Genomic DNA, 72,089 nt, shown 5'->3' with positions numbered 1-72,089 from the left:
TCTGTTATGTCAAGTCTGTACGGGATAATTAGCTGTGTACATTTTTAATAAGGTAGGATACACTTCTCTAAATCAAGCTTTGAGGCCCTAGAAGATGCAGAAAGTCATTTGTTTTTTAACGATCTTGAGGCTAAGAAATGCGGTGAGTTCTGGGACTTGAGGGTTGTTTGCACAGTATTATTGCTGTGTTGYATACATTATGGCTTCTATAACAGTGTCTATGTACACGAGAGCATAAAAGAAGAAAACCCTGCCAACTGTTACACACATACCCTGAAAGCACTCCGTTTGAAATCACCTTGTTAACTCACAAAATGAAAACAAATTAAACCTATTGTGGAAACTTCTAAGGAGATTTGCTTATTTCTGGATTCTTCCACTAATAAGCYGAAGAGCAAAAATCCTCATGAAAAAGAGCCTCTCCTGAAAGCTTTCCAGGTAGGTCTTTCTGATTTTAGAGTTTACGAGAGCTACAAAAGCTATTTTATTTGTTGCATGCTTTCTGGCCCCAAATACTCAAGGCTGGCTTGTACGTAGTAGTGCTGGTGGACTCAGTTTATGCCAGCCAAGGAAAACAATCAGGACCATTTTTACTCAGGAAAATCCYGAAGAAGGAGTAGTCTAAAGTGATATTTTTCATGCATGTAAACTCAATAGCTGCMTTTTTTATCTATTGTTCATCTAAGGATTTCAAGACCACTTTACAAGCCCTTCTTATTTAAGCCTTGTGGTGCCCTTGGGTGAGGAGGCAGGTACCATCRGACAAGTCTCATGTAGGAGGAAGCTGGAGGAGAAGAAAGATAAATCGGGCTGTCCATGGTACAGGCAAGATAGCAGTCAGATCTTGTGACCACCTATTCTGTAGATCAAAGGCATAACTATATTTCCTAAACATGCCATTTAGGGAGAGTCTTTTTACTAACATAGCAAAGCTAAAGAAACCACTGGAGCTCCCAGGCCACTTCTTGCAAAGCCTRTGTTTTAATTAACATTTAGCTAAGGGAACTCACACAAGTATTTTTATGGGCATATCTAAAATCCTCCTGCCTGATGACTGACGATATCGCATCCCTCTTCAGCAGATGGATTAAATGGAAGGTATACTGGGATTCAAAGACGATCTTGGCTTCAGAGTGTTAACTATTTCATAGCTAATACAAAGATTTTATCGCTTCACTTTCCCACTGTGTCTGCTATAGCACTGTCTTTATTATGGAAAATAATAAGTAGATATACAATTTTGGGAGGACAAGGTTGTGAATGTTAAAGGTGAGAAGAGGTGAAAACAAAAGCATTGTGGAGTCTCCTGTTGAATCCATCTCCTGCAGCTCACATTTCTGAATATAYGATGGATAGTGCTGTGGGGATTGGYTTATATACAAAAATTCAATACCAACTCTCCTGAGATTATAACGCTATTAAGGGATTAGAGGCTAAAAGCTACCTACACAAGTGACAGGCAATGTTTTTGTGTGCAGATTCAGTCTGGTCAGAAGATTTCCAAATTTATTTAGCCCTTTCTGTTAAAACCTAACTTCATATAACCTAAAAAGCTTTAAAAAAGGCAGGAAAAAATTGCATTCTATTTTTCAACACTAAAACAATACGTTTTGATTACCCAGTTCCGAAAGATGTTCCTTGCCAAAACTTAGTTCGATTCTTTAAAAAGTGTTTTAAAAAAGGGTTAAATGAGCTTGAAATGAAAGGTGATGTGACAGGTCACAGAAAAAGGATTTTTTCCGCCTGAAACAATTTCCCTCAAGTTTCTGGAGCCACCAGTAAACCAAAACTGCATTTTTTATACCCATATCTACTCTACAAAACACACAGCCTGTAAATATCAAGAGCTGATTCTGGCAAGTTACAGAAGCCTTGTAACGGTCCATTGACTTCAGTAGGATTTGGCAGCATTCAGTATCCCACTGGATACTGCAAGAGTGAGAGAAAGTGTTTGGGGAAGAGGTCAAATATAGAGAAGGAACTTTTTTTTAAAAAAAAAAACAAAAAAACTGACCTAACAGAAAACTTCATATTCTGAGAAATCTTTCAGACTGTGACCTTTCACCAAGGCATTTAAAACTAAAATGCACAAAGGACTGGGAAATATAGTATTGGGATCAGCCTTGCAGTGGAAGGTCATGAGGATGAAATAAAAGACTTTCCTAGCTTTGGTTTCTACAGCACTGAATACCATGTACAAAGTGAACACAGCAAACACAACATTCACTTTCATCATATTTCTGTGCTTGTGCCTATCACCATAAAAATTGAGCCCTGTCCAGGAATACAGCAGTAATGAGATTTGCATCTTAATTTTGGCATGGCATTAAATAAAAAAGCTGGGATTCATCTCTTCTTGACATCTACATAATAGACATCTGTTTCTGAGCTAGTGACCCTAAAGACAGCCTTTATGCTCTACGAGAAGCGATCAGCACCTTTGTGAGACAATTCCTCCAGTCAAATATAGAAGAGTATAGAAGTCCTGTGGATTCCACTCTTCGTTCCAACTGTATTGATGTAATTTACTCAGATGAAGTCCACATGAAGTACCACTTCATCTATGTCAATCTCAGGAATGTCTTGCCAGGTCAAGAAACCTCTATAATGGCCACTAAAGCATTCCAGATCCATTTAAYCAACGATGCTGTATCATCTACTGATAAAATATAATTACCTTCCTGTGGATGAAATAAACTATACYGGCAGAAGGATATTTTTGCCGGCAAAACTTGTGTCTGCCGTCGGAGTTTCTGCCACCACTGTTAAGTCGGTCAGGAATTGAACACCTGTACATCCTTGTCAGACACAGCCATGCTGATAGAAATCCACAGCGCAGAACTGACTTGCAAGGTAGACAGAAATGCGTCAGACTCACGGTCGCTCCAGGCCGAAACCCCTGCTACATTGGATAATCTCCATTGCCGTCTAGCTTGGCCTGCTGACCCCAGGCACTTAGGACCCTGGAGGAGAATTGCCCTGGTTTCTTTGCCCTAGAACCAGTTCTGTAAYGTGGTGTTAACAAATACAGGCTGTTCTTCTACAAAGTTGGTCAGTAGCCCCTTTAAATCCGCTCAGCTATAAACTTCTTGTACCTGTGCCAAACCCTGCTGTTTAAGGAGACATAAAGAAGCACAATTGAAATAATGTAATTAAATTAAAAAGGGGAAAGAATTAGGCTGAATACACAAGAAAACTTTCACATGGCAAGAAGCTGACTTCAGAGGGGGGCCCATATGGGTGTAGAGTCTGAGGCCCTGGAGAACTGGGTCCTTAGACGGGGGAAAACAGAAGAGGGCAAAATAAAGTCAAGTCTAATTAGCTTACAGAGTCACATGGGAAGCAGCCATATGGGTCTGCGTGGCTACAGCTTTTTGAAGCAAATTAATTGCTTTGACCTGGTACTGATTACAGCTTATAGGGAAGAAGGTGGGACAAGTCTGGCTTGTGGGGAAGTGACTTAAAGGAGGAAACTGCTGACCATCGGAAAACAGAGTAACCACCGGGGTACCAGGGGCAGAGAGCAACTTGAAAGGAGAGGTACCTTTAAATCCTTACTAAAAACACCTTTAATGACTCAGTAATTAGGCTGGATGACCACATGTCATGCTCCAGTGTCTTACCTCAATTATCTAACCTACCTGTGGCCGTAGCATCCTGTTTCGGCATGATGTTATAACTGCTGCATAGCCAGTGACATATCTATACACATCTAGACCTCCTCAAACCTTTACAAATATGCTCGCTAAAGTAAACCCTGATACACCTTGGAATCGCTCTGCTTGCTTAAAATAAGCACGCACTGCCTCAGTAACAGAGCCCGCGTCTCAGTCCTGCACAGCGAGGTTTGGCTAATTGGGCTAATATACGACTCCCGTCTCTGTACAAGATCAGCTTGACCAAGCTAGCGTCTCCGGGATGCTCTCGCAAATGTGACGCATATCTCATTTTGCCCAGCGGCAAAATAAATAGGCTGCTCTCAAGCGAAGTGAGGTTTAGAACAAAGCAACCTGGTTGTTTCGGCGAGGCGGGGGGAACCCCGGCGAGCTGGGAGCACCGCCCATGCTCCGCTGCGCGACAAAGCGTGTTAGCTTCCCAACGCGAAACCAAATGCTCCCCGGAGGTAGCTGGCTCAGTCACTCGGGGAAGTGTAAACATCATTTTATCCCTGTCTTTATTTTTCTCTTGTTCTTTAAGCAAAATGGCAATGCCCGTCGATGCTGTAACGTTGCCCCAAGTTCTTCCTCCCACCTTCACTTAGCAGTGTGAGATCTATTTAAGTTGAAAAAAAAAAAAAGAAAAAGAAAACAACAGAAACAACTTCTTCACCAAATTAGATATTTACTTTCTCAGTTTCTGATATCATCATATCTGACAAAATCAGAAGTGGATCTTATATTGATTTGAACGAGAAGTATTCTTAAAAAAGCAGTAGATCCAAAACACTGGCAAATTCACAACTTTATCAGATTATTTGAAGCGAGCTTAGCAATTTCCTTTAGAAACTATAGGGAATGCAACGATTTCTATCAGCAGCTGATTGAGGTGAAAAAGCAGTTATCCTTCCATGGATATTTTTAACAGTTTTTTTTTTTTTCTTTCCCTCCACTGAATGAACCCACTATAGATATACATCATCTTTTGTGAAAGCACACCTAAGGTGGGAGGTGTCTACAATTAAAGAGTTTAAGTTAACAGTTATATGTGTTTTCACGCATATTTAAGGTTTGTCTCAAATTCTGAGCACAGCCCAACTCTGACTTGTTCTCTGGGTTATAATACTACAATTTCTTAAAGGGATCGGTTGTATCCCCCAAGTGGTAACACATAACCTTTCTGTTCACRTGAGAAGGCTTCAGAACAACTTCTGCAATTCGTCCCCAATTTCGGCTTGCTCTGGGGTCATAGCCTGTGACCATCCAGCTCAGGAGAGACTTCTAAATCAGGCCGTGGGCCTCAGCTAATGCAGAGTTTAATAAAAATAGGTGATTCTTTAAAGATGCTGCTAAAAACAGAGTGCTTCTCAGTTTACCATTTCTAGGAACTCATTTACTCGGAAAGATGTACAAATTAAAAAAAAAAAAAAAATCCTCCACACTTAAGTTAAGTTAAATCTTAAGTAAGATTAAGTTAACCTTCCTTTTCATCCACACCTTCCTTTCTTTCTTTCTTTCTTTCTTTTCTTTCTTTCTTTCTTTCTTTCTTTCTTTCTCTTTTCCACAATAACCTCCTTTGGACAGCAGTGGTCTTTTCCATTTCTAAACTTTCTAGCAAAGTGAAGTCCCAAATTTAATGGGGTCCCTAGATACTGCAGCAATAAAATTGATGTGTAATTAATAAAAGACAGGGCCACAGAGGTGAGGAGCAACTTACTGCAGTGCCAGGGATTTCAGATTCATTCCACAGGGAAAACAGAGCAGGCTCACAGGACATGGATCCATGATTCCTGTAGCTGTGTTCATTAGTTCATGTTTCCAAATTCTTTAAATCATATTTACTTCTATGTTATAAGCAGTATTATAAAATCAGGACACTCAATGCTTAACAGATCTTTTTTTTTTTTTTAATTAATATACTTTTTTTTGCCAGAAATGTTCTATTAAGAACTTAACTTGTATACAAAAAAAGCTCAGCAGAAAATATAAATGTATCTGCTTTCGGTAAAGTTCTTTTTGACACTTTCAAAGAAAATATTTAACTTCTATCTGGAGTCAGGCAAAATGGATGACCAGGTAGCTGTTCCTGAGTTACAAGCAAGGCTGCAGACTTGACATGTCCCAGGGCACTTGTATCTTCAAACCTACTACAAATTTGGTGTGACTATTGTGCAAAAGGTGTATAAACACAGAATTATTTTTCTGCTGCAAATCTACCTGCTCCTTGTCCTGTTCAGACTACACTGCACTGTGACATTTTCGAGCTAATTCCCACAGTGTATAGTTCTATCTTGTGCTCTGAAAAAAAAATCCTACCTTTTTATTTATTTTCCTTGCTGCTCACTTTTTCAGGAAGCAATAGATTTCCAGGGTCTGGATTCCAATTCTACCATTGCTACGACTGCTCCTATTTCATCCCCACCTGCTCTGGCAGATCAGTCTGAACCATTTCCACAAACCTGTTCAGATGTATTGGAGGAAATATCAGAAAGTGTTGCAAACCTCAGAGTGACAACATAAAGAATATTAACAACAACATAAAGAATATTAAAGACCACGCAATTATTTCAGAGAAGAGTGACCAGCACCTAGATCAAGAAAACATTTCTCTGTCTGTGGAGCTGCACTTCTGGGCTCAGCTGGATCCAGCCATCCAGTGGGACGAGACCTGAAGTGATCAAGCCCAGTGCTGGTGAGCCGAAGGGTAGTGCAGGATGGAAACATCCTAGCAAGCTGTCTGGAGCACTCTGAGAGAGGTGGATGTTGTCATTATTTGGCTACTTGCCCCTGCTCTTACCAGCTATTTTAGTGTTGATCAAAGAGCTGTAGCCACCATCACTACCACAATAAGGTGGGAACCACCAGCAAGTCAAGGCTGACTTCTTCAGCTTGTACAGCTACGTTTCTACGGCTGTCACACCCAAATTGTAAAGAGGCTATTAATGCAACTCCATGAGTTTCTCTCTCCCTTAGGGTATATGCTAGCAGAGGACGTTGGTTTGTAGTCTGTGCAGGTAGACCATCCTTGTTACTGACCTAGTTAGACTAATGTACATCCATGCTGTCATTCTGCCATTTTTAAACTGAAATAACATGTGTAAACTAGGAAGACTTTTCAATGTTGTATATATAACATGAGCGCAGAGGGCAAAAATAATTGCAAAATGAAAAGTAACCTCACTGAGCACTTGAAACATGACAGTAAAAGAAAGGCCTCTTCTCACAAATTGCTAAGAGTTAGAACTAGCTATTTGTCCAAGCTAAGCACTACAAAAACCATGAAGCTTGATTAAACATAGCATAAATGGAGAGGGGAGAAAGGCTGAGTGAGACGCACCACCCCAGACTGAATATATCAGTCTTCTCCCCAGGGAAGAAAGCCAGTGTTTAAGCCTAACATTCTACTTGTAATTTAATGGATAATCATGGGGGAAAAAAAAAAAAAAAAGTCCTTTGTGCTATTTAGGGCAGACAGCCAAATCTTTATTTAAAAGGAAATATATAAGAACTGTAACTCACAAGAGGCTGTTTTTATATACTTGTTTAACATGATGCCTAAAGTGGACCTCAGAAAAAAAAAAAAAAAAGCATCTTTAACTGCTTTTAGAGCTTGTTGTCCTCTCTCTTCCTTTCCTCTGTAAAGGAGCTAATCCTAATTCTGCATGAAGGACCTGATTCAGGATCCTCTGATATGGTCAAAGCCTTCCCATTGACTCCCACTAGATGCTGGCATGTGGATTTGGTCCCCAGTTCAATGAATCCAAGAGCAGACTCCCAGCCGTAGCAGCCACCACACAATGAATCCTATCCTGTCAAACTAGCACCTGTATTTATTCTTTAAAGCAAATGCATCGTAATTAACAAGAAATCCCTCACTGAACACTGAGGTATGCATCAAAACTTCTCTTGAGCCACAACCTGATCACTGCTGGAATGGATATTTCACATAAGAGAGTCAACAACCAGTGTGGGTTTGGTAAGGGGCATCCTGCTTGATTTGGAAAGGCTAATCCAACCCATCCATGAGAAAGTACTACACAGGTTGAAATCATTAATCTCTCTTCCACTCTTCCCATATCACATAAGCAAGGTAATTAATGACCCAGACCTTCAACCTTTCAAGCTACCCTTGAGAAAGGAACATGTGAGCTAGTTTCAAAGGCCACTGAAAACAGTAGACCCTGGGCAGCTTTCAAAGACCATCTCTCTCGGTACCGTGTTCCTTAGCTGTATGATTTTTAAATGCAGCTAGCAAAGATGCAACTGGCCGTTGCTAACAAGAGCATAAGCTGACTCCCTGTGCAGCCCTCCCTTATCTCTCTGGTGAATTCACACCTGCTGTAGTAGGGTCTGGCCTCATTAAATCAGAGTGCCAAAACAAAAAGGACAAAGTTCACGCAGTTGAAAAAAAAATAGCTGTACTTCTTCGATGAGTGATTTGAACTGTCCTTGTTCTAATTGACACAAATGGGAGAAGAAAATTTCAAACTCAGTGAGAATAAACAAAACAACCTTTGTGAAATCTCTACATCATCAGTCAACTGCCATAGCCCATCTCTCCGTCGGATTTATGTCTGCCATCCACCTTGTGTTCAGAAGTGTTATCTCCTTCCCTTTTGGCAGATTTCCAGAGTACAGCAAAGAAAATGCCTTAGCAGATGGAGAGAAAAGATATCTCCTCATCTGTAGGAARCATTTTGCTCACAGATAGGAAAGAACTAAAAACGGGAAAGTTTTGTAGAATAAAGCGCAAGAGTCAGCGGTGAAGGATGGGGAGGAGTAAAACCTAGAGTGAGCTAGTTTCTTAGTGGGATTTTGCTGTGGTTTTCTTGTTTATTTTTACTACACGTGACTTCTTGCTTTACAAAAGACACTATCTCCTTGTGCAAATGGTTTATGCTGTATACTTAAGGGATTACTAGAGCTTTTTATTTTTGGACTTTATAGTAATTAATAGAACAAGTGTTAGTAAGCTAATGAGCTTTAGTAGCCACAGACAGTTAACACTGCATGTCCAATGTTATCAAATTTGGTACCATAGGTTAAGCCTTGAGTTTCTCAGTGAGACACCAATGTGTCCTGCATTAAAATGGTGAGCTGCTTACAGCTAATGTCCTGGTGGCTCTCAGATTTTAGGGACTTTAAAAAGACATATTTACCATTCTGTTTATGAAGTCTGGAGACCAATTTTATGCTTTCAGTTTTCAGAATTGTGGTTTTAGACAAACAAAAAAGCACTTCTGGCCTGGCAGAAGCAAGCTAGCTACCCAGCATGTCTGCAGCTGGTTCACATAGATCCAGCTGGAACACGGATTAGAAGGTACAGAGAAATGCTTAGCTTACCCATGGCTTGGGGGACAGGGACCTAAACTCAACGGCTGTGCCTGGGTGGTCAGTCTGAACCACCTCCAGATACTGTGGGTTTTATCTCTCACTTCCACAGAAGAGTAGAGAGTCTTCTACTCTAGAAACACCTCTATGTGACCAAGGCAGAAGAAAGAAGAACGGCTCAAGAAAGAAGAGCATCAAGATCCTTTCCGTAATAAGACAGTCTCTGTCTCCCAGACCTCCTTGCTTGTTTCATTTCATATCTGCACTTCAAACTATGTAAGCCTCACTGGTGGAGAATGAGTCTTTAACCCATCTTCTCAAAACAAAAAAATGAGAGCTTGTATTTGCTTGCTCTTCTCTAAACCTTGTGGAAACTTGGTTTGACCATAAATAGCCAATATGATGGCCAGAGTTTCTTTTCGCTTACTGAAATGGTGATGGAGATCTGGTTCAACACTGGCCAGAGGAGACTTGCAGATTCAGGTTTTTAGCAGGTTGCTATTTCCTGCAGATTTTCTCAGGTCTGCCCTGAGACCTTTATCCTTCATGCCCTTCCCAGGTGCCAACCCAGTAAGACTCTCAGGAGGGATTTGAAGGCCCAGGCTCTAGTCTCTCATTTATCAGATTGAGACAAAAGAAAAAAAAAAAGCATAAAACAACAGCAAATAAAAAAAACCCTTGAACTAAAATATCCAACAGGCAGTAACACGAACTTTTGTACAGCTGGGCAGTCAGATGAACCAAGGAGCAGGTTAAATCTAACTGTACTTTTTTGCCAGATTAGCGTCAGGTTAGAGAAATGCTCCTGTTCAATACGCTTATGCCAGGACAGGATGGGAGATGGCATGAGGGTATGGAAAGAACAAGACTGCACACTACTGGCATGACTTAAATGAGTGATTACAGGACAAAATCACACGGGTAGACCATCCAGCAAAATATGTTGACCTTGCAAGAAAGGCAACAGCTTCAGAACGGGCACTTCCTCRCCGGACTGAAGATAGCACCAAACAGTAGTTGCTGGTGTTGTAAAGCTATCTGATCAGTCTCCCCTTCACCGTCCCTTTCTCCTGCCGTCTCTTTGTGTCTTGATCCTGGGGATCTTGATTATTTGTTTTTATTCTTTTATGCCATCATACTGGCTCTTTTATTTTCTTTTTCATTATTTATATGTATAACTCTCAGTTGCCGTGGATGTTGCRTAGTACATACTGCAGCCTGTTGCAAGGACAGAAAATAACCCTGAAATTTCAGCAGATGTCTGAGAGACTCTCACTATTTTTACTGGTATCTTGAAATAACACTAGTGGCCTCAATACTTCTTTCTCCTTCTRTGTGAATCTACTAAAATAAGCAATACAATATCCAGGTTGTATGGAAGACAGACCGAACCCTTCACTTAAAAACACTGCATGAATTCAGCCACTCTTTAAGTTTCTTGGGGTTCTGCTATGCTGTTTGAATGCTGCTTTTCAGTTCGGTCTAGGCACAACACAGGACCTGGTTATATACTGCTTTCATTCTCCATAGGTTGCAGGAAATGTTAAACCTCAGAYGGTCCACATATGTCTTCGACTCTGCTTTTATGAGTTTAGTAGTTGTTACTGTTTCATTCCCTAGAGTTGCAGTAATAACTCTACTCTGTTGGATTCGACACCCTTCAAACCTTTGTGTGTGTGGCTATGTTTTAAATCTAGACCACTGAGCAACAGAGCAATGCCTGATAGAGCACTGACAGCAGGTTGAAGTTCTCAAGTTCCTCTTGCTTTTCACCAAAAACCTCTTTTTTTATTCTTTTATATTAAAAAAAAGATAAAAATATATATATATTTCACCTTTTTGGCCCATGCATCACCAAAACCCAGGAGTTAAGCAGCCATCCATGAACRTGATTTCTGGGTGTACTAATTTCAGCTGCAAATCACACCAGACTATTCTTCTAAATTAAAAACAATACATTTTGGGGAAAATAAACAAGGTTTTCTTTACTTACTGTGTAAGTAAGTAATTATGAAAGTGATAGAAAATATTTTACAAAGTGAATGGAAGATGCATCATTTGACTKACTTAAACCTACTCAGAGAAAAAGATAAATATATGCTGTTGGAAGAAAGTGCTCATCACAGGGAGGAGAGTGTCTGTAACAAAGCATGTTGTTAACTTGCAAGGCTTTATATGTAGGTACAATGTGATTTTGTTTTTTTTATTATTATTATTATTATTGTTTTATTTAGCACTTCTAGATGCCTTYGTAACAAATAATAATAATAATAGCCTTGGTCATGCGCTACTGAAGCTAATGGTACAGATCCCATTACTGTTAATGGCAAAAAAACTCCAGGCTCACTACTATTTCCATTGCAAAAGCATAAAGAAATGCATAACTACACAATAGAATACACACATATAAAATGACTTTTAGGGAAAAGTTGGCATGTGATATATCAAAATCAGTATTTGCCATTTCATAATTTGTATGTTATTCAAGTTTATCTAATTTAAAAGGAGTTCATGCTTTACATATACTTCTGTCCCTAAATCCAAATACATATATTTTCTTCTTTGAAGATGGATCCAATATAAACATATTTGTTCCAAATAAAAGAGAAAAACTTCTATACAGTCTTAAAAGTAAGGTTTTTCTTTCAGTCTCAAAAACGTGATCATCAACATTCATTATATTTGCTCTGAATAAATTATTCAGATCTTATTTACCATATTATTAAAATTTAATTGTTCCATTGCATTTTCTCAAATGTAAACAAACCTGTATGAGAACAAAACACTGCTTAATTATGGCAGCTTCAATTGCTCAACAAAAGAGACATTTCAGAGAGGAATTTTTAGATTGTCTAATTCTTCCCCAAAGGCCAACTCAGCTTTCTCAAAGATATTGCCTATCCATTTTATATATATACACAAAGGTAAATTTTCTAAAGAAGATCTTACAAAAGAAATCATTTAAATCCTTGAATATTTTCTTTTTTTCTGTTGAGATAATTGCATATTAATAGAATTTTCCTTGGTTTAGCACTGCCCAGAAACCTATCTAAAAAGTGATGAGACATATGCGTAAGTTTGTATCAAAAAGCAAGARCAGAAAAAATGAAAGGAACTGGCTTGCTTTCCCTGCCTGATGTGGACTTGACCGGAAAATACCTGTGCCCAACCCCTGAACTCRTGCAGACCTCACGTGCTACGTGATATGGAAATTGAGGTCCACGGCACAGCAGGGAATGGGTATAAGATTGACACCATATCCAGTGTATGAAATCCTTCCCCGTGCTGGAAGAAAGCACAAGCCTCACTGCTCGGGGGGCTTGTTGCGAGGCAGAAAGCCGTCCTCGGAGAGCAAGCGTCCAGCAACACGAGGCTGCGTTTCACCTCAGCTCACACACCACGCGGCTGTGGGCTTCACCAGGAGCTTCACACAAGCGAGATGGTGCAAGCAAGCGGTCGTGCAGCCCTGTGGTATGAGCCAGTGACCTGCTCTTTCTTTTCGCATCGCTTCCAGTAGCACAACTCTAATTACTGACTGCGGAGCGAAAGCTGGTCCGGGCTGCACATCTGTGAAGGAGACATCTGCCTGCCCCCGTGGAGCCAACTGCAGTAGCACTGCACTTGCAGGCGGTGGAACACGAGCCAGCAGAGTCTGGGTTCRGTTTAGGTACGTAATTACAGAGCTGTGCTGGAGCTAGTAAGTCCTCTGGAAGCATTAAAAACAACAGCGAGACCACGCTGGGACTCATTAGTGAGTCACAGACCCACACGGATATGTTTGAACGGTTCCTGGGCTAGCTCGGACCACAGAAGGAACTGTCACGCAGTTGTCTGTGCTCAGCTCTTGCTGGCATGCCTTTATAAGCCCTGCTTCCACAGACTACCAAGGACGTAGGGTGCTGGTGTGTTGACAGGTCTGTCRGAATTTTTTGGTGTAAAAGACTGAGAACGATATAGAAAATAGAGCTATACTTAGTAGATAGAGCAGGAAGGTTTCTGTGTATGGAGGAAATAAATAGCGTACTACTGGAACAATAACTGCAACCCCTACAGCAYTGTTTTTCGTTTAGTACATTGTACTCATTTCATATGCCTCAAATTACAGAGAAGAAGAAAATCTTCATTCCTATTTAGCAATGATGTTAGAAGGAAGAAAAAGAAAGTCCAATCCAGCTGTAATCTTGCCATCACAGCTTCTCAGAAATAGTCTSTTGCACTATCAGAAAATACATGTGTGGTCTGATCGTAGCCAGAATGTTTGTCTGGGATTTCTCTGCTGTTCTCATCTATGGCTAATGTTTATGACTGCTTTTCCACAGCCTTGGGGGCCCTCTGTCCTACCAAGTATGCCTTTTTCACGGTGGTAAGCTAAAGGACTTTAGCTGTAACCGAGTGAACTGATACCCTGCTTTGTTATTGGTGTGCAACATATTCCTGATCCAGAAAGCAGACCTGTAGTTCAGCTCAAATTTATAGTCCCTAAATTTGTTGAAAAAATAGCAGAAGACTAACAGAGCTGCAGACAGCTGTTTGCTGAACGTTCAAACGTCAGCGAATAGGTGCCTGCAAATTTGTGTCATTCCTGTCTCCTGCCTCTATTATTCACCTGTTTGTAGCAGCATCAAACAATAGGTCTGGGAAAAAGACGTGTGATTCAGGGTTGGATCCTCAGCTGCAGTCTAAGAGGCAGGTAGTGTGAGGCTCTGTGTTAGACCAGAACGCTGCAAAGGATTCAGCAGAAATAATCTAACGCAAGCCACCAAGAGCGCCAAGAGGTGACTCTCAGCAGAGCTGCTGCAGCCATCAGACCAGTCCAGGAAAGAGATTGCTAACTGTTAATGATCTATTTAGGTCTGTGCATGTGCAAATTAGAGTAGGAGTGCCGATAATCAAGAGAGAAGTTTTTGCCCGTGCTGCCTGAGATCGACCCCTCATTACGCAGTTACAGTTGCAGCTCATTTCTGGATTACCAAGCAGACTAAAGAAAYGAGACAAAAGGGTAAAGCACCTTCTAAAAACAGTTTAGGGGGTGGGGGTGGTTTGGTTTGTAATTTTTGTTTCGGACACCCAAGACCCAGGGGAAGTAGGGGGAGGACCTCAGAAAGCAGAGCAATCTGCAACCACCAGTGGTGCAACGACCATCCCCAGAAATGGGATTCAAGGACCTCCCTGCTACCCCATGTACACTGCATGGCGCTCTGCTGATGTGCTTAAGTCCCAGATCCGTAAGGTGTCAAAATAATCGTACAAAAGATTTGTTCAGACACTGGGGGGGGGGGGGGAAAGAAGTCTCCTTTCCCTAGACGGTGCACCAGAGCTAAACGAAAGGTCTGTGCTGTCATTTGAACTTTGAAGTTTCCATATGGGCTTGGGCAATGCAAATTTTCAATGACAACTTCGCAGCTAATAAACCACTAACAAGCAGGGGCTGCCATATCAGTTGGAAGAGATGAAGACCTCCAAGCTTTTTAACAGCTCTAATTATAACATGTGCGGTACATTCAGACCTAGATAAGAAATACTCATTTCAACCCCACTGCCAGCCTGAAACAATTTAAAGAGCTACTCTCTGCCTGATGCATTTGCAAATCTAAATATACCGCAAGAATAAACCCATGGGGTTTGAAGTGCATCTGGAGATGAGCCTGAACTAGACCTCAGATCTTCACTCCTGTAATTTTATTTTGGGGTCAGGAATTTTTGTCTGGACAATTCCAGACACAGGGGACCTTTTCCTACAGTTTTTTTTTTTGCTGGGACTCAAAATAAGAATGGCCCTAATATTCAGGATGATAAACAATGCTGTGTGACTACTGCATTTTTGAGACATGGTCACTGAAAGAAAGGGAAAAGGCAATGGAAGTAAAGCTAAAAAGAATGTTATTTTCCCTTTTTATTCCCCCTCCCACCCCAAATATATATTTTTTTTGTTTGGGGTAAACCTTACGTATTCCATTTTTAATTCAGGTGAAATGTTCTATTTTACTGTCATATTGTTTATTATTTAACATTTTTATGTTAAATAATAACCTTTCTTTTTTAATGTAGGTCTTTTTAAACAAAGGTGGAAATATCAAGAAAAAGCATTTTGATTTTTTTTTTTAATTCAATTAAACTCAAACCAAATTTTCAAATGCTTCTCCTTTCCAAACTGCCATTTGCAAAGAGATTTAGCGTTTGTCAAAAATATTCCCCCGCGCCAGCCATGTGCACCTGCATGACTGGCATCTTTATTTCAAAGCTCGAAATCCGTAATCCCATGTGTTCGATAACGCTGACCTCGGACCGTAATTTATGTTGCTAATAATGCGCTCCTGCGAAAAAAAAAAAAAATACAAGGCGAGGCTGAAGGGAAGGTTTCCCTGTCAGATGCCACCGCGGCGAGCAGAGTTTGACAGCAGGGAGCACGGGGAGGGGAAGGAAAAAAGCCAGCTGTTATTGTGTGTTAGGTTCCTCTGCAAAAGGGGGAAGACGGACCCGCTCCCGCGCTTCCAGCTCTTTCCCTTCCAGCCGGGCGTTTCTCCTYGAACTGTGACACGGAGCCGAGAAGTAACGACATTATTTTGCAGGCTCCAAGCTCAACAGGGCAGGGACGGTCTCTCTGTCTGCGCTGGTTCAGCACTTAGCACAAGGGAGGCTTGATAGAGCCGGTGGCCTCGGGACAATGCAAACAAATGCAAAAAATAAATAACTCCTCATACACAGGAAAGCCTAGCGGGAAAGTTTAATTGCGGTGACAGTGCCAACATCTGCTCTGGTAAAAGCCTACTTAAATTCCAACACCGTATTAGCAATCTGGGACAATTCTCCTTGTACATTGGCATCGAAAGTATATTTTATGTGGCCTAGGGAAAAAAAAAAATGCAGTCAAGTATTTCGGCTTTCCTTCTATCCAACATTTTTTATTCTAAACACACATTTTTAAGTGCAGCTGGGGCTAAGTGACCAGCAAATCTGATTACTGCGAGCGTACAACGCCTGACATCCTTTATGCACTTGATTCTTGACTCGACGCAGTGGGCGCTAATGGGAGTTGTGAGGCTGATGCCCTGCCTAGCGGGTTGGGAGCACGGCTCTGAAAATTAACCTGGGAGACTTTCCATCTTCATAAGGCTGCTTTTCTGGCAATGGCGGTGACGCCTGGTATGTAACGTCAGAGAAGATCAGACCCTGCCAGAGACAGCAATCCCGTGAAAGCAATGCCGAGGCTCGTAAGAACCTCAGCTCTTGGGAAGAGGGCTTGAAGACTGACTATTTCTGCAGAAATATTATCTGAAGAAATACTGATTAAAAAAAAGAGGTGACAGAAAATTAACATAACCAAAGAAGGTGTTTTTTTTTTCTTTTTCTTTTATTCCTAGCAAAAGGGATGGCTGTGTGGGTAAAACAATACACCAGGAGCTAGAAGATTTATTCTCCAGGTTTTCCATGGATTCTCTGAATAATCTTGGGGAGAACAACACTTCTTCCTTATCACCCTACTTCTGTGGTATCCAGTTAAATTATAAATTCTTCAGGGGAGGGGTGACCCCTTGCAGGGTGTGTGTCTGGTAGAGTGGCACCCTGGCCCGTGAACATATGCTTGGCTTTTAAATAGCTCCCCGCTGAGATTTGTCGTAAGAACGGTTGGGTGAGAACACGACGCTTGCACTGTGTGGGAGGTCAGAAGAGATAATTTTAATAGGCCCTCCTGAACATGAAATATATTATCAAACAACAACACGGTAATACAGGCAGCAATTATTTTCATAATGAGAATGGTGATTGTGTGGACAGAGTCGAGCAAAAAAAATAAATGAGAGCCGGAGAATAACGGTAGGCTTCTGTAACGCGAAGAGGAAGCAAGTATTCCCGTAAGCAGAATTAGTATTGCTAATACCCGCCATCCACGCAGCGCTTTGCAGAGCTGGGGACACACTGCCGGCCCCATGTTACAGAAGGAGCGAGCAGGGAGCGGAGGTGCGGTGATTGCCCCGGATCGCACAACAGCGCGATGGATAAAGGCTGAACTTCCCAGCTGCCGGGCAATCGTGGTCCAGYTCTCCGCTCCCGCTCAGACCTGTTGCACCGGTGCTGGCAAGTTGCCCCTCTCCTGCCCCACGCTGTCCCCTCCCTGGCCGTGTGGGGTGACACCTCGTCACCTTGGACAGTCATTTTCCCTCGCTCCAGAGCTGATTGGCAGCACGTCCCCCTGGAGCCTGCTGGCCCCATTTTGGGTGGCTGGGTCTTCACGGGGCAGGATGGACAGAGAGACCCTGTGTGCTTCAAACCAGGTGGAGGATGACCTTTCCCTGCAGCTCCGTGTCATCTCTGAATGCACCCCCTGATACAGCATCTCTCAGAAATTACCAAAACCAGGTCACACATGGGGGTGTGAGTGTGTGAGCACGGCCTGTGAACGCTAAGAAATCAGGGAATGATTCAAAAATACATTTTCACTGCCCTAATTGGTTCCTTGCTCTTACTTTCTTCCCTGACCTTAATTGAGTTTTCCTTGTCTTCCTCTGCTTGGGAAGCTTGTTGCTTCTGTGTTCGGGGATTTTTTTTTTTCCCCTTTCATTGGAAGACACCACATTTCCAGACCGGGTAGTTTTTCGCTTGCTCTTACTAGCTACTTTAGATCAATGTGTAGATGCTACGTACACAGGCTATGAGTCCATGAGCCGGATTCTCAGCAGATGTGAATCCGGAGGGTTCCTGATGTCTACGGGGCTGTAACAAGCCACCGCAGCAGCGTATCTGACCCAGCACTGGATCCCTCCTCCCTCCCTGGTCCRCGGTGCAGGATGCTCTCTGCAACTTGCTATAACACTAAAATGCTGGTAAGATTAAAGGCCCATGCTAGCAACCTTTTACAATCTGATTTACTAATTGGGCCATGGGACTCACAAAGCAGTGTGATTCTGCCTCAACTACTAATTATCTGGCACTCAAATCCCAAATTAAAGACCTTATGCAGATGATTGGAGTCTTAGGGGGCTGACTCTCTCCTGTCATTTTAAGGAGACAGACTCTTTCATATACTGTATGTACAAAACTGGGGAGAAGATGACAGGAGCAATTTTGCTTCCTTGCTATTAACATTCATGACATCCATGCTATCTGGGAAAAAAAAATATATATATATATATATATACACACTACAATAGCGATGTTTTGGCAGTCTGTGAATAACTGCACTTATAAAGGGCTATTAATAGATTAAGATCGTGTCTACTGTACTCCCAACAGTTACCTAAGGATCTTGAAGTGTACTYGTAATAATAGCAATGCTCAGTACTTATAGAGTTTTACACCTCCAAAGCACTGTACAAACATTAACTAATTGATGATCAGCGCCAGAGCGATCTGTCAACATTAATCAGAAATACCTTTTGAAAAAAGACCAACCCTCTATTTAATTTGTTCAGGTGGCAGATCTATTCTGTAGAGGGTCTTACCCTCTAGAGTCTGAGTGCCTTCCTACTGTAAAATTAAGCATTTTAAGAAACATCTGTCATGGATGTTCTGTTTTCTTATTCTGACCTCATGGGAAGAAACATTAGAATTGAAGCATTCTGTTGATAGAGGGTTTTGTATTCCATATGTAGGTTTTTTGTGTTTTTTGTGTTTTTTTTTTTTTTAATATGCATTGGTATAAATCTACAGTAGAGAAGGCAATGCCACAAATGTAGATGGTGTTGTGTTTTGTGATAGTCCTTCCTTGGTGGATGAACACCCTCATACTGTCTCCTTAGAAGACTATWTTGTACAAACAGAACTAATATCTTTACTGTTGATGCCTCTACACCCACAAAACTTGTTCCTTCTCATTATGAAAACTAAGTGGAGCCTCAAATAGGAAAAGCACTTTTCTTTTCCTGTTCCTTGATGGGTCATGATGTCCTCTCACAGAGATACCGGAGGGAAAGGATTCCCAAACCTTGTCTTGTGCAATTTCTAATATTTAAGGGGCTGTGGAGGTGCTTTATTGGCGCATGGCAAGCTTAGCTTGGGTTGAGGCATCTGGCTCCCCATACCAAAGCTGATGTAAAGGGCTGCCGCAGGAACCCATTGCACTTGTTGGCATGAATCATAGATCCTATATAACCCTGGAACAAGGTGCAAAGTCTTAAGCATGGTCTACTACTAGTGCTTAACCTAGTAACTACTTCTAATATATATACTCATGCAAACACACATGTAGATAACTATTTGCCCGCTGCATCCAAAGCTACATTGAAAGAACAGGATTAACAAATGGAAAGTCAAGCTCTCCTGAGAATATGAGTTGTGCGTGCCCCCTTATAGAAATATACGATCCAAGTCTTTAATTATGTGACCATATATTATTTTTCTGAACGACCTGGGCTCACTTGGTGCCCAGAAATACAGCACAGTATGCGACTTTCTCTTCCTTATGCAGTGTGTGGCCTTTTGTTTTTTGTTTTTTTTTCTTTCTTCACTACACACTATCTAGCCAGACTTTGCCGTTCATTTTCATATGGGATTTTCTGTCATTCTAAGTGCTTCACAAATATTAATGAACTCCAGCTGCATTCCAGTGCAGGATGGAAAGCAGAGAGGGGAATACAATGTTTCCTGTGTATTTAACTATTGCATGGCTGATTTTCATAATCTTATTATAACTATGTTTTTAGGTAGTGCTTYTGCATGTAGTTTACTAGCTTTTGAAGAAGGATGTTAGTCAAAAAAAAAAAAATCGTCTTCCTTGGCATAATACTAAAACCTACATGATTCCTCAGTAGAATTGGAAACTTTAGTTACATTTCACAGATTACTGCCACCAAAACAAGGGAGTGACGGCAATAGCAGAGCAGTTCCTCTGAACTGGGGGTTAGCACACGTTTCACAAGCCCCGTGAGGCTCCGTGTTGCAAATGCGGCTTGCACAAGGCTCCCGCTGGTGGAGTGTCTCCAGGATGTGAAAAAGGAGGAGCAATATGCTGGTGGAGCAGATGTTTGTAGCAGCTCAGCACTGGCTGATGCCACCAAGCACYGGCTGATCCCCCCTTCACAGGGACACTAATGGGAGTCTTTTCTGTCCCCTATTCTCAGCCTTTGACTTCCCTCCTTTCTTACTCAAATTCAACATCTCCTTTTGGCTCCTCTTTTTCTTTTTTCTTTTTTTTCCTCAATAACTCCACTGTTGCTTTCACACACAACTTCTTATCAGCCCTATTCCTACCCAACCAGTTTTGCTCTTCCAGTCCATCTTGTTCCCTTTTGCCTATTATCTGACCTCAATTTCCTCACCAACCCGTGGTCCCACAGTGTTGTTTCATCCCACAGGTTCCTGAATCTGCTTCTTTTTAATCTGTATTTAAATCAAATGACTTATTTTTTCTTTCAGCTTGGACATCAGTAGAGCAAGGGAGGTTTTTCACTTTTGTTTGGCCAAATTTTGGTGTAGGAATTAATGAGCATCTAGTGAAGATCTCTCTTGCTCACCATTTAGCCAAACAAGCAACAACATTCAGAGAAGCTTCCAAGCACTGAGTCTCTCCTATGGACACATCCAAATCTCTCAAGTTTGAAGAAATTTCAGGAAAAAGTGATATTCCTGACACTTGTGTGAAACCCAGCTTCAAGTAGCACAAGATGATTTTTTTTTCCCAATCCCAGACAGAGTTTGAGAGTGGAATGAAAAGCTTTTCATTGGAGCCTAGGGTTAGCAGCAAGTCTTCAGCACCCTTGGAAAGTCAGGCTATTTTTAATTAAATATACATTATGCCGGTCTATGGGGAACAGTCTCTATATCACTTGCAAAATCTGGTTTGATTCTATGAACTCTCTGTATATTTCTTGCTGCCTTTGTGCTAACTTTTGGTATATTTGTTAGATGGAATCACACCGAGTCTGCAGCTGAGAGGGGAAATGAACACAGATCTTCTGAAATCCGGGTCAAATCTCTTTCCATTAGACTGCATCTCTGCACACTGTCAGTAAAAGTGGATTTTTTTTTTTTGCTTGATGTGATGTCAAATTACAGGTCACTTCAATGAAGCAATACAAAAAATGTATATGTTTGTATCTCTGAAACCTCTCAGCATTCATAAATGAAATGGATCCTATGATACTATTGTTTACAATCATGCATTGCAGGAGAAAAAATAGCTTAGTGGACTTTCACAGGAAACCCCCCCCCCCAAACAGCCCCTCTCCTCTTTGTTTTGACTAAGTGCAAAATGAAACAGAAACACCTTTTTTTACATAGTCTAATGATTCACTAACCTCACATTCTGGGGTCAGCAAAAACTATAGAGAACCATGTATTTTCCTTGGAAATAGGCTTCCTGCCAGACAGGTCATTCTGTGTGCATAACTCTTGTTTCAAGGGAAAGAAACTCTATCACTTCACATAAAAAAAAATATATGTGTGTATATATATATATATATATGTATATACACACATGTATTATATATATATTTTTTAAATCTGGAAATACAYTTTTGATCTGAGTACTTAAAAGCACTGCAACAGTAGTGCTATTATACTCAGTTTTCCAAATGACCTCCCTCTCTCCCTTCCTTCCTTCTTTCTTTTTCTTTTGTTTTTCTTCTTTCTATTTTCTTCTTTCTTCTTATTTTTCTTTCTTTTTCTTTTTCTTTCTTCTTCTTCCTCCTCTTCTTTTTTTATTTTTTAATCTTTTTCTTTCTTTCTTTCTTTCTTTCTTTCTTTCTTCTTCTTCTTCCTTTCTTCTTCTTCTTCTCTCCCTCTTTCTTCTTTCTTTTCCCTCTTTCCAAGTTTGTTTGTAAAAGTGTGCATTCTGAACTGGGGTTGGTGACTTTACTAAACTGGAGGTATCTGCTGGAGATCCATTGAGATCAGCTATAATAYTACTGTGGCACTGAACAGACTGGAAACAGCATGTTAATGGGAGTTACAGGTGGTACTAAATCGGAAGGCATTGCACATCATGGTGAGAAGTAACAGTATTCAGGAATTCTGAGGAATTAAAAAGTAAAAATGTGATTTAGTTTGGAAAAAAAAATAATTTGAAACACACTTCCAGTWGGTGGGTGATTGTAGAGAGCAAATTAGACATAAGTTTGCAGTGGTAGCACAAAACACCAGGGTAATTTCAGGRAAAAAAATAACCTTTTACCTCTAAAGGAGCATCATTTTAATGCAGAAAATTGCCACACATAAATTCCTCTTTGATCTCTATATCCAAAGCATACACAGAAACAAATGCATTTTAAATGGGGCTACTTCCAAGCTGTTCTAACCRATATTTTATCATAGCTTACAGTGTAGAAAGTGCGGAGAGTGGAGCACAGGGATGGGACTGGCCRTGAGGAAGCGTTGCACCGTTCAGCTGGGTGAGGAGAGGTGGGGGGTGACCTGTGTACAAGACTGGGAACAAAGACTTGCTAGATGGAAACGGTGGCTCTCCTGCTGATTTCYTCTGTGGCTTCATGAGGAGACAGATTGTATTTTCTGCCTTAATTATTTGTAGAATGAGCGTGGTAATGTTTATCTGCTTTAGAGGACTGGTGGGAGGGTTAAGATTAAAGACTGAAGGACGTAGGCTGAAGATATGAAAACATGAAATATCACTGTCCCACCCCAGGCATCCTRTCCCATTCTTCTGATTCGTGCACTAATTGCCTTTGATCATTCCAACCCGCATATCTCAACACACGTCGTATTTCACGTGACCCGACCTTAAGAAACGCTGGGGCTCGAGGTCACCCCTGCTGCATAGAYCTCTAGTGACCAGGAGTCTCAGACCGCAAGATCCCACCAGCCTCCTTCTCCTCCAGCCTCCCTTTGGACTTGTGAATCCCGATCAGCAAACACAACCACGTACTCCGTTTCTGGCATGCATTTGAAGAACGCAGCCCCGGTGAACACCGACTAATCTATGAGTGACTCTGCTGACTCCAAGCATAAAAACACTGGGTTTCAGCTCTAACGGTAACTAAGTAAATCAAATCTCTGCTCTTGGATGCTTTTCCCCCACTCTCTATCCCAAATCGCTCTTTCAGCTCACTGTCTCTCAAGGATCCTATTTCAAAGTTATTATTTTATGTCTTTAACTATGATAAATAAAGAATACAAACAGGGAAATATGAATGCACTCCTGAAGGATAAAATAGCACTACAAAAAACAAATTCTGCTTTGATTTTGACAAATTATTTCTTAAGAGAATAAAAGGTACCAAAGGAAAGGCCTGCCAGTCAAAAGTTTAAATGAAAAACAGTGCAAGAAAACATGCAAAGCTTTAAAGATCCAGCTCTCTTAGCACAAAAGATACCTTGGGAAAGTGGAACTAAAATCGGTATGTGTCCGTTAAAAGATGCACATGTAACCTTTGATTTCTTTTTTGTAGAGGACTTTGAGGATGACAGGAAGAAGACATTAAAAAAAAAAGAAAAGGGCTTACATCAGCCATACAGAATCTGGGAAAGAAGTCTGTCAACAGAAGACTTGTTCATTTTTTGTCCATGATGTTGTGTTTCTGAATCTAGTAAACCTTATGCGTTAAAAAAACTCTCAAAATAGAAACCACTGATATTTGAAGACTTTTCTGGGTGCGAGAGGAAATCCCAGCAGTGTCACATTTCTTGGCAGAAAGATTCTGCAAATACAAAAACCAATAAGAAAATAGAAGCTGCAGATAAGATCCAGAACACTGAATGCTGGCTGGGTAGGAAGGAACGGAGAAATGTGGCAGAAAGGTCTCCGTAGCCTGGAAGCCTAGCTTTCCTGTGATCTCTCAAAATCAAGGTAAATGAAAAAACAGGGAGAAGGTGGACTCAAGGAGCTCATAATTTCTCTTCCTAGAGCGGGGAGTGAAGCTTATGCTGCTGCCTTAGGATTAAGTCAGAGCCTCTGAACGGTGAGAAGGGATGACGTGGGCTCAGAGTGCGGGCTGGGAACCCGGCGATAGGCAGGGTGTGATGAGGTAGAGTTTAATTTTCATTTTTTTCTTGGGAACACTCTACTGGCATTACAGGAACACAGAGCATCTAGCAGGAAAACTCCCATTCTTTGGAGGCATGCGAAAACTGGTCTTTTAGCCCAGGTCTAGAACCTAAGTGAGGTATTTTTGTAACCTGTTGATTCATTCTGCCTGTAGCATATTTTCCCTCCATCAGTTTGCAGGTGTTGAGGTCTGCTGGTTGTCCTCCTCTGGAAATGGAGAAACCCTTCATGGCCACCAAGTCCATATTCCAGCCTATGGCATCGTTTATAACTTGCTGTAGACTTGTTTCAGCAAGGGAAGAGAAAAATCCCAATCCTGAGGTATTAGAAATTCTGAATAACAGAGTCCTGCCTAGGGCTATGTAACTAATACTAAAGCAGGATGGAGACTTTGCATTTTACATTATAAATTGGCACAAACGATGCCACTTAGAGCACTACGGCAGCCTTCAGCAGGAGGCCTACAAATGCCACTCGTAATTAATAAAAAAACCCTCCGATTTCAAACACATTTCACAGTTTGTTCCCGGGGAGAAATACTTCACACTTTTTGAACTTTCAGGCTGATGGGCTGAGCACGCAGTCCGTGTGGTTTCTTTTCAAGTGGATAATCCAGTACACGGCTGAGCAAAGGACAAACCAGATGCTGAGTGAAAGGTACCCCCAGGGGCTCGGCGAGCTGAAGAAACAATGGGATCTGCAGGACGTTTTYGGTGAATCACACCCTTGTTCTCCTCCACAAAGGAGGAGGGGGGGGGGAAAAAGCACGGTGACACGTAAAACATGTGGCAACAAATTGATGGCAACTTCTACAAAATGGGAACATGAACTACATGGCATGTGGATAAAAGAGAAAGCATCTGCAAAACATGTGAGGAAAACTGTGAATATAATTCGAGCAATTATGATTATAGTGTTGTATACGCTACTGCACTTAATTACAATTCTCTGTTCTTTTCATGCTATGGAAATGGACTAAATGGACTACAAAATATATCTCAAAAGACAAGCAATCTGTGGCATGAATAGGAACCTCCTTTATCCTAATACAATGAGGCCTACATTTCACAAACATGGCAGCATCTCTGTGATAATTCTTCAGTGCAGAATTTTGATTACAGAATGAACATTGTGAAAAAAATTAGCAGCTTTTATTATTTCATCTGAGAACATGAATAGGATTATTAGGAGTATTAAGAAGAGATCTTTTTTAAAAAAGCTAGTTTACTTTGAGAGTTACGTTTAAATGACAGTCTTTCCCATTTTAATTCAATATCATTTTATTGAGGAGGTAAGAGGGGTGACTTTTTTTTTTTGCTTAATCTCCATTTGTATGCTTAGATCTTTCCTTAAGTTTCATTATTGGAATGAGAAGGTGTGCAAGTTTCGTAGTGCTTACATACTCGATTAAAAGTTAAAACAACTTTCATAATCATTAATCTTAAATTGTGAGCCAGAACAGTTCTTCTGGGTAGAGCCATAAAATATTTTGCAAGTAATGAATTCTGCTTAGGAACACTGGTCTAGAAGGGACCCCTCAAGGGACTGAATTCTGTTCCCAGTTGTTTCCTTATTTTTTTTCTGCATTTAAAAATGTATACTCATGTTTTAAGYGCACATTTTAGGCAGTTCAGATGCTTCACTGAATTAAATGAGCCAGTGCAGGTTCACAGAATCTGAAGAAGTAAGTAATTGCATCTGCTGATGGGGAAATCGTATGAAAGCATGGTGTTGTACAGCATAAGGTTTTCAGTGGCACGAATATGGGACAACGGCATACTTGGGAATAGTAAAGCTGCGAGTTACACGATTCTCTGTAAAGAAGCACTGATAAAACTTGACAGTTCATTGCCCCATCATGTACACAGCAAGCCTCATTCATTTTATAGATTTTGTTGGGTGTTTAAGAGTGCAGTGAGTTGTATAACTCGTCTCTAAATAACTTAAGAATTCCGGTTGTGTGTTTGGAGATGAAGGCGTTGCCACTCGAGAAACCAGCCGTGGGCTGAAAAAGCAGACCGTTAACGAGCCTGGATGACTCTCCTGTGGGTGAGAGCAGCAAGAAGGGTGAGGGCAAGGCCAAGTCTGAGCACCCAAATTTTACCAGTGGCGGAACAAAAGAGGAGGAATCCCAAGATACAGGGTGAGAAGGAGGAAAGGACCAGGGGGTTTTCGCAGGATGGTGTCATCATAACCCTGCAGGACCAGGTTTAGGAGCACCCGAGTCAAGTGATCTGGTGTTCAAACATGCCAGGTAAGCTGCTCAACATCTGGCCAGGCTGTGTTTGAGTCAGTAAAAACTGGGCTGAAGTTATTTCTTATCCGCTCTTCATTCTAAATTCATCCTCCAGATTCTCTGTAGACTTCAGCTAGGTACAGATTACCCGTGATCTACACCAGCCACTACAAGTCATTGCTAAAGCCAGTACTGCTGTATATGACATAAAGTAGCAGAGGTTTAACCCTTCTTCTTCTCCTGGCTAAATCTGGCCTAATGTAAGCCATTGTCAGTCTCCAATATTTGCAGAATATTGGTTGCAAAATTCATTAATATTCACATTTTCTGCACACCACTTGCTGTACATTTATTATCAGTGCTTTCTTCTTTAATTTTCCTTCTCAGACCACCTCTTTTATGAGGGAACTAGTCACTGTTGCTATAATTCTTACAAAAGCTGACATCCGTGCTGGAGGTCACCTAACTGGGCACTTCTTTCACCCCCTGCTGCCTTCCACAGAGGCTGTGTCTAGACGCAGAAACACAAGCTAACTGAGATTGATTGATCCCAGTCTGGACAAGCTGTACAGCTCTCARTCTCAAATGTGATCTCTTCCTGTCTGTATTTTCTTGGACTTTACACTACTTAGAGAAGCTCATACCTGCCCCCCTCCCCCCCAATTAAGATACCTATGTTTCAGTTCTGAATAGCAAGACTCCAGAACCTATCACACTTTTTTCTGTTTGATTAAAGTTATGTTTCACCAACAGTCTGGGAACAACTTCTCTCCAGAGGCTTTTTCTCCTTGGGCATTTTGTGACTATTTTTTTGCAGGAAGAAAAATTCTTCCTCTGCAGTACTTAGTCCTTGTCAATACACCAAACATTGTGCCTTTTCTTGCCATGGACAGCTGCGACAAGGGAAGTGCTGACTCCAGAAAAGTTAGTTTGAACATGTATAATCAGATTATGGTAATTTAATTAAAGCCCATTTAAAAATCTAATGTTTATTATTAGTTTGTGTACTTCTTAATTATTTTATGGGCTTTTATTTTTTATGGCAAAGATCCAATCATTACGAAACTGTGGAACTTGATACATACACAAGCAGAGAAATGCATTTGCAAACTTTGTTTAAAGGAAGAATTGTCAGAAATGCCAGAGCGTAACATTTCATGAAAGAGAAAGAATAACTTTGCTTTTAATGATGTACTGCTTCTCTTCCTTGTTAATATATTAAAGACTATATTACCAATTTTGGAGGGCAAGAGGGGAAAGGGGACTGCACTTACAAAGCATAGGGCTGTGCAATATCATCAACGCCAAGAGGTTAAGAAGTAAAATCAATATGTCAGTGTTCACCCAGTGCATTGTCCTTTCCAATTTTTCTTGTAAACTCCAGAAATAGACTCTGATCTCAGCTGAGTCCTGATGCTGGACACTTTATCCTTACCCATGAAGAAAAATAATCTAGCTGATTTTCAATGAATAGCAGTTTGTAAAATATGACTTCTGAAGCCAGACTTATTTTTCTAAAGACTTTCTGGGGCCACTTGAGGTACTTAATTAGGTAGCATCCTTAAATCTGGATGAATGAGTTAATTACTTAGAACACCTACAGACACAGTAGTGTTAACTAGAATGGAATCAGTCCAGTCAATGCAAAATGTTAATTTTGTTATTCCTGGTTTCTGTAGCTCTCCAGGTATCTTGTCCCCAACCTTGTTCCCACTGAAACCAGTAGAAATCTTGTCATGGTTTTAAGAGATGTGGCAGGTCAGAAATAAGGATTTTCTGCTGTATTTTGGTTAGTCATTAAGAATAAGAGCAATATACAGCTTACATCGTTTTAGATCATGCTCTTCCGGCCTGAAAGGCAAACAGAAGAACTGTAAAAATAATGATTCCATAGTAGCCTGGGGGCTTTAACTCAAGGGGAATTGAATCTATTGCAAAGATCATGCTTTTAATCCACCTCTACCTGAGTGCCAGATGGTCAAACCCAAGAATTGAGACATTAAGCAGATGTACTTGGTATCTGATTCCCAGTTACTATGGTTGCGTTAGGTGGAAGGTTACTTCTACTGATGAGAGAAAATGATTTGTCCCCAGATGGTGGCAAAAACTGAGCTCTCTGCTCTTTTAGTTACTAAGGTTCTCATCTTTCAAAGTTAGGCAGTAGCGTTAGGGCTTTGATACAAACCTCACGAAAGTCAATGAAAAGATCTCTATTAAAATTGATAGGCTTTGGATCAAGCCTTCAAGGTGAGCGATAAGCAGTTAAGCACAAGAAGCTGTTAAAGCACACCAGGCAGGTGACGAGGCTCTGCCCTAAAGTCGAACTGTCTGAGCAGAACAAGAGAAAATACTGGACATAACATGAGAAATCACTGAACAGAACAAAACTACACCGTAAGAAGCAGAGAAAAGCTACAGATAGTTCTGTCAGGAACAACCAGATTTCATAGGTGGTTAAGGGGGAGTTACATAAGAGGCAACCAAACCCAGGAGATACCTGGAGGGGGAGCGGTGGAGGCCTTTTGGGGAGCAGAGGCCAGCAGTGCCCAGGTAACACTTCAATAATGRCAGAGAGGGCCGAGATTACTTAGGTAATCATATCAAAAATGCCAAATTTGGGTATGGCTGCAGCAAGGTTCCTTGTCTGTGTTGACCTGAAGGACCAGCTGTGTTTATACTCCGTGCATGGGTATCGGGAATACAAGCTCAGCCTTGCTCCTGGCCGGACCCTGAACTGGGAAAAGCAGCAGCCTCACATCCAGCAGACCAGGAGAGGAGGAATCCCCAGGTCTTCAGGTTCACCAGATGTCTCTTTCATTTAACAAAAGTATCAAGAGTGTTTAAAATAATCGTGGTAAATAATACAGGACAATAGAGTTGGGAACAATACGGCTCTGTGAAAGGCAACAAGGCTCCATTAAACCTTGTTCAATCTTCTACAGAAAACCATGCATTAGCTACCAGCTGTACGTAACTATTTAGTCAAATCATCTATTTCAATGACAATTGCCCATCAAAGGGATAAATAGAAGTATTGTTGCGATTGATTCAACAAGTTGGCTCTGTAGATTTCTCTGCATCCAGAGGTTAGAAGTGCTTTGAATGTAACGCATCCGTTCCCAAAGCCGGCACAAGCAAACTGGCTTCCCAAATCCCTGCCCCGTGGCAAGCACTCATGGCATTTGCATTAACTCACTGCCTGGCAAATGATGTGTATTGATAGCCAGATTCAAAAGATTAAATATATACTATATATGTATATATATTACATATGCATGTATATATTGTTTTGGGATCTAACCAAAATACACACTTTCTTTTCTATTAATGTAAATTCGCCTTGGAAATAGCATTCAGGCCAACACAACACACTTAGCTGCAAGTTATACTGTTCCTTTTAATGTTGTTCATCCATTTCAAATACTGCCACTGTTTTCAAACTGTTAGTTTCTGAAACAGAACTCTAATTGCAAAGCAAAGAATTAAAAGCACTGTCATGAACATCAATCACTGGAACTTTTAAAGGTTTTCCTCTTCCAGTTGTTGACTACAGCTCAATTACGCTCTGTTTTGTGAACAGTCTCAGTCTCTCATGCATTATCTCTCCCTGCCTCCAAATCTCCCTCCACCCTCGAAAAACCATCTGATTATCTGCAGGAAGACGAAGATGGAGATTTTCACAAGCGCCAGAGAGCACAGTTCACTCGACACCAAGTGGCTGCACGATACACTGTGCACCACACTGCAGGATATTTTTTTACAAATAGCAGTGAAATTTTACTCTCCAGCTCAGCTGCTAAACTTGGTCCGGTTGCAGTGAGATCCAGCCTTTTGTTCCTAAAACAGGTCAGGTTTCTAAACTGCATCAGTTTCTTGATGTGGTATTCCTGATCAATGACCAGGTTTAGACAGCCAGGAATTGCTGTTTCTCTTCTCTCTTTCCTGAGGGAGTGCTTTAGTTTCATAGAAATACTGCTAATGAAAGTAAAGTTTTTACCAAAAAAAGCTAAAGTAAGTCTACCCCCTCTCCATAAATAAAGGGTAGAGATCAACTTATAATTATTTACTTATTTTGAGGAACACCTTGTATCTGTTTCATCTGTCAGCAGAGATAAATTTCAGTGAAAGCACTTTGCAACATCTACTGTGATATTAGTTATAAAGCACTGGAACATAAACACAATAATAGATTAGAAGTTCTCAAAGGAAATTGCAATGATCAAGAATGGAAGAAAAATATTTCTTTATTGTAGATGTGTGTTTTCTTTGGCTAAAGATCCCGCTGAAATTGTCTTAGCTCAGTGGCCAGTGCCCACCAGCTTGTACTAAAAAGGAGGAGAAAAAGAATTTAAATAGCAAAGATAACGTAGTTCTTCTCTAAATGTAAACTACTTTAGAGTAGAAGTAATGAAGGCTTTTCCTAGACAGAGTGGTGGACGGGGGAGGCCGCGTGGATGCAGGGCAATGCTCCATCCGCGCGATGGAGAGAGCTGCCTGGCAGATTTACTGCACTGCATCGTAAGCAGATACATCTACAGGAGAAACGCAAACGGCTTTTTAGGTGAGTGGGTGAGCCATGACGCTGACCAGACACTTTAAAGATAGTTTACGAAAAGCAAGAGGCTTGGTATGACCTTCTGCTGACTCTCGTGTTATTTGTTCTCTAATGACGGGTTAGTAATTCTCTACGGCAGCCACTCCAGGTGGGCTCGGGAATATCGACGGCTCCCCAGAAGCTCACTTGAAACAACCTCGCTTTCTGTGCAGTCATTCACTGCATCTCAGAGGGGGGGAAGAAGTCAGGCTGTGAGGTGGGATGTGGAATAAATATGATAGAAACTTTGCTGCTGCCCTTGCTTTGCTAGTGTCTTTGTTCCCAGTCGGACCTGATTCCCTGGGATGCAGGAGAGGCAGTCTGAGATCAAGAGCTGACAGGCAGAGGAAGGAGGCAGGGACAAGCGGAGTGGCAAACGGGTATTCATAGGGGACAATTTTCTCCATGGGTCTGCAATGCATCTCGGATGGGTCCCAGTGTCAGCGGGCACATGGAGCTGGGGCTGTGGGCACCTCTGCCTCAATGGGAAGACCCCCAAAACACCAAAAGGACTTCACAAATCCAGAGCTAAGGTTTATTAGAACATAAAGTTGATCTTTATAAAATAGAAACCGCAGCATTCATGGGCAAAAAATGTAGAAGAATGTGAAACAAATCTCCTCCTGCTCACTCTGTCCTCCTAAGAGAGGTCCCCTTCCTGCCCCCTTCCTACTGCAGACCCCACACCGTCTCTGCTGGTTAGACAGATGTCTCCGTCCTTCCATCACCCCAGGTCTCAGCTGTGGATTTGCTCCACCAGCTCCCAGCTCTGTGCCCTGTCTTCCCCGTCCTGCTCATGGGATGCACTGGGCATCTAACATATCACCAGATACTTGTATGCAGGTAACTAGATCCCTCCCTTCTGTCTAAGATTGGGTAATGTGAGTACTGTGCTTTTTTCTTTCTTTTTTTTTTCCCCCTGCATATGCTCTGCCCAGTTAATTGCAATTGGATAAAATTGCTTTCAACCTACAGTGTTTTTTTTTTTTTCCCCAGTACTTTGTAGAAACTGTTCTACAGTGTTAATGAATTTTGAGAAACTGCTGTTTCAGAACTTTTCCAGAGGTGTGATCATGTCTGTGAGAAGATTCATATGGATTTGAATTTAACAGATTTCAAGGCAGGAAGGACTTCTTCAGTTGTATACTCTGCCTCCACACTTAAGATCAGCCAGGGATTGTAGAGGAAAAAAATGTATRCATACATACATACATGCATGCACACACACACACACATATGTATTCAAATATATATATTTTATATAAGCAAAATTATTTCCCCCCATGGCTGGACATATCCATATTTGTGAATCCCCATTCAGAAACAGACACTTTGTTTTAGAAGATCTTTGATATATGTTAAAAAGGTAAAGCGCTATGGAAATATAAAGTTCAAACAATTTACAAGAGCTCACATACATAAAATTAAATATGGATTTGAAATCTTCCTTATCATGTTCTACAACATCATCTGCTTGGGAACACACAGAAAGGTTTGAAATTTGCACTTTCTGGCATGAGGTGTTTGACAGTGCTGATATTCGAACACCAAGAAGTCTCTTACTACAGGAGCGAAGCCAATYGGCACAAAAGAACGAGCGGCAAAAGTCGGACACGAACTAAGATCACAAGAAAAGATTTTCATCCTTTCCAATCCATGGAAAACCTTCATAGCTTTGGACATGTCCCCGTCAGAAGGAATTGTTAAATTTGTTATTATGAGGCTGGGTTTCCTACCTATCACAGGCCACAAAACATTATAAATTAATCTCAGTGATTTTAGGGACGCATGTTTGGTCATCAAGTAATTRATATGTTATTTTGGGGGGACAAATATGACCCATTGCATATAGTGAGGGAGGAACAAATTTTTCTATATGATCCCCATCTGAAGCCCCAAAGCTTGTGATCTTACTCTACCCTAATCGCAACACTGCAGATGCTATTAAACTTCCGAGGACAGGATTTCCTGTTTTATCCACCACTCTTAAAGGAAGATAATAATTGCGAACGCTCAGCAATACCTTTATGCACACAGCAGCATAGAAATATATACATGAAAAACCTCAAATACCCTGATCAGAAACCTTGTGCTTAAGCAGTCCGTGATGAGAAAAGGACGAAAGTGAGAGTGAACCTCACATGACAGGCAAAATACGGCTGGAAGTTGCTCAGATTCCACAGAAAAATATGGTGGCACAAAATCCTCATCAGAAAATGGAGGTTTTTTTCAATGCAGTTCAAGTTTCCCCTCAGTGGATCTAGAGGCCAGCAACAACACCCAGTTTCGTATCACACAAATGAACTGTGTGAAATCAATTAAAGAGACATCAGTGCATATTTATATATTCACAGGGCTTGCTCCAAGCCCCGAAACAGCTCTGAGGTGGACAGCGGGGCTGTAGCTGCTCAGGGTTCAGGGCTTATAAATAAATATTGAGATTCTCAGGTCTTAGAGTGTCTTCTCCCCACCCTCTGTAAACATGTGCTTCTTACCATTCAGTTAATAAATTATCTTGTCAGTAAGGATGCCATTATAGTACTGGACTGGAAAAAGGGAGGAAAGGATTCAATTGCCTGAACACTAACACGCTGTTTTAGACAGGCTGAGGTATCCAAAACACCACATGGAGCTGTTAGGCAGGACTGGGAATCTCCTGGAGCAGCAGCTGGAGAACAAGGGATATACCAGGGAATCTCAAACAACACCAGACTGCTATGTTTAAGCTACTGAATCCCATCCTATGGCATACGGAAGGGGTGAGAAATGTGCAAGATGCTTTATCAGACTTGCCTCACTTGCTATACCAGCTTTGGCTAGCTGAAAACCTGTCTTTGGTGGGAGCGATAGCCTAACCCACTTTCTTYGAGAATATTGATACTGAAAAGAAATAAGTTTTTTTTCCCTTTTATTTTTAAAAAATTGTATCTGGAAAATGTTGGCTGCAATATATTTTCAGTGGAAGGAGAGAAACTCCTGCAGGAGGGGAGTCAGTGCCTTTAAGATTTGAATTGTCCTCCAAAGGGAGTCAAGGGTGACAATATTACTTAATGAAATGCTGCAGGCAAAGCCAACAGTGAGCTTGCATGAATTCAGGACTTAATGTTTTGCCAAAGTTCACTAAGAAATAGGATTGGATTTAGCGGACTAGGGAATGCCTTTTTTAATGGTGTCCTGAAGACACTTTGAGAGAAGGGTAATATCTGTGCAGGACCAGAGCAATTTATTCATTTTTTTGCTTTTGTGCATTTCAGACAAGGTTGCTGTCTTTCAATTAAAAGACTTCATTTTGGCCACTCTCGCCTCCCTCCATTCTTTAAATGTGCCCTGGGAATCCATCAGTAATTCCCAGGTCTCCCAAGCACATATTTTTTCCTGAAACACAATGGAAAATAAAGTAGAAGGTCAGGAGTGATTCACTCCTATCAAAGAGCAAATCTGTGAAGATTTATTAAATAGAAAGTTATATTTTTTTCTGTAATTGGTGGTAACTACACAGTTTGCATAGTAAATGGCAAGAAACATGCACAGCCTAAGCACGATGTTCCCGTTCAGGCACAACAACAATGAGCCATTAATTGATAGGTTGCTGGTGGTTGTATTTAATGAATTTCTTTGTTAAATAGTCTTTATAAAATTACTCTCGGTGATTAAATAAATACAAGGAAAATTAAATGGTTCAGAAATAAATTTCATCTCCAGTTTGCAGCTTGATTCATTACAGTTTGGTAAAGAAACAATGCAATCAGCCGAGCATCTTTTTACCATTGTCCTCTCTGCTTTGTTTTGACTAGCAGCCCAAGGTACCGTCAGGGCAAAAGGTTTGGTTTCRTTTCTTTTTGCCTTTTTAATTATTTTTCCCAGTGGTAAATCTAATGAAGATGTGAGCTTTAAAGTAAATAGCTAATAATACTTCAGTGTCATATAGAGTATACAAAAGCTTCCCAGATCTGGGGAAGCTGGGAAGTGACTGGCAGTGACTTCCACATCTGTCCCTGTTGCTGTTTTGCTGGGGGTTTTTTTGTTTGTTTGGGTTTTTTTTGGTATGTGTTAGTTAGCATCTAAAATAGGCCAAGCAATTTAATTCTTACACCTTTTTGAATGGAGTTTAGAACATGGAGCAAGCTTGTGTATGAGACCAAGAGGCAACGTGTTCAGGTTTTCTGGACAGTCTTCTTTTGAATAAAAACTCCATTCAGCCTGGCCACCCCACAAAAAGGGTGTCATGCATGAATTTATCAGTTCTGCGGTGTACGCACAAAAGGACCCAAGTATTGGTGCTAACTCGCTGCACAAGTACTGCGTAGTTGATCTGAATATGCCCAGCAAGCAAACCCATCACCATCATGATGTGTCAGACATGCTGGATTTCTCCCGGGGACTTTCCCAGTTCTCCCAGAAACAAAATATGGACCTTTGTAAGAGAAGATCCACAGACATAGCGTACAGGCTTCACACGCACTGTTTTCTCAGAGATTTCTCTTTTGTCTTTACCACATGGTGAGGTGCAAGGTGTGACCGCAACCTGCTGCGTGTTCTGTTAATCTACAGGCAGAAGAGTGGCAAGGGAAARTACAAGCAATGCCATCAGCAGCGTGGTGCCAGTTTTGGTACAAGCACATGCCTGTTAAGAATGGAATAGTAATAACAGCACATTTCACTTTGGCCRTTAGCTGGTAGCAGTTCACCTGTGCTGAACAAGGTTTGAACAGATAAACTTGCAGCATTAGAAGGTTTTTCTTTCTGACCTAAAGTCTATCCTGATCAGAACCAGGCAACATTTCCTTGTTCATATTTCTGTTCCCATCGCAGAAATACTAAATGGCCAGCTGTAACTTCTCCGCAGTATAAATGCACTTAATTGTTCTGGATAAGAAATCACTATCCTTGGAGCTTAATGAAATGTTTTACAGACCACAGTTGCAGGCTGCTCATTTACATAAGGGACACAAAAAAAAAAAAAAACTGTAAAAAAATCAGAGCTCAAACATACTGAAAATTTCAGTTCACATGATTGAAAATGAAAGGCCAACACTCTAGAGGAAACTCCTCTCCTTTGTCCTTATCCATCTAGGGTGTAGGTGTCTGCACCTGAGCAGGTCACCCAAGCTCCCTTTTTTGCTCCTGCAGAAAGAGAAACATTTCTATGTCGTGATTCATCTGACCTTTTTTAGGTGTCTGCTATGAGATGAAGCCAGCCCTTGAAGTGTCCACATCCTGTGAAATGAGCCTGGTGTGACCAGCTCAGGTGCAGACATCCACACTGTGAAAGTCTGTATTAGTCACGTGAATTCCTCCCTTTGCAATAACTTAATTTGCTTGTGACTCCGTTCCTAAAATCCGCTATGGGGGCTCTACTGTCCTGGATAAGCTGAGACTACTCTCACAACTCTTGTAATCAAGAGCACCAGAGCTTCTTTCAATTCCCCTTCCTGATCATTTTTGTGGCAGATTTTTTCTCTCAATTTTTCGCCCTTGTTTTATAACCCCTGGTCTTCTCAAAGGCAAAAGTATAATTCCCATTGTTGTCACCTGAAAGAAAATTTGAGCTGAAGAATATTTTTTGAAGTTTGGAACAACTTTTCAACTGCCTCTTGTAAATTAAATTGTGAAGACGTATGCAAGCCCACTGCTTTTCAGATGTAAAATAATGCATGTAGTAAATGGATCCCTGGACTCTCTGAAATTACACTTTCCAAAGGACAAAGCTCTGGACTCAGAGTCTGGAAATGCAGATTCATATCCCTCAGGTTTCTTCTTTTGGCAGCTCAGCACTGCATTGGACAGTGGGAGATGGGCCTATTTCACTCAGTTCTGCAACAAGTGCATGTGAAAAAACCTAAAATGCAGAACCCCGGAGAGAACACCTCTCAAACTCTGTGATTTGTTTAGGTACAGATCTTTGAATCTATGCTTAAATCCTCTCCAAATGGCCTGAGCAGTTGACATATTGTTACACTTCCTCAAATTGAAAAATTTTAGTTGAAAATTTGACATTTTTTGTGTTTAGATCTTTCATCCAGAGAGCGCTTTGTGGGATGTTATTCTTTACATACACGTTGGGATTTTCTATGGAAACAGTTCTGACCTGAATGATTCTTAAGATTTTTGGGCATGTCTCTTCATGGTACCAAGTGAACTGTTATTTCTGGAAGGCTCAAGGCTCATCTCTACAGGAAAAATCAGGAAAACTAATCCAAATGACATAACTGTGTGCATGTAAAGTGATTTAAGGTAAGCTAAATTATATCCACTTTAATTTCCTAATAATATGTATTTACATTGGTTAAACTGTTAAAAATTAATTTGGAATTAATTTCCTGAGATCTCTTAGGCAAACAAGCCCTTACAGGAAGAGGTGACTACTCATCTTTAGGTCAGCATGTATCTAGTCTATCTGCCTAGATAATTAGCAGGCACCCATTTGTGACAGATTAAAAACTTTAAAAAGGCACACAGACAAAACTGCGATGGCAGAAGTTTTATCTCCCTGTGCTCTGACTAAAAGTCATATTCCAGTGCTTACCYCAGTACGATACATACCACCATGGAGAGGTAGCCTGGTCATGGACTGACTCTGGCCATAGTCTAAGCTAGAGAACATCAATTTCTCCTTCTTGGAGACGTTTAGAGGAATTGGCCCAGACCAACTGGACCAGACCTGCACTATGTCCATTCAGGTTTTACTAGTCTGAGTATGGTCAAAACAGTTTCTAGCCTAGAACTAGTTCATTTTATGCCTGTCTGAACCTACCAGCAGATGCACGATCTTAATTATAATCTGGAGGCATATCTGTTTGGCAACTTGTGGTCTGCTTGGCACATGGGCAGCGCATGCTTGTCTCTGCCCGTGGCATGCCAGGGAAATGCACACGGAGAGGGATTTAAGCAGGGAGAACTGCAGAGAATGCTAATAGGAAATGGCCAACAGGAGCCAGGCAAGGCACCATCGCTCAGAGCTCATGAAACTAGTGTGAATTAGTCTTAGGTATACTGAAGAAAATGGTGAAAGAGAAGGCAGAAGGCTAGTGCGAACTGCAAGAGCTGAACTGAGGGATGATTAAAAGTTGTAAACCATGCTGGATTTTCAAGGAAGGAAGAACAGATCTGAGCAATGCTTTAGACTTCCACATTTGGTGGAAAGGTCAATGTTAAAGGAAGTCAAATGAAACAGTTTTTCAAATGAAACCTACCCTTTCTTCCTTTCTTCCTTCCTCCCCTCCTTCCCTTCTTTCCTCCTTCCCTCCCTCCTTCTTTCCCCCCTTATTCGCTCTCTTCCTTACTTCTCTCCTTCCTGTTATTAGGAAGAATTTCAAATGCAGTAAGAGAGAGGAATAAGAATGTGACCAGCGTTGCACCAGGGGGCTAGCAATTTTTATCAAGAAGGGTGAGGGATACTAGAGATTGGCTGATCTAAATCTAATTCCTGATGTCAGTCCCAGACAGATTTGGGGTTTAGTAGTAACTCTGTTCCTGAAGTAAAATGAGTTACCTACAGTTTGTCCTATGTGAAAATTTCACGCTGCTCTTAAAATCACAGAACTAAATATAAGCAGTGAAAATCTGGCTCTGCTGACGTACCTTTCTTCATGTGACCACTCTTTTGCCCAACAATAACTAAATATTGAAGGTGACATTGCTTACTGATATAACGGGGAAAGTATAATAACGGCATGTGTTTCCTTTCGCTTCCCAGAGGAGACGTCTGTCTGTGGATGGCAGGGCACCAYGTGCCCCGTTCCTTTAGAAAGCCATGCCTTGCTAACTGGCAGCACAACTCAGCATTTCTAGGAGACTGATGCAAGCAATACTTTAACTACTCCTCTAGTGCTCTGCAAGCAGAGGATGATTGTGTCCCTAAATTACCTTCTGTGCCACCATTTATTCTTCCTGAAAGCAGAGGCAATCTTAGGCCTTTGGAGGACGAGAAGCAAGAACCAGTGCTTCCTCCCCCTGTGCCGTTAGTTCTCAGAAAAAATGCACAATATACTTTTATATTATAATAGGCTATATAATTTCCACACTGCCAAGAATGAAATCACCATTGGGTTGCTTTTGTAAGATTGCTTCTGCAAAGGCACAGGTAAGCTTTGATATGGAGCACCCCAAAATGGAACAAAGTATAAGATCATCAGAAATGTCTCTTGATGAGAGATATCTGGTGGTGAGGATCTTAGGAGTCCCAGCACCGCATACCTCTGGATCATGACCGGAACTCTTCCACTCATTATTATGTGCACAAATATGCTGAACCTCAATATTGGCTCCAAACACAACAAACTGAAGGGAAGTTTGGATCATGGTTTGAAATTAGTTGGTGCTCATATCATTTCCACGCTCAGTGTGGTTATTGGTGGACACTGTGAAAGCTCAGCTTTGATTTGCTCAACTAGTGGATTCATTTCATGCAAATTTAAGCGCCTAAGCTAGTCAAACAGGAGTCCCTTACAGGCATGTTGAGAAATAGGTGCTTCCAGGGTGCTATTGTACCCAAATATATCAGAGATCTATGTTAGAATGGAAAAGTGGAAAAAGAGAGGGAAAAAGAGAAAAACTAGTAAACGTTAGGTTACGTAAAAACAGGCCCGTCTCTACACATGCAAAGGAGCACAAAGAAACAAGGGCAGGTGGGAGAACCCCAAGCCACCAGCCCCAGGACCGGGGGACACCTGGCACCACGAGGCAATGGGAGCTGCTCTCTGGAGCACCCTGTGCATGGAGGGGTCACTGCCTGGGTGGTGGGACTCATTATGGGACACCAGGAAGAACATTTGGGGATTGTGTGACGGGATGTGCTGATCTGTGTGGCCTTATGCACACGTACATTGTATGCGTGTGTTTGTGTGCGTGCCTGTTGGCAGCACACACTCAGCCTCGCTGCTGGTTGGACCTGCAGTTGTGGCAGCTTCCCCTCTATGGGGCTACCAGATTCAGCAACCCTAACAGTAAGCAGCTCAAGTTAGGTGAAATATGCCATCCTGAATGAACTTTTCAGGTGCCTCTCCTTTGTGATGGACAGGCAGTTCTCAAATGCAGAGACTGCTATTTTCTGAGACTTTGGATGAAGCAGTGGATATGTTTCATCAGATGCCTCTCCTGCCTTACAGCTGTGCCCTCGTAGACAGCAGAGCAGAGAGAGAATACTAAACATTTTCCAAGCTTTCAGAAACCGGTTTGGGCAGCATATTCAGTTCTCCTTGGTCTGCTATCCATTTTCGGCACATTTGAAGATTTTTACCGTTCCTTGGTGTTCATGATTCCCAGTTCTCTTTGTTCTATACTTTCCACATGCCCTTTGAAGGATCTTGCTTTTTATGGATCAGCTCAGATCTCCTAGTGCTCAGTTGCTCAGTGTCCAGTCTCTATCAGCCCCCTTGTAGATGTTTGAAAGACCTCTTTGGGACCCCTACCTCTCTGCCTGATGGGAGCTCTCTAGAATTGTCCACAAAACTCTTTATTTTCTTGCAAATCCTTTATGAAGCTCTTTACCACTGAGTCTGCTGAGAAAAACCTTGACAAATTGGCCATTGCTTATCAGACTGACCAACATTTTCTTTGTTTCCTCATGTTGTCCTGTCTCTTTGTATGAGTCTATTTTCTCCTGCCTTACACTTTGCATATAAGCTCTCAGAGGCAGATATTGTCATTTTAATCCACATTTTTCAGGGCTTAGCACAATAGTTCATGACGAGGCCCCTAGGCATTATGGTAATACAAACAGTAGTAGGAAAATAAAAATGATGGATATTCGTAGGGCGTGGCTTGAAAAAAACTACCTCGTCATTTCATTTGTTTCGACCTTTTTTCACTTCAAGGTCAAAGAAGTGAAAGAGCAAAGCTCTCTCCGTAAAATCTCTCAGCCCTCTGAATCCAAGTCATTTTAGCAAGTTCTTTCTACTGTTACTTGTCACATTACAGTTCCACACAGTTAAAAAATATTGTAGAAGCTACAGTTATTATAGTTATTAACATTTTATGGCCTTGTTATTCATACCTTAAGCTCCTTAAAATGAAGTGGTGCATTTTAAGAGTGCAGCATGTACTTAATTGATTTCACTGTRAAAAGGTTGCCCTACTTCAGTGGTTTCCAATCCTTTTCCTTCGGTTTTACTTCCATTAATGATGACAATAATTTTATCTCTTTAAGAGAAGTGATACAAATCAGTTCAAATTTTCTCACTTTGCATTTTTCCTGTGCTCGTTTTAAACAATTTTTCCTCTTTCATAAGCAAACACTGTGGAAAGATTTGCAGTGCTCTGAGCTACCTGTTTAAGCACATACCTACCTCCACTTCATAATACAATGTCATGGATTCATTAACATTATAAATGATCTTGAATTATATCACGTTTGCAAGCTACTGATGCCTGCAGGAGTTTATCTCACCTAGCTTTAGATGTCCTTAGTGTAGGTACCTGTGTCTAGAGTGAGTTGCTTAGAATCTACTCGCAATCACTGCAGAGAAACAGGGCAGCTCACTTGATCAACTTTTGGTATGTATTGCACCATAAGATCAGATGCATTCTAAAAATGCCCCTTTTTCTCCCCTGAATACACAAGGATTCAAGAGTAAAACAGCTAAGGAGAGCAGTCACGATCCTAGCAAGCTCTTGCCTGGCAGGACCTTCATTGTATATCAACATTTCTCTGGGTCTCAGTCCCAATAAATATCATGGAAATATCATGCTTTTCTCTTCTGTTTTTTATGCCTTCTCTATCAAGAGACAGGGACAACCTTTCTCTAAATGTTTATACAGACCAAAGCATAGTGGTCCTTATTCACCATGGGGGACTGTAACATAGAACATAAATCTAAATGATTTTGATTGCTCGGGAGTACTGAAAAACAACTTTATTGTCTTTTCTGATTGAAAGAACTTTAGGCACCTGAGTTTGGACAATGTTAGCTTATACTTCTAAGAGATGAGGAAGGTCAAAAAAAAAAACAAAAACACAGAATAAAAAACACCATAGACAATTGAATTACAGAACAAATGATAAAGTCAAAGTAGTATATGTTGGTGTTATCTTTCYCAGACAGCATGAGTCATTACAATTTTGATACTTCAGTGTCCTGGAAAAGACTGATAGAGTAGGAAATGGCCACATATAAATTCATTGTCATCAAAGAGGGCAATGAGAAAGGAAAATGGTACAAATATAATCCATTCTTCTCTACATTGCAGGCCCATACAACCTGGCACACTTCTGTTCTGCTGGCAACCTCTGCTCTGGAGAGAGCCAGGAGCTGAATGCGGATGGCTGTTGCCAAACATGCTGAACAGGATGGAGGTGTACTGTAACTTACACGGCACAGGCAGTGTGCCAGGATGGTGTCTGGAAGCTCACATAACATCTGCCTGTATGTTTCAGTTAATCTGAAACCCCAAAATATGCTCAAGAGAATTTTTTTTTTTTCTCTCTCTCTCTCTTTCTAATTTTAAGACTTACAAAAAGAAAAGAAGAAAACTGGAAATGGTTCAAAACTCAGTAATTAATTGTGATGGCGCAATAACAAAATAGCAAACAAAGCTTGCTGGACCGCTAATCTGAAAATCTTAAAGAACTTTCAAATACAGATGGATTCTCTGCAAGCAGGTTTTTCTCCCGTTTTTAACATGCAAAAACAAAGCAGAAAATAAAAGGGCCCATTGTCCCTAAATTGTGTGGCATTTCTAGGACTGAATCCCAACCTGACTCACTCTACCTAACTTAGACAACGATCCTTTTGTCCAATGAGAAGAAAACTCGCATAAGTAGTGCTCCTTCTCCTGACCTTCCTGATAGGATGAGGAATTAGAAAGAGATACCAAACACTAGGGATGATAGGTAGAACCTATGGTATTTAGATCACAGTATCTTGCAGCTGTTCTTTTTTACCTCCGTCTATTAAACAAAGCACCCCTAATCCGCATGTATAGCCTTACAACTCTCTATATAAATTTTGCAAAACACTGAGGGCCACCGAAGCAGCATCCCACGTTCTCTCCCAGTTGTTTGTTTTCTCTGGTAACTGTATTTAATTTGTTCCCTTGCTTGCTCATCAATAGCTATCTTGTGTTCTCAATATTGCTGCCTAAGTAGGATGTGAGAGATTCATGTCTGAAAGGCATCCAGAGGTGGGAAAGAGAGAGACATATGCTGACTGCTCCTGTTGGCTTCTCTTCTCACCACCTGCTTGGCTCTTGCCTGGTGCCTGAAATTCCCTCAGGCGTGGGGCTCAGCCCTGGCCAGCAATCACTGTCAGTACCAGAAGTCCATCAGTAACTCATCTGTCTACCTTCCTGAGGAGGCCAAGAGGCTCAGACAGGAAGAAGAGCACCAGCCCTCCAGTGCCACGACTGAATCAGTTGACAGCTAGAAGCTGGAAATGGAAAAAGGCCCCCCGGTTGTTAGATCCTCCCCGCCACCTCTCTGCCAGTGCAAAACCAGTCTCCTTGAAACATTTGCTTTGCCAAGGTCAGCCTAAATTCGCCATAAAAGTAATGTGCAGCAGAGATTTCAGCATGGCAAAATCAGTGCAAACCTCTGAGATGGGGATTCATCTCACCTGGTTTCAACTGTCCAAAAGCCAGGCGATTATTCTTACCAGGGCAGCTAGGCTTCTTCACTAGGTAATGGAAAGGGAGGTACCTCCACAGCAACTCTTTCTGCCCCTCTTGGGCTAGCATGAAAACAATGACGTGTGCTGATTATAGAAGGAACATAGAGGAACAAATAGAAGGAACATCTAGATGGAACATATAGAAGGACTAGCTAAGTGACTAGCTTGGATAACTAAAGCTAAGCAAGCTGAAGCCTGTTCACAGGTATCAGCATTCAGGAATATCTTCGGCCTCGTCTAGAACTGAAATTTAACTCCTTTAAGCTTTCCCAGTAAGATGTTCTCCCTGGCCTTCACATTTCTTTGTTCGTCCTTCTTTGCTGTCCTTGATTTGCTCTTAGTCCCTGTGGAAAAGTGAATATGGAAGACCACGATATTTCGAAGAAAACTATATAAAATGTAATCTCAAAATTATTGTTATTGCTGTAACATAGAACACCACGAAACTGCAAACTCACGTAACGTCACTGTACCTTAACACTTCCCCTTGCTCCTTTCTTTTGTTGGGCTGATTACCTTATTTTGCCTCCTAAAATGTGATACCCATTTTTTGCTGTTTTCTGCCTATGCTTCTAACCTCTGTTGGTCCTTTTATTTTCTATTTCTTTGCTGTTTTTCACAACTTCCATCAATATCTGTAAGTTTAACCACTTTTCCTTATAATTAAATAACATATTAATTAAAATACTGACACACTTTTTCTGTAGTTTGTTTGACACCTTCCCTGCATCCAATACTTTCTGCAACTGACTTTGATGACAAATGCAATATTTCTACAATAACTTACATATTGTATTATTTATACATTTATAGTTTCCCTAGGAAAAGTTAAATAATTTAACATCATTTCACCACTTGTCCTCTTTCCCTCCCAGTAAATGAAATAAAGTTATTAACATCCCGCTAAAGTATTATTGTATTTTCCTAGTTATTTTGACAAGATATTACATAAGCACATGAGGGTCAAAGAAGAGAGCTGCTAGGAAGAAAAGAAAAGTGTCTAGTGAATACTGTTGAGCAATGTATTAACATTATTTAAATGCCTTTTAAAGAGCAGTCCTTCCCCCCACAGTTTCTTCTTGACAGGTGTCAGTTGATGAAGAGATGAGTGCGGGGGTGGGAGCTCTTATCTAAAAGGATTTTAAATAATGTTACTGGCATTATTTGAATCAAAATTGCTGCCTAAGTAATGTCATAAGGAGTTTTGTGTTTTAAAGGGTACTCAGTTATGCTATATTCCTCAGTAGCCCTACCTCTCAAGCTCCCCCTGTCCCCATGCGGGACTGGCGCGTTCCCCTTTTCCCCGCGTGCACGATGCCATAATGGCACACAATCGGTCACAGTTATTAACTGAACGTTTGACAAATATTGGTCTAAGGAGACGCGAGCGAGCTTCAAGGGTTTAACGTGCTGACTCGGTTTGCTCCGAACCTTTGGCAGTTTAGCAATGCTGCAGCTGCAGAGTGATGGGGATCCTGAGGCGCTGGTCATGAGTGATTGGGTATGCATTACGCTTCAAGAGTGGCTGAAAAATAGCAGAGGTTTTCCAGCCGAGAATTTTAGGTAAACCTAAGGGCACTACAGTTCTGCACTCTGCCCTCTCTCCCCCCATTTTTCTTTCTGATCTAGTTTTTAAAAAATAATGGTGTTTTTCAGCCTTTTCAGGTGAGTGGTCTTCTCTGAAGTAAAACTAATGTCATGTTTTTCCTTAAACATGCTCTAAAAGTAGAAAAAATAAATTAGTGATATATCCATCTAATTTATTTGTGCATATTTTTTTGAGATGTCAACAAAGAGGCTGGCACAGTTTTAAGAGTGATACATGAAGTGTTTGGGGTAGAAGTCCGTCCAAAATTAACTAGTGCTGTTGATAACGACAAGAATTATGTTGTTCTCAATACATCACAAGGACKATTTAATAGGTGAAATGGGGAAACTAAGAATAAAACATTTTCAGTTCTGTGTCTGATGCTGCTTGTAGCACATCAAGGACCCAGTTCATCAATCCACATGAGCATAAATTCATCCTTACGGAGCAAAATACTTAATTCCCACCAAACTGAACTTAAGCAAGTTCTTAAGCACTTTGCTAAATCGATGTGGGCACATCATAAAGTAAAACACAGCCATGGTCCCTTCGTGACTTACCACTGTGATCGGATGATACATGCTCTTAGCTCAAGTTTAAATATTCAGCAAAGGAGGCTAAACCTGGTGTTCTTTATCTCACTGTTATAGAGAGCTAAGAGGATGCAAATGGCCAATTACAGCAGCCCCGTGGTTAGTTGKCAAACCTCGAAATCTTGAATAGATTAAATCTTGTTCCCATAACCTCTGTCAAATGTAGTACACTGTTATAGGTGCTTAGAGGAACAACCTAAGCTGTTTGCAGATAAGTTTTAAAATATCTTTCCCAGTCAGGGTTTGCCAAATTTGAAATACCAAGGAGCTGTGGATCTTTTCCAGACATTATTTGTTTCCTRCATATACGGGAGGAAGAAAAGCATTAAATAACCCTGAACTGAAAGTAGCATGAAGACAGTTATAGGTATATCAGCTTATATCTGTCAGCTAATATGCAATCGATAAAGCCATAGTGATTCAGGACTGGAAACAGTTATGACTTGAACATTTGACAAATGTCGATGTAAAGAGATACAAGAGATCATATAACAAACTAAAATGAAGGCTAAATAAAATTCTTCCCAAATAATAAAAATCCAGAGAACCACTGAAAGTCTGAGATGTAAAAAATTAAATTTCCTAGCATAGCCTCATCTTAGTACAAGTTGGTTCCCTAAGGTAAATTTGCTACATATATAAGAGAATCCTCCAATCCCACAAACAGGAATTCTATTCATTATATATTTCATTGCCATATATTGAAGGAATCTTGCAAGAAAAACAATCTATAAGTACACTTTCCCTTCCATAAACTGAATTTCAGGGTGGCTTAGAGAGGCTGTTTGACTTGATTATGTTATTTGCAGCATTCTGTCTGACTAAATAAATCGACCAAAAGAAAAAAAAAAAACTACCTGTTTTGCACAGTTCAGAGATTTCATTCTTAGCACATATGTAAATATTTATTATCTGAATRTGTATAAAAGTTCCTAGAGCTGCTGTGATTTTCTATTAAACAAATAACCACATATGCAGATAAATATGTTATGATGTCCCCGTGTAAGTAAGCCAGAAAATATAGCAATAGGCAGAAACTGGAATTTGATATTTAAAAGGAATAGACCTAAAGTCCATTTTTTTCTGTCTCTTCTGAATGATCCAAACAGGACTAGTTTTTTCTAGCTGGTCTAAAATGGAGAATTATCTCAGATGATTTTACTTCACCACTTCATCCTCACTAGCAACTACTTATATAGCGCTGTATGTTTATGAGGCTCTCTTCAGAAATAACAAAAAGGCATGATCTCTGGCTCAAAGTAGAGAAACAAGAATCATAACAAGAGATGAAGGAAAGTGGGAGGGAGGAAGGATGTTTATAACAAGAGAAGGTAATTGGCTGATAATTGCACGTAGATTTCATCATTTAAACTTAGAATAAGGACAGACAGAAAAAGAGGTATAGCTTGAGTTCAGTGCTAAAAATTACAACTCCTGAGAAGGCATTTGAAAGCAGAGAGTAACCCCCAGCACAGTACAAAAAAATAAGAAACAAAAATGCATAAGGAAAAAAAGTGAAGACTTGAGGCTGTGAGTTTCTAACAATCTGAAGATCTTGCTAGGGAAGAAGGTTGTCAAAAGACTGAAAGAAAAGATGGAACTAAAGATCCTTCAGTTCTCTTATACTTCCCTCCACTCTACTGCTTATGTTTATATGTCTTTGTTGGTATCTACCATGTAGAAATGCAAAAGATCACCAGCAAGATAGAGATGGAGTCCAGGCTGCCGGGCTGTAATACTGTATCCATTATTTCCCCCCAGAAGATCCCAAAGGATGCTAGGAAGACAATTGCTCTTTTTCTCTGAGACCTGACATGTGCAAGACTTTTGAGGGACCCATACTAACATCTCCTCTACAACCTCTTCTTCCTTCTCCTCTTCCAGCAGAGAAGGTGAAAAAAACATGGACCTTGTTGCCACTTAAACAGCAGCCGGTTTTTCATAATTGCATAGATCTAATTGCTAGCAAGAGATTAACTAAAACTTCAGGTTTTGATTCAATGTAAAGTTGGAAGAAAAGTGTAGGAATGCATGACTGGGAGAAATCTCTTCGGCCACTGCATTGTGTCCCCTGCAGACACCTTCTGACAGGATCCCTTTCATGGACACAAAAGTAGCTCAAAATTTCCGGCTCCAGATTTCTCTAATGGTTAGGGACTGTTTTCTAGTTATACTACTATATTTATAACCAGTTCACGATGCATTGGATCTTCTGCGTCTAGATTTTTTTCTTCTTCTCTGATGCTCCCCAGCCCCATGTGGTTATAAAGAGCAGTCATAAACTGGTCTCTTCCCTTAAGAAGGGTTCTCCTTTTCTAGACTTTCAAAGCAGTCCTCTTGTGTACCTCCTCCAGTTTGAGTTCATATTGCCAGGTAAGGTCTCTTAAAGACTTCTGCTGTGGCACAAATGCTTTCTTATCTGTGCCACACATATYTTTCCTTAATATCATATTATTCATCCCATCTTCTTTCACTTCCAGCTCCTAAGAAACTTTTCTTCACTCTCCCRCAGAAGAATGCAGTTACAGTGACATGTGCATTTTTCACCTCTACGCTGGACTGCTGTTTTTCATTGCATATATTGCTGAATGGAAGAAAATAATGTACAGTCTCAGCTGGTTACTGACCTCCCCCATGTATCAAGATGAGCCACAAACATATCTTTCGCTCGCTTGGCCGTCGGTGAACTCTGCTCATCAAAGCAATTCATAAATAAGGTTCCAGCTACCTTAGAGAGTCTCCCTCCAGGTGCCTCTTCAACTGCTGGGCTCCTTTTTAACTACTTAAAAATAAATCATACAGCAGACAGAAAAACAATAACTTCATTGGAGATGAATAAGTTCACTAACCTTCCAGAAAATATTAGCACAGGATCGAACCACTTGTAGATCACATCAAGAGATTTCCCTGATTGATCAATTTTTCCGCAATAAACAAAATGAAACTTGTAACAACAGTCCCCATATAAAAATCATCTTATCATGAACTTTGCCAATTTATTATCTGCTAAATGCACAGATATTCTAATAATGGCCACCAAAACAAAGACCATGGAAGTATAAGTTAGACTGTACTAACTGCTGGCAAGTCACAGTATTTTGACTTTTCAGATCAGTACATTTGATTTCACAAGCAGAAAGAAAATGAATATTATTGTAGACCATGACATTTGCAGGGGTTTCCAAAATGAATATTTATTAAAATCAAATAAAGCTTCTCTGGAGTCCAGTTGGTGTTTACTAAGCTCTTCCTTTAAATAAATTGCTTGGACCTTTTCTTGTATTTGCAAGATGAAAAAGAATGAAGATGCTTAGCCAGGCAGGAAGCAAAAAGAAAAGCATTTCAGAAAATTTTGTGTTAACAAAAAATGTTTTTTAAAAGATTTTTTTCACTTTTTATTAAATCAAGAATTTTTCTGTAAACTGAGCACTCATAGCATCTTTTTTGTAATGAYTTTCAGGCTTTTTTTGAAGAAAGTGCTGTCAATCTCTTTTTGATCGTACCTGACAAAAGATGAGACATCAATAGCTAATTGATAATGATCATGTGGAACTCACTGCCATGAAATATCCCAGCCAAGCACCTAGCCCCATTCCCACGGATGCACACTGTACTGCAATGTGCAGCGATGGAAGAGTCAAGTAGGGTGCACGCATGTTTGCAAGAACGGGTGGTAAAGGTGGATCGTGCAGCCTAGAATCTAACTAAATAACTGGAAGATAAGTTCAAGGTGCTCGTAACCCACACTTTGGGGGAAGCTGCGTGCACTTAACTTCGTGCAGTCTGTGTGATTAGAACTTTGGGGGATTAATTCTAAGAGAACGTCTAGAAACATGTAGGTGTTCATTAGCATTTTATAAGCACCTAGTGTGATGGTTTATTTGTTTTGTTGCTGAATTGATCCTGACTGTATAGCTCGCTTATTGCAGGATAATGACATGTCATTAATAAATTGACATACCTCTTTGGTACTGTTTGATTTAAACCGCATGAATTGATCAGGCTTTTTCTGCAACACTTAGGAATGGGAGAAATGGTTTTAGGGCACAGGAATAAGCTAAACTCCGAAGCTAAGAATTAAATCTCAAGGGAACTTTGGGGAGAATATTTTTAAAAATATAAGGATGATGATGATGATGATGATGGTGATGATGATGATGGTGATGATGATTTATATTCACTGCACTAATTTTCAAAGTTATACCATCTAGCAGGATGCTTCCAGACCTTTTCAGTGGAACTGAACAGAAAAAATCTTGGGAGTGGCTTTCCCAGGACATTTCCAATTCAGTGGAATTCCAAGGGCTCAGATAAGCTTCTGTACTTCTTGTTTGATAAATCACCCTGGCCTCCTTACAGGAGAAATTCAGCACAGATTCCGGATCAATACTCCATTTCATGATTTTAAGTTTATCTCCAGTTGAACTTCAGAAGTGTATACTGCACAAAGGATAATTAGCAGAGATCAAAAAGAAGAAGATGGACACTGATAAATTTAAATATGAACAAAGGCTTCTGAACAAAAGAAAAGGAAATGAAGGTGGCAAGCTGTGAGATACCCACAAAATGGACTATCTGGTAATTATCAGAATGAAAAGGATAGCCAGAGCTGATGGTGCTGTCAGAAGAGAGCTGTGGGAAAGGAATAAACAAGTGTAAAATATATATATTATATAGACAGAGTAAAAGAAACTGAGAATTCAGAAATACACCAGAACACCCACTGAGTTTGTTTTGAACTAAAACAATCCATTTTTATTTTTATTTTATCTCATTCATTTGGCCTGAAAACTATAAGCACTGATTCTTTCCTGCTAGTCTCTCTGCCTCTTTTAGCTACTTAAAAAAAAAAAAAAAGAAATAATAATAATAATAATAATAATCAAAGAATTACAGCACAGCACCATCTATGGTTGCTAAAACTCCTCAGAACCACAGCATTAGAGGCACTGGGCTGTGCTCAGCAAAAAATGGGCCATTATTTAAAAATATATCAAAGAAGAGCTGAAGCAGCAGTAATGGGGGAGGGAGGGGATCTCATGTATAACCTGGGTTACAAAATTATTCTCTGATGTTACTGGGGCCACATTCCAGGAAAGTGAGATAGAACTTCACAAAAAGTATAACCAGGTGCAGTTTATTTACAGAAAAGGAGGAGGAGGAAAATATTTCACTGACACGGGAAAAAAGTGAATGCTGTACTAGTGCGAGCAGTCTGGTAGCGACAGCAGAACATCAAGAGTCAAGGCTTAATTTTACTGCATAGCCTTAGAAATGATCATCTTTAGCGAACTTTTTAACCTCTGCCTATAAATAGAGATCCTCAATATTTTGTGGAGGCATCAGTGAGACCTTTAACTTCTCTAGAAGAAWGATTATTAGATATACAATAGTATACGTCTAAACACAGAGATATAAARAACAAAGCATTATTTTACCTAATTAAAAAAAATGCAACAGTATGCACAATTATTGGAGTATGTGGATAATAATGTTTGGCCAGCTCCTTCATATGTGAAGCATCTTTTTTTGGTTTACTCACTTTTTCCTTACCCTTTTCAATCCTGCCTTTAAGTGGATCCGTTACATTCTGGTATGGTTTACAACTAAGTATACATGACATGCCTTATATACCTGTCGTATTAGTTATTCTCCTTAAAAAAGACCTAATKCTGAACTTGCACAGAGTTATTTCTCGGTTCACTGAATTACACCTGCTTTGCTTCCCTGTGAATGAAAGGAGCTTTAAACGGTTCCTCAAGATACTACAGAGGCAATAACAAACCCCTGCAATGGGGGCTGCGTCAGACAGACAGACGAGATGTCAATCTGCAGATTCTGGCAGACGTGGTTGCCATGGAACCACAGATACTTCCTAGATGTGAAAAATGTTATTTTGATGTGTCTTGAATTGGATAAGGAAATATTTGTCAGTAAGGCTGGGATTTACCTCATCCACGTTTAGCTCTCTTAAGTCGGGCATTGTTCAGGTCCTGTCTAGGTCGATGGGAAAGGACAGGCACCCTTAGAGCATGGGATCATGCTGTTTATCCTGGACACTTATATTAAGACAGTTTTCTGTAAGAGAGATCCTCTCTCCACTGAGTACAGAAGGAACCTAGCTTAGACTATCTATATACCTAATTTCTGACTGTCAAATTTCAGTGAGATGAGTTTTATGCTTCACGTTTTATAAGATGGAATTAATTAGTTTTTTGTAGCTGCTTGACTTCTGAAGGCTAGAATGAACCAAAAGGGACTTCCCTGGGTCTCGGATAATCAACATGAGGACAGACTCCACCAATCAGCACAGTGGTAGGAAACCCATGTGGAAACATACCATGTAAGTGAAAAGTAGCAGCATTTCAAGGTTAAGGTAGGATTCTCAAAAGGYGAACCTCCCCTTCTTAAGATGTGACATGATTTGGGTAAAGTTTTGAAAATTTTCTCAGGAGAGAACTCGCAAACATCCTCAAAAATTAATTGAGATCAAAAATCAAAGAGTAGAGGGACAAACTAATACTTTTTTAATTGTTTTGGCTAAATAAATGTTAAAACCATGCTTTGGCTTCAAATCTAGACTTGGCTGCTGCCAGCCTATGGCTTAAATGTACCTCAWCAGAGAGATGACTAAGATTTGTTGTAAAAGTATCGCTTCTGTGTCACGAGTGTATAACCTTTGAGCATGACTGCTGTAGATTAGCTACCTAATGACTACTTTTGATCAGACTAAAAATGTGGAAAAATCCAGGGAAGGTGACACTCTTGTTCATCAAACGAAGACACACAGCCCTCATTTCAGTTAATGATGCCAAGTTATGTCATGCAAAAGATCATTTCAGTGACACAGAAAGAAGAGAGAGAACACTTCTATTGTTAATTATAACAATTAATTTCTGATGGATAGAAAGTTTAATGGAACAAAATAATTACAGGAGGATTGCCTAACTTAGTTATTTGACTATGCACAACTTTGAGAGAGTAGCTTTCATGCTCTGCAGGTGTTGCACGGTTGTGGGCCAATGGATTCTCAAGCTCTGTGAATGAAGCTGAAGGATCTGGAGATTTAGCTCCACTGGAGTCCTTTGGGGACATCCGGGTCCATTTCGCAATGCAGCAATGTGAAGTTCAGAGGCAGGAGAACTTCCTGCCTCCAAAAGCACCTTTCAGACCTTGTCTTGATGTTCAAACTCTTGCTGAATCAGGACTTTAACATATGTCTTATGAATTCCTCTGAGAAACAGGAATGTTCCCCTTAATCAGGGGCTTGTGACTAACTATAAAGGAATATGAAGTATTTTCCGAGCTTCCCAGACGCTACCAAATGGGAAATGCCCCATTCCAAAAAGCAGCCTCTTGTGAGGGGAGAAGTCCTTGAGATCTGATAGTAAGAGTGGTTGTAGGAAATGGCTGCCAAGTCATATTTCCAGTGTGAAAAGAGCAGTTTGACAGGGTTTTTCTTTAGATGATCTTCTCTCACCAATAAGAATAGTCATGTCATTAAAAAGGAGACAAAATCTGGGAAGTGTACGCCGCAGAATTGGTAATCATATTGTGTTTCTTTATCTGACTGTGAAGCTTTTAGGAGGCTAAGCCGTGACATTACCCCCCCCCCCAAAAAAAAGAAAAAAAAAAGAAAAAAAATCAAAGGAAACCAAGTAGCCAGAGTTTACATCAGGGAACAAAGTGAAATCTTTCCTGAACGAGCGATTATCAAATTACAGACCTGTCACTACAGTTTCCTGCAAAGGGTCAGCACCTTCTCTTGCTCCTGACAGACGAAGAAAGTGTGACAGGCTTGATCAATAGTTCAGTTAACTAAACAGCTGGCTAATAACAGGACTTGTGGCAGACAAGCGTTCGTTTGAAGACAATGGAATAAACATCTTCTCAAAGATRTTTAATTTATGTTTTTGCTTTGTTTTTCTTTTCCTTTTCTTATTTGTTAAACAGCTTGCRCAAGTCTGAATTTTCCCTCTCCAAGCTTGAGACTTGCTTGTTCAAAAAGACATTTGCAGAGAATCTTAGATGTGGAAAAAAAGTCAGAAGACTGCTTAAATTAAAACAAGAACGTTTTCGGTTGTCTATTTGTCAGTTATAAAAGGACAGCCATGTTGAAAGGAGACGTTAGCACATTAAATGCATTTTGATGTTTCCCTCATGTGATGATCCCTCTCCTGTTTTCTCATCTGACTCATATCAAGTAAAGCAGGTCACAGGGCCAAACAAGCAAATCTGTCTGGCAGAAGAGAACACGATATCTGCTGCATAAGTATTTTTTTACTTTAGTGCTCTGTGAATTACAGTTGATGAAGCTTTTCTGAAACTTGAGCAATTTTACAATATTTTTAAATCTTCCTTTTTTTTTTTTTTTTTTTTTTTTTTTGTTAACCTAGCAGTGCCCTATTTCAGAAACCGAAGCCCTTTTGTTTGCATTTCAAGGGCCCTCCTATGGGAACCCTTTTTAGTTCAGGGCAAGCTTGCTAGAATCTGTTCATACAACTTTCTCCCTTTGGAAGCGAGGTCTCTGAGCTGCAAGCAGGATCCCTCAAAATGGAAATGCATACCCACGTCAATGGTTCACCTTAATCAGGCGAACGCTGAGAAGGAAAAGGACACAGACCTCGATGATATTGCAGCCTCTCCCTTTGGAAACGCTTTCCCTTAGCTGCTGCCCTTACCAGAACRGTCAGCATTTGCTCTTTGGTGGGTCACAGATTTAGAGGACAGCCTCAGAACTCCTGTCTGTCTTCCAGCATATAAAGAATCCCCCAAAGGATTATATTGCAGATTCCCTCTTATGTATAGTCTTAACATTTAAAATACCATTAAACCTTYGCTTTTGCTTCTCTGTGGGTTCCTATACCCTACAGCTTACCGCATTTCAGAGCCTGCAGGGGTTCATATTGTACTCCAAGCTTTGCGTAATGTTGTAATGCTTCTATAAAGCCATTATGTGGAAGAATGTTGCAAGCTTTGTTTCTTACTTTTGTACGGCAATTTTGTGTGACACTTATTTATATACCTTATTATGTATCGTAGTCCCTAGTGATCGTTTTTCATAGTGACCTAACTTGCCTGGCATCTTTCCCTACAGGCCCTAAGCACAGTGGTTCTGTATAATCACAAGGCTTTAAAGGCTCCTCAACAGCCGACCTGTTTTGACGTTGCATTCAGCAGCTAAAGCTTTCCCACTTAGGCTATCATCTTTGTGTGCAGAGTATCAGCTGCATCTGATAYGGCTCAGCCTTTTGCGTGACAGAAGGCGCGTTTCCGCAAAGAACAATAACCCCGAGAAAAGACTCCTCTTGGCCAAGGCAGCGCTGATCTAGCTGGACACACCAGGGCAGTGCCGGGGGGCGGCTGCTGTTCCTGCTCCCTCGGCTCCAACCTAGCAGAGATGAGTTACGCGGAGATGACAGCCTTTGCTTTGTCAGACGTCTCCAAATTGAGTTACGCTGATGTGGCCAAGCCTGGGGTGTTCAAATAGGAGACTGCTCCTGTTTTAAAATGCTTATGTTCAASGGTGCTACTGTGAGATAGAGAACTAACTTACTGGCTGTCCCATTATAAGAGATTTCTCCCCAAGATGCCAAGTACATATTTCTCCTTTTTACCATACATTATGACTCTAAGCAACTCATTGCAAACTGATTTTGGGGAGAAGGAAGAGAGCTGGAAGGGAAGGGAAAGCTAGAGTTTACATTTCAGTGGCTTCAGTTTGTGTTTGTGTTCCCACCCCCCATGGACTTTACTTAATGCCTCAAGAAACCTTTTATCAAGCCCAGAAGAACACCAGCCCCAGCAGGTTATGGTAGGGCTTACGCTGCTTGTTTCAGACTCTCATGCTGATTTAAATTACTTTCTATCACACATCAAAGAAACCTCGAAAATTTGGCGTGTTCAAATTACTGCACTATTTCTGGGTGTTGTTTTTGCCATTAAACACTCAAAGCCTCCAGGCTCAATTAGCTGTTTCATTTTATAACAGCCTTTAGCATCCATGCATTCATGCATGAATCCATGCCTCCCTCCTTGTAGATTTTGAAGGCTATTTATTCCTTTATCAAGGCTCCTTCTGAAGCTTGTAATCCTTCAACAGCCCAAATGGACAGGGTTTTCTATGAGACAAATCCCTTAGCCGATGTTCAGGTCTTCTGGATGTCACTAGACCTCTCTTGGGTGAATTGGAATCTTAATTTCTCCTTGAAAAAAACGGTTCACCTCAATTGACATTTATCCTGCTTAACTCTGGCTATCTAAAAATTGTGTAGCAAGTGTAACCTAGTTGTTTAAACTGCCTGTGAATGCAATGAAGGGATGGAGGCATCAACAGAGAGTGATTCATTCCTTCCAAGGGTGGATGTCTGTGATTTGTAGGATGGATTTCCCGTGGAGGAGCTACGTTCTCTGCATCAGCTGTAGGTATTTGCCTTTGATGACTAACTTTTATATGGATAAAACTAGATGATGTGATGATAGAATGGCCTTACGCATGAATGGCTCCTGGTTCTGACAGTTTTTAAAGACTATGAAAAGTTTGTTACACAAATGCTGAGGTACAAACATGGGATGTTAGTAATACCAGCCGTAGATATAATTTACGTACTTCATATTTTTCAAAGCACTAGAAAACATCTCACAGTGTTTTTTAATGTTAAGACTGACTGCAAACTCATCAGAATAAATAGACTGAATCCAATGGTTTCATCTCCAGGCACCCTGTACTTACATGTGTGCAGACTTCTATAAATTATCTCTGAGACAAAGGAATGTAAATGCACAGTATGGTAAAAGCTTGAGTCAGACAGAGCTCTGAGATAGATCTGCCTACACATTTTCCTTCAAATGAGCATTCCAAAGGCACCACAAGGACTTTGGTGCTCTGAATCTACCTTTTATTTGAAAACTGAGTAGAACGGTGAAGTTTAGAAATAGAGAAATCCAGACGTCCCAGATGTGATAGAATAAAACAGAAAGGATTTGAATACAAATCTTCTTCCAGCTCACGGCGCCACATTCACACATTTCACGTTCAGTGACTCCAAGGAATCCCACCAACATGGAACTCTGGCAGAACTTAGGAAGAATGTTAAAGTTTGTCCTGGCAATTTAGACTAAATTTAGTTGTTCTATAAGCAAACACCACAGAAAGAAATGAATAAGTTAATACAAGGAGAAAGCATCATGAGGTGACCAAAGGTACCAAGACTTTTCCTTCCTTTAAGCAGCTGGACTAACTTTCTTTGGAAGAATTTCCACATCAAGAATCTTATTAAGCCCATGCCTGCTCCTAGATTCCCAGCTGCTAGCAGTGTCAAAGATTTCACTATGTTTTGTTGGGCTGTTTGCCTATATTTCCTGGTTTCCACTGAAAAGGGACATATTTAGCTGTGTGATGAATTGGGACAACGTGAACTGCTTGGCATTTGATCTAAGACCTAGCATGTGATGAATGCACTGGTATCAAATAGCATATGATAGATGTGAAGCAGCATTGACAGGGAGAAAAAGACGTTCCATTTCACAAGAGAAAAGGAAGTGTCTATTTTCTTTCTCTTTTTCCGCATTAATATCCCATCTTCAGAATCTCATCTTTCTCTTTGTATTTTTTGGTGCTGCATTCAGGTACTAGCAAGTGGCGAGACGGAAGAATCTCACCGATGAGAGAAATCTGGTCTTAAAACAAACACTGTAAGCAGATAGGGGTGAGAAGTGTGTTTGCTCAATGCCAAGGTAGCAGAGGGAGTTTTATGAATGGCTAAAGAAAGCCAAACAACCTCTCAGGGAGAAAGAATTATCYGAAAAATTCTTAATAGAAAATTAAAAGTGAGACTTTCAGCTGGCGTGCAGTGACAAAGAACTATTAACACCACTGCTAATATACAGCAGCTTAAGCACTGCTGAAGACACTGAAAGACTGTACACATTTGCGAGGTTTATTCTCAGAGGTTCAGCTTCTGATTTTCTTAAAACTCTGTAAAATGCACACATCTATTCTCAGAAATAATACAATGGAATGAATGTTATGAATATTACTATAGTTGTTCTTATTTGAGATGAATAAGTGTTTCAATATTTTTGGTCTTTTAAAGATAACATTTTGCTGTATTTACTTGAAGTACGATGTAATCACATAACTTCAGCACCTGCTGTCCAGAGCCCCTGGTGTTTAGTGAGACACAGACAAAAGGCTTGGTAAAGCTCCTCTGTGCTTCTRTTTTCACCCTACATATAAAATGGAGCAGCTGCAATTTCTTATCTTCCTAGTCGGATGCTGTGAGCAATAACTAGCAAATGCCTGCAAGGTTCTAAGAACTTTAATCCTATCTACCGGAGAGGTCAAACTCTGGTGTTTCCAAGAGGAAACAAAGATTTTGTAATGTGAAAAAGCACATGTTTGTTCCAGTGCATACATTAGTCCTCAAGAAAGGTATGTATCCTTTCAWGCTTCTGCGAAAGAACTGTAATGCGTAGTAGAGAGATTGATACTGTCTTTATGTGAATAAAGACCATACAATTTTTGTCTTCAAGCCATCCTTTACTCAAACCTATGCTTTATTGTAAAATTAGCTATATCTATATTGTCTTTTGCCTGCATCTGCATTCTTACCTGTTGTGCCCCAAGATGGTTTGATCAGAGTAAGCTCAGATCTGAAGGTGCTTCTGCTCTCAATGAAGATCTCTGACATTCAAGGAGACCCTGCTCTGTCAAACCATCTCAGAGAGCAGGCAGACTGAACACAGAGCTGTGTAAAGAAAGGGTCATGCAGGCATGTACAGGTGTTTTTATTTAGACGATAGGTATGTCTGGAAACATCTTGGGTGTTTTGAAATCCTCTGAGGTTTAATATCAGAGATGTTGTTATTTATGTGCAGCCTTTATTCATGCACATGATACTTTACTCTTATTGCTAGCCGGCTTTAACTTTTAGAGTGGCTGAAAAAGGGTCAGAAGGTCTTGTGAGAGAGTATTGCCTTCTAGCCCCCATCCTAATGGAAAACAATGAAAAGGAGGATTGCTTCTCTGATATAGGTAGGAAATATGAATGACTGTCTACTTGATGGCAACACAGCTGCACATTTAGTAGTGATGGTGGCTTGCAATCCAGAGACTTCGAATGAGGAGAATGTCCCTGTTTCTACACCCATTGCTCAACCTATTTCAGCAGCCTACAGGTGCAAACCCAAGAAAATCCCTCCAGGTTAAAGACCGTTAAGAACTCAAAGCACTGAAGCTAAACAGGAGGCATAAAGCATCAATTAGATTACGCAAAAGTCATACTTAAAAAATAACGTTTAATCTGAGCTGCCTGAAAACGCATTGGTAAGCTGATAGAGTGTATTAGCTCCTAGATGTTTTGAGCAGTTATTGGATACTGTCATCTCATCAGTTTTGGTTATATTAGGCTGTGTAGATCCCATCGGAAATGAAGGGTGAAAACTCAGTCTGAAAGCAGTGTATTCTTTTACATTGTTGTCATCTTACATTGTGTCATTTCCCATGGCATTAAGAGTTGTCACATCATATTATGCTGTAGGTCAAGTAAATGCTAATATGATGGGACATACAAGATATAGATAGCAGGAGCCCAATCGGAATTCATTTGCATATCCCCATCAACTTCATTAACTGGTTAATAACACAACATGATCACAGTAGTTTTCAGAAAAATAAAAATATTTTGTCTAAGTACATGTAGTCCAAGGACTGGGAAGTTCATGAACAAAGGGAAATTTAGGCTCCTCATCAGGAAAAGGTGCCAGATTTATAGCTGTATATAGAAATTTATTGCGTACACACACTTACATGTAAAATACTGACTCCTATGCTGTGACCAGCCATTTTTGTAAATACTACTGGAACTAAAATAGCTTTTCATGTTCAATAACTCTAAGGGCATCTAGGTTTTTTAAACAGTTTTCCAGCAGAGACAGTCTCATCAGTGAAATCCTATCAAACTATAGATGGAAAAGGCACTTAAGACAATATTGCAAAAAGAGGAACTGTGGCTAGACTGAGATTTTCAAAATCACCTGACATATTTGAAATTCCATTGACAGACTAGATAATACATCTGTATTTTTTAAGTTTTAGGGGGTTGTACTTTTAATAAACATGAAGTCTTTATGTAGCTATGTCAGAACTAGTATTTTCTGAAATACACAACAGGCTTTCTTGAATGTGCCAGTTCCATTTTCTGGCTTAAATACTGAAGATGATCTCAGGTCCAGAGAGTTTAAACACATTCCCAACTCTGTGTTGACGATCAAGCTAAGAAGATTCACGAAACACTTAAGCTAACTTCCAAATCAAATAGGAAGCATGTGCTATTTTTTGTTTAAATAAGACTTTTAATAGCTTTAGGTTTGGGTCTAACAGTCATCAGTAGAAATAATATCAGAAAAACAAAATGTGAAGGGCCTAATACATTTGGCTAATATTTTAAAAATGGTTTCTATTGCAGAGATCTCCTTAAATCCTCTTACTGACAGCTACTGTCAGGAAGAAAAGCATTAAAGGGGCCTGCATATCTGCTTACATTTCAAATTTCCAAAGTGATAGAAATTCAGTGAATCTAGGATGTGCTGCCCTTAACACACACTGTGAACTGTGTTAAATTGCGCATTTTCATGGACTTACCCTGCAGTGTCTGCACAGTGATATGATATTTCCAGTGTCAGCCRGACCACTACGTACATGATATAATGTCACCATTTTCCTAAAGAGATATCTGAAACAAACAATGGCCAGCAAGAAACAATAACTGCCCATCAGATCTTCTGACAAAATTGATGGAAAGTCAGAAAAGACATCAAGAATAAGAAAGGGGCTGTAGATGATTCACGCAAATGGAAAAATTGTTAGCTATGGGTTTATTTATTCAAGGTTTGCAGACATGCTCAGTAGAGTTAAGCAATTAGATTAAGGTTTATTTAAGCACTCAATTTACTAGAAGTCTGCAGATTTTCATCCTACCAAAGTAAAAATGTTTGATGCTTGGCCAAGTTACAGTTTCAAATTCTATGTTTGATGGTACAGCAAAACATACAACCTTATACGTATAAAGCTACTGGCACTGTAGATCCATAGTCTTGATTCAGTTCTCCAACTTTATTGTTAAATAAACAATAATAGTAATAGGAGTATGCAGTAGTAATTATCAAAACAATGTGTTTCTTTAATTGCTAATGTAATTTAGGTATGCGTCTCTTGGAAGCTTACTTCAGATATACAAGGTCTTTGGGTGTCCAATTTAGTGGTTAATCATTCCCATACTTTTTTTTTTTTTTTTCCAAATCTATCCTGCCAATAAACTAGATAAAGTGATACCTTAAAAAAAAAAAGAAAAGGAAAAGAGAAAAAAAAGAAAACCTCTGAAAAATCAGCTTCTGTCTGATACTTTTTTAGCTACTGCATAACTTGATATTACGACTTAAATTCGAGTCACTGTGGAAATTTAAGCATGTCATGAACTTAATTTATTCTGGCCACCACCGTGGTAACCTGGAGAGTGTTAATAATTTTACACCTTCAGTGGAGATCTTTTCATTACCTGCTAGTCCTGAGCAGCCTCATTAGTTTCATTTATAGTGCCACTGATCAAGTACCCCAGTATGAGAGCACGGTGCCTTTCTGAACTCCCTCTCTGGCTGATGGTGCTTCTGGCTCTAGGACTTTCCATTCGTGATGGCACAAGGTCCATTTTCAGCAGGAGGGAAGTAGACTCCCCATCGAGCTTCAGCTGGCCAGAACCAGCATCTGGAATTGAAGCTGTAGGCGCAAAACCTTCTGCTTGAAAGAAATAGTGAACCCAAGTCTCCCACTTTCTGGATGAAGTTTTTCACCTCTAGATCATCAGATGGAAGATACATTTCTGAATAAAAGCAATTTTCGCTGCTGCTGCTTGTTCTAGGTTTAATGCAATTCCCACTTGTTTTAGCCACCCCTTCAGTGAGTTTTGGTGCCTCTCTTCCCCCTCTCTGCATTGCACTTCTTCAGGGTGTGGGAGAGAAGGTGCTTTGCCTCTAGGAGTGAGCTGTGGTGTGTCCATGTGCCGTATTGTGGTCGCCTACAGAGCAAGCAACCCTTTTTGGGTGCCAGTGGAGGTTCTCTGGATCTCAGTCAAAGCATTGATTTCCATAGGATCCCAGCAGAAGTTAAAAGGTTGTCCTACCCTGTTGTAGGCCCTGGTTCTGCAAAGCCTTCAAGCAGGTGCCTAACTTTCAGCCCAAGAGCAGTTCCACTGACGTCGGTGCTTATGCACRTTTCTGCATCAGGTTTGAGGCAGATCAGGTACTGAAACACAACAAAAACACTCCTGCCACCTCCCCAGCTGTGATGAGGTGCCCAAAGCAGGATTGTTTTCCTTGTTGCTTCAACTGCTGGCAAAATGATTGACAAGAGGGTTTGTCATCTTTCTCGAGCGAGTTGAATAATGACTAACCGTCCTCATGATAATCACTGAAATACTGCACCAAAACAATTTAGCTGTTAATTTGTCAGATCTGAGTATTATTCTGAGTCATAAGGCAAATTCATTTTATTTGAACATCCATTAATAAAACAAGAAGGAGGGGAAAAGATATTTAAACTTGTTAAAATACCTCATTAGTCTACTTATATAACTGTAAATATACATTTTCCTCCTTCTCGTGCTTACATTTCTTTGCTATACTACAAGGATTCTGTGATAAGCAAGTTTGTATAGGAAAAAAAAAAGCATCAGAACAATTCCCTTTGTGGAAAAGTTATCTTTAAATATGTATTTTTTCATAAGCTATTCCTGCRGCATATACCAGGCTAGAAGCATTTAGGGGTCCTGGCTACCACCACTGGCTGCCTCATGGACTGGAGTTGGTATCAGTGATCACCATTAAGGAAAAAGAGCAGGAGCTGAAGGCACCCTACACACTGTAGAAGACATTAACAGACAGTTTATGAAAGCTCGTATCCCAAATACATGTCCACCTGTGATATTTATAAATGCAAATGACCAAAAGGAGCCTAAATTGCGCTGTAAATATGGAATATCCAATCTGGGCTTGCAACTACTGGTTCTTCAGCCCTACCGAAGAGACCGGCTCTTAAAGGACTGTAAGACAGGTGGAGTGTGCAATAAGGGACGGAGCTGTTGTCTGCGCTACATATCTTAGACCCAATTAACTGTACGGCAAGCGCACCTTGCTTTGTCAGACGTGTCTGTTTCTGCTGCCCGAGAACTCTCCGGGATAATTGATTCTGGCACTTCTATTACTACCCAGAAACACAAGGGCATATTTTTTACAGTCACTCAGGCAGTAGTTTGAGGAGAATGGTTTTCCTACAGGATATTGCTTACATTACCTATTTGTGCCTTCACTGAGACTGTGCAGGCTTGACGCTCTCATACCACGGTGATGAGCGTAACATAAAAATGATAGATTCTGAATGCCTTTCATTGCAGCTTTTTTATTTCTGATATGCCTGCCTGTGCTCTGTGTTCGGTCAATGGGACAGCCCTTAAATTAAAGAAATTCCTGCTACTACAGAATCTAGAAAAAAATAAAAAAGAATCTGTTATTTATTTGATATCTTCTTTTTTTTTCCATATTTTTTTATGCCTGCRACTAACCATGGAATAGAACTTGCTCTCCAGTTATGAAATGTCATAGATTTCACAGAGAAATAAATACAATTATGTATGTGCATTCATGAGTGGCTTCATGTCAAAATACTTATCGCATGCAGAGATAAAAAATATACACACTAACACTATACATCTGGTATTATCATTCCTGGTTGCCTTGTCCAACTGTGTGCTCATACACAGAGAAATGATTATGCTGTGATAATTCAAGAAAGGGGAAGAATCATCAGAAAAATGTACTTTCAGTGATTATGTGGAGGTAAGYGTCCCAGCATGTACTTCATTTTCCTTCCAGTTATTTAAGACATGGAAACTTATGAACATAAATTTTATCAGTGGATTTTCTGTAAAGTAGTGGAAAGAAGAAATAACACCATTACTCTTGAGCAATGCAAACTTAAACTGAAATTTAGTTTTCAGAGCCGATAGGCCAAATATTCACAAAAGTCTATTAAATTGCACCTGAAAATCTACAAGCAGACAACGAACTGCAAATGTGTCCACGAAGACTCACTTATACTCGTTTTCTCCTATTAGCTGTAGGCATGAGTCAGTTGGCTCATAAATAATTGAATCTGGGTCAAATTTACTGCAGAAGGAATGTGGCGATGCCGATGGATTTAGTCCTTGCTGAGAGCTACTGCACTGTGCCCGCATCTGAGCTTAGCGCGGACTGCCCATTTGGCTCTTCCTTTTGGAGGCTGAGCTCTATTCCTGGTCATGCAACTCAACAAATCACTTGATTTATTTGGGGGAAGTCATCTGGGGAGGAGGTTGGCTAATAAAAGTGGACACTGATTCCTCATTTTTACATGCTCAAACAGACCAGAGCGATACCTCACTTTTGGAAACACACCTGGATGAAGYGAGCCCTTCCGGTGCATCAAGAGAAGCACAAAAATCACAAGCCACTTTTGAAATCATYGGTCCTTCTCTGAAAGATGGGCTGAAGCACGCTTACTTGCATCGCCCGAGGTCTTGCTGCTATTTAAGTTGTTTAACATGAGGGATGAGTAAGATGAAAGGCATGCAGAAGTTACCGTAGCTCATTTGGGTAGGTGCTTTGCTATGACRTGGCATAGACGTGGCAGTGGCAGGGCACAGTGACCGGAGCTGATGGCGTGGGTCTCGCTGAGGTAGGGCCTGAAAGCAGCTGATCTACTGCGTCTTAACAAGGTAGCTGAGCCTGGAGAACCGACGCTGCATAACGAGCTGTTGCACAACTGTAACACAATCGTTTTGGGTTGTGTTTTCGTATSCCTATCGTCCATAAGCTCTTTTGCAGAAGGACGGCCTGTTTCATACGCGCAAGTATAAACCTGAGCGCTGTCCTCCAATGGGGAACCTTGGCCACAGCTGTTCTGGGCTGGTGAGACGTCTCCTACAGTAGCAGCAGCACCACCAGGAGCGGGAGAGGGATGGGGCCATAAAGGGAGCTGTGCAGACCCCAGGGGACATGGTGAGCAGCAAAATGTTATAATGAGCTTCCTCCTCTCTTTTTCCCTCCCTGCCTCCCGCCGCCCCTGAACTCTGACACCCCCACGCAAGCCTGCTGTGCAGAGACCAATCGAAGCAAATCTCTGCGAACTGTGAGACATGAGAAAATTATATATATGCAGAGCCAGGCACTCATTTTGGATTTTTGTTTTAATGTTGAGGGCATTTATGTCTGTTGATAATTAGAGATGTTTATGGCATGCATTTACAATATCTCTCTGCACTATTTTTTTAGAAACATGTGTCTTCACGTTAATGGCTTATAGAGTTTGCTAACAATTTACAGGCAGACRCTTACCACTCTAATATTCATTTGTTCTTCATATTTTTAATTTTATGTATATCCCTGCCTGAGCTCCAGAAATGACTTACTCCATCACCCACGCTGCTTCTCCTACTTAARGATGTAAATGGGTCCCAATTGTACAAGATATTTAGCATATGCTTAAATTCAAGCATATTAATACTCCCACTGAGGTAAATGGGACTACGCACTTAGAGTTAGGCACACACTAGAATACTTTGTTCATTCAAAGCTAAAAAAATCACATATTTGGCCTCCTGATTCCTGCACAATCCAATGTCAGCCCAGGACTTTGTTCTGTTTTGTGACTTACTGGCATGTATTTTTCTAAATCATCCTTTGAATAGTCTTCTTGCTTTGCTCCTTATTCTAGAAAGTCTCTCTCTCTCTCTCTCTCTCTCTCTCTCTCTCTTTACGGAGGTGTCAAACATCTCGTTTGCCTACTTGCAAATTTTTTTCTGTAATGTGACTCAGAGTGAGGAACCATCCTCCAAGAAGACATACTTCCACCACTTGAGCAACACAACACAGCCTTAGTTAGCTGTGTGCTGCTATYGTTGCAGGTATTATCTTCCAAATAGCAATATGTTTTCTAGACATCAAAGTGTAGTCTATCAAAACAGTGCTTTTCAAGCACCAACATCCCATTCTGACACTTTTTCCAATCCTCTGATGCTTAGGGTGATGGTCTTAACAAAAGTGAGGTCAGTAATGCRGTCTGTGAATATCTTAAGTGTTTCTATTCACAAACACACTTGAGTCCTTGAAAAATGCGGTTAGACAACACTATCCTTATTTCAGGAAACTTAGCCCCAAACTGGTTTCTAATTCCCCAGGGAGAAACTCTGCTTAGGAAACCTGACTCTGTTCAGTGACCCAGAGAGAATGAGGTCTCCTATTATCCTTGACGTTCCTTCTCTGAGAATCAAAACGTTTATACACAACCTTGTACAACCCTGACAATACTGCAAGGCTTCTAAAAACTGACCGTTTATTCACAAGTTAAGAAAACAAAGTATAATCTGAACGTTTGAAAGACTATTTGGCTAACCCCTCTCTGTGCTTGCTTGTCCTTTATACTGTTCAGCTGAGTCTCTCTACACTTTTTGGAGCACGGTATTCTCTCTTATTATGTGTTTATATAGTGCAAATAATAAGATCTCTCTTTTAAAAGAGTTTCCATATACTATCATAATACATGGGTCTTCTTAACACAAACTGAAAGCAATTACAGCTGTGCATGCTTTTCATTTTTTTTTACAACTTTTCACATGTGCTTCTTGAACGTTATGCAGGAATAATTCTTACTATAATATTCACAGAATGATGTTTCTTAATGTACCTGTCTGTTGAAAAAATTCTTTGTTGAAAGTAAAAGATTCAACATCTCTAAGGACAAATATGAATTTCACAACGTCCCAATCTATTAAAAATAAGTTTTTGCTGGAAAAAAGAAGACAGCTCAGAGGTAATGTTAGCAGAGACGGAGGAAGGATTATCAGGTAATATATTCATGTCTGAAAGGATCAGATCCTGTTTTACTTCTGCGGATAATCTTTTATACTAAATAGCATTTTAAATATTTTTACATCACCTTCTGATTTGCTTGCCAAACACTATTAGCAAAGTCAAGAAAATAGCATTTGTCAAACRGCTCCTTGCGCTGAGTGGGAACGGGGAACCAAAGAGAAAAAGAACCGCTGTTTACTCAGCGGGAGATCGGATCGAGGAGCCATCACCCTCTGTCGCTAGGGCTAATTTTCTCAAGGAAAGTCTTATTCAGAACAACAGTCACCAACCTCTCATGGGTCAAAACAGACCCAAACTCCCCGCTGTCAATCTCAACTAACAAGAGGGGWCTGCGAGGCCAGACTTCCCAGAAGGTCAGCGCAGAAGCTGAGAGCTCGTTGCAACAGCTAATGCCCAGGGCAGTCTAGTTAAGTGGAGAAACAGGATGAACTGGGAAAAGAAAAGATGGTGAAAGGAAAACTCAGTTTTAGAACTGACAGGCTAACCAGGAAACATGCACAGGTTTCTTGAAACTCGGTGGATGCATGCCAAGCATAACGGAGGCTGAAATTTTTGAAAGTCAAAATCCACCTTAATCAATCGACTGCATTCTCTTTTTAGTAAATGCCTACGGACGGAATTCAAAGTGACAGTAAGACTAATTGTGTAATAATAGTATGTTCAATAAGGATACAAATCTGGATAAATGCCTATATGATGTATGAAAATATCACCTAGTGAGTTGTCTACGGGATCAAACTTCAGGAGAAAGGCGCAGATGTAAGTGTCAATAATATTGCTTTTTTTAGTTATGTGTTTACAACATAATCATTCATTRCAACAACAGAGAATACACGTTATTCCCTTTGCCAGATATCTTCTCTGGAAACACTCTACTTAGTTGGTGAAGAATACAAGGTCTATATTTATTGTTCAAGATAGTCATTTCTTTAGAGCAAATGGATTCTGGGAAAATATCTCCAGAGTATTTAACTGCTGGCTACAGGTTACTCTTAGAAAAAAGATGACGCATCTCCTTGAGTACTCCATCTGCCATAAACAATCTTCAGATCTGTAAATAGAAGCTATTATCTCGGCGTGTTTGATTTACAGAGCTATTAAAAGTGGTTCTGTATTTAGTGGAAGGCCCTGTTGTAGCACAAGAACCTGCTTCACCTGGCCGACACACATCAGAAAAAGCTAGTAACCATGCCAATGCTGGTGCAGTGACGCTGAGGAGGCACGGTGGGGTGGTCAGGCACGAGGGAGGTGATGGAGTTCATGGTCTCTGCTCCTTCGTCCCCTCGCACCTGTCAATGAAACCCATCTTCTAGGGAAGCAGATTCTCTTTTTCAGTAATAGCTGCTAAAAGTGGGGATGAACTACAGCGGAATAATGATTAGCAGCTTGCAGCTCATTCACACAGCACAGTATTCCTATTCTTCTTCCTCTGAAAGGGAATTTGCCGTGTCTGAATTATCAGCGGGTCTCGGCTTGCAACTGCGACATGCAGAGCCCTCCTCCTGAAATCAGCATGAGCAGAAGACATCAGGTCTGCAAGGACAAGGCCTATAAATTGGCTCTTATATGTATTTATTACTTGATTGGATTCTCCTCGTACACAACTGGCCACAGCTTCAAAATAAATAAATAGATAAAGGCAAGAACTGCCCATTATAGCCATAAAAATAAATCATGTTACTCTCCTGACATGCTGACAAAAACTCTAATCAATTAATGGATTCTTACTCCAATTGTCTGTCTGTCACTGACCCCCTCAGCCACAGACGCACCGGCCCAGCTGAATGCCACGTTGAACAACCCTATCCTGATGCAGAAGTAAGTGAATTCTAGCTTTCATGGGGGAGGCAATCCAATAAACTCCTCAAATGAGGGCTCTGCACCCAAAATATCTGTTTGCTCGGCTCCAGGAATGGTCGAACAGAGACTAAAATTTTGGAGGGGACTGTATATCAAAACCAGAGATTAAAAGATTTACTACTGGAAAATGTCAGAGTAGTTTGTATGAGACAAGAAAAGATTGTGTGTGTGAAAAAATGTAGCTTTTTAATGCACTGATTCCATTCTTTCTGCCTGCATATTTGTGTTTGTGCTGCCTGTACAATGAGTGGTCAAATATTTACCAAAAATGAATGTTAAAATTGTATGTATGTGGAACCATAGTGATAAACACTCATGCAGATGCATTTGTGGTTGAATAGATTGTGCCTTCTCACTGCTGTCATGCATAAAAGCAAAACCCTGTGACTGATTTAATAAATCTCTGCTAGGCATCTAGCTAGAGTTTAACATAGTGAACACAGGATATTTGAGGCTTGCTCTTTGCCTTTGTATATAGAGGGGAAAAAAGCTCACTGTATGTGAAAAAATATGTGAGTAACCTCATCTATTGAAGGATATTATTATAAGAATGGAAAAAGAAGCTAAATTTGTCAGATTAAATATTCATTGAGACTTATTTTTTTTTTCAATTGTATTTTCAACTTGACCAAAGAAGATCATAACTGAATGTGTACAGTTGGGGCATAATAAAATGGCTTTCATTAGGTACCCAAAACTTATACAAACTTATTTAATATTTTATAGTCCCAGTATGACATTTCATGAGATCAGACTGACTGCTTTTGACAGTATTGATAATACTGCAAGAACAAACAAAAAGCAAACAAAAAACACATTAAACAAATCAGAAAAGCTTCTGGAAGTAAAAATAGCTTTCCAATGCATTGATAGTGTTTGAATATATAAAAAGAAGATGAATATTTAAATAAAGATGTCAACTAAAGTTAATCAGATTTCAAAGGAGGACTGTACCTGATCTTGGACAAAGATTAAAATAAGTGTTCATATGATTTAAACCAGTTCATTCCTTGATGTTATGGGTAGAGCATCAAAAAAAAAATCCTATTTTATTTTAATAGAACTTCATATGCTGCCTTTCAAAGTGAAATAATACCTGATTTTTCAGGTATTATCAGCATGAAGCTACACAGCTCTAGGAAGAGGTCCCTGTATTAATCTACTGGTTAGACACTATGAACAATTTCTCAATGCATACTGTATGAACAATGATTCAGATGCGATCAAAACTTAGTTGCTTCTCCTGAATCATGGATTCTTAAGAGGGTTTAAAAAAATCATTTTCTATATTAAAAAGATTCTGATGAGAAAATAACAGAAACCATGATGTGTGGCTTCTTCTGCTTTAAGAAAGAAGAACATTTGTATTCTACTAATAGACAAAATGTCACAGGAAAGTTCACCTTTCTTCATAATACTGTAATTAGTATTTCATATACTATAATTTTACTCTTGATGAGATAAGCACTTTCTGAGGAAATTTCAATATCTATATTGCTAGTGCTAGCAAAAAATGCAATTTAAAATGACAAATTTTAATACCTAATGTCTGTCCCAACCTTTTGATATAGTGGCATGAATAGCAAATATTTTAGGTGCTTTCAAGGTTTCAGTGACTTTATAGCACTGCAAACAGGTAATGCTCAGCCCTCCCCCATTTTCCTGTATTTCCCCTATTTCTGTTTGGTGAAGCCATCCTGAAGTCTGGCTTAGCTTTGCAGAAAAGCTCTATTTTCTCTGCCCTCATCTCAAAGACTGTCAGTGTTGATCTGATCTGAAGAAATCTGAGAATGTCACTCCGAGATCCCTTTCATCAGCAGGTGCCAATTGAGCAGAAAGGCAATGCTACAGAAAACCTTCAAAAATCCAGTGTGCCTGTTTGTGTAAGAAGTTGCAGCCAAAGACAATACGATATATTTTATCTTATCTTCTCAACRTGCTGGGATTTGTGTCTGCAATTCCCAGGCATGCTAATTCTGTTTCTAACTAWCGGCTCATCGTGACTGAACCATGCCCCACAGAAATTTTAAAGGACCTGTTTTACTTCAGTTCTTTGCAAGACCTATTTCAGTTACCATAACCTAAAAAAAAAACCCAAAAAACAGAGACAACTATTGAACTATTTTTTTGCAAACATATTAGAGATCAGAAGTCAGAAATGTGTTATTACTTTAGCTCAAAAAAAAACCCAAAAAATCTCTCAAAGCAGCCAGAAACCATACAGACTTCATGTGGCCAGGCTCTATTACAGATCAGACAAATCTGGCTGAAAGGAAAATAGAAGCTCTGAAACCATTTCAAGGAAACCTAGGCCCCTGCTTTAGCTTAACCTGAGATAAGCTTCTGGATTTTATTCCAAAACCAGGTGGAGCCRAATATTTTTCGACTGAGATTTTTATGAGGTTTTTAACTGGTTCAAAGCCAAAAGCCAGAGTTAACAGGTGTTCACCTACATGGATCAAACCCRAAATACATACTTGCTTTGTCACAGTGAAGATAAATTCTGGAATTTTACAGCACTGGAATAGTAAATTTCAGATTTTTGCTCTTGCAGTACACGAAACAGAGACAGAAACCCKAGCTGCCTGCTCCTGCTGGCTAGGCATGTTACTGTGTTTTTTGGAGGACAACGTGTTCTTTGACTCCTAATTARCTCCAGAGATGGTTTCCACCCTCGAGCGAGAGACACGGGCCCATTTGATGCTTTCTGAAAGTTGCAGAAGCCCATTCAGAGAAAAAAGGTGATTTTGTGAGGCTGTTGCTGCTAACACCCAGCAATTGTAGTGGCCAAGGCATCTTTTGGGGTGAGCGATGGGGACAACTGTTCCTGGCCCAGCTTTGGAGATGGCCCTGCTCTGCTCAATGACYGATCCCAAAAACCTTCTGCAGAAAAACCCTCTTCCAAGTTCAGTCATGAGAAAGTTTTCCAGTTGTCTTCAGTTGACTTCGAAACCAATACATATATACTCACTTCATCCAAGCTATGTTATAGTAAAGATATTGTGGCAATGCAATGGTTGCTGACCTTACTTTGAAGACTAAGACTTATAACATCATATGAAACTTGAAACAGGTTAGTGACGATTTGAGGTGACCTAAGCTTTTAGGTTGTCTTTTGTTTTCCTTGGGTTTGATTCTTTTTTTCAATAGAAATTACATATGATAAGTTAATAAGACTTGCACCAGGGGCTTTAGAAAATGTCTTTCTGCAGATGCTACTAATTTTAAAAGTCACCAGTGTAACAGGCARAAAACAAAATGGAGAGACACATTTACTTTTTGCATGTAAAAATTCCCTGGTACTATGAGTCCTCGCAAGTACTTAGAAAACTGTTTCAAGCCTACAACGGGAAATTAGTCATGGTTCTTGGCTAAAACTGGCCTACATGTTTTGGCAAAAATATTACTGAAAATTTTAGTTTTGGGCTATTTAAATTCTTTGTGAATTTTGGAAATACTTTATGAATAGTTAGAGATTAAAAAAGAAGAAGAAAGTAGCCACTTCAGAAACATTTATTCTATTTTGGAATTAAAAAAGACAGAAATTATGTGTTTTTTTTTTTTTAATAAATAAAACAGACTTTTTAAAAGGGGTCCAGAATAGCCTCAAAACCCACAATACAGATGGTCAATCAAAAATGAAATTGCTGAGGTTTTATCCATTTGTCAAAACAAATGAAGAAACACCCGTTTCCTGACCCTCAGTGAAGAACATTGGAACAGGMTTCCC

The sequence above is a fragment of the Apteryx rowi genome, unplaced genomic scaffold (genome assembly GCF_003343035.1).
Source record: "Apteryx rowi isolate R43461 unplaced genomic scaffold, aptRow1 scaffold_101, whole genome shotgun sequence".
Classification (NCBI taxonomy): Eukaryota; Metazoa; Chordata; class Aves; order Apterygiformes; family Apterygidae; genus Apteryx; species Apteryx rowi.
This window is presented reverse-complemented; position numbering follows the sequence as displayed.